The following is a 72,089-nucleotide window of genomic DNA, read 5'->3' as shown; positions in this document are numbered from 1 at the left end:
CTTTGTGGTCTGGAAAGTGAATAAGATGCCTTCTTCTTTGCTTCCAGAGTGGCTTTTCATACCCAAATCCTTCCCTAGATCCTGTCATTTTCATCCTAGCCCAAATCCCAATATTCTTTTCCTTGGGAATATTCCTTTTCTATTGAAGGAATAACCCAAATTGCCCTAGGTTGTAAAGCAACCTTAATTTCCATCACTCCTAAAATTCCCAAATAATTCTCATGAATTGTTTGGGTCATATCTTTCTCAAATATGGAAAAATATTTCATTTGTCATGTTTATCATCATGCTCAAATAATTCATTTCCTATTCTGCCCTAAATGGCAGAATGTGAAGCAAGTGCCATTTATCTTTTCCCAATTGACCTCAAACTCCTTGGACACCTTTTCCTGTCCATATCATTGCCACATGCCAAAGTGCAACCTCATTTTCCTAGTAATCATTTAATTATGATTTTCCAAAGTTCCTATCTGAGGGAACTGGTTGTGAAGGAAGCACAAGTTAGGCATATCCAAATGAGTGGCCATTTTGCATGATCTCTCATATCATCACATCATAGCCCTCCACCAAAGAATAGCTCATGTCATGCCTCCATGTGAGCTCACTTTCAATTCTTTGATTCTGCCCAAAATTTCAGATTGTGAAGCAAGTATATTTTATCTTGCTCCATTATTGCTGCCAATTTTTCTAGGCCTTCTTTTACCCATATAACTTACCTCCACCCATTTTGGGCATGTTTCATCAAGCCATTTATCCTCTAGAATTCATTGATGCTAGTCTGCGCGGTGACCACCGTTTTGGCGTGCAATGGCCGCGCCCAGAATGTTGTTTGTGCTGGACCCCCTCCTCCTCTCGGTGTCTTCGAGCTCGTGGGCATGTCCATTGTCCTCCTCTCGTCATCGCCGATCACCTGGACCCCTCTCCCCCTCCATCTGCTTGCTCACCGACGCAAGCCGCCGCGCGTCCACGAGCGCTCACTGCCAACAATGCATTAATGGCGTTCGGATCCTTCTCTCTGCGCTCCCTTGGTCTCCTCTTCCCCGTGAAGCTCTTCCCTATGCCTCCCCCGTCGCCTTCCCCCGAGCTCGAGCGCGTGCACACGCGTTCGCGGCGCCGGACACGCGTCCGCGGCGGTGCCAGCTCGACCTCCTCCCCCGTTGGCTATTTAAGCCGTCCCCGAGGACCTCCGAGCTCAGCACCTCCGAGCTCAGCACCAGCCTCACAACCCTCCTCTGGTCCCGCCTAGCCTTCCCCTCGAGCCCAAGGAGCTCTCTGGAGTCTCCATTGCCGCCATGGCTGCCGCACGGCCTCGGCTAAATTCGGCCGACCTGAGCCCTCTCCCTCCCTCCTGACCTCACCAGAGGACTTCCCGGACCCCATAGCTCCTCCCCCAACCCTCTATTCGTCGCCGGAACCACCATGGCCGCGGGTCTCCTCCTACCCAAGCCCTCGCCCGCGCCCTCTGTTCCCGTGCACCGCCGCCTCCCTACTCCTCCCCGGCGCCGGTCGACCCTCTAGATGGGTGCGACAGGCCTGTGCGCACCCGCCGGTGCCATCAGCCAGGCGGGAGATGGCCGGAGCCGGCCGGGCCCTCGCCCGCAGCGCTCTTCCTCGCCTCGCTACTGTCCCCGATTGAGAGGAGGAAGACAGGCGCACGAGGAGAGAGAGATGACTCCGCGGGCCCCGCACGGCAGCCTCAGCAGCGTTGACCCTGGGCGGCAGCGTGGATAAGTGACAGGCCCCACAGCCTGTGGGACCCGCCCGTCAGCCGCACAGCGCCGTGGCCCCGCCCTGCTGACTGGATAAGTGGAAGCGTACATCCCAGAAGTACGTTTTCATCTTTAGAAAGCGTATTTTCCCGTGAGTACGTTTTCTTTTAGAGGAAGCGTATTTCCGTTCGTCTTCTGCCCCGAATGTGTTTTCATTTCAGTGAAAGCGTATTTCGCTGATTGAGCTTTCTGCTTTTCTGTCCAGGCCCAGATTTTGAAGTTTTTCATTACAGATGGGTCCCTGGCAGAAAACACCTCATATCTTTTTAACCACAACTCCGAATGAGGTGATTCCAAAGCCCATTTCTTCGTCTCGTCGAACTCGTTCTGTTGGTTTCATTTTCACAATGGTTTGACACTGTGAAAATGACCTTTTTGCCCTTGCACGTAAACAGCCCCTCCGAGAGAGAACTGTTTTCGGCAAATCTTTCTACGGCTTCACCGCACTTCTTCCCGGAGTATTAGGCAAGCCACAATACCCACTTGCATGATATTCATGCAGTAGCCATGGTTTTCAACTTGAATATTTATTAAATGATTGCTTGCTTAAAAGATGGTTATCGTTGTTTCGGTAATGTTTCTGGGTTAGTGCTTACTTGTTTGCTATGTTGTTATGCACCTGGTTATCATGCCCTATTAGTTGTTAGTATTACTTTCATATTGCCATGCTTGATAGTAGTACATGTTGGGTTGGTCATGCTCTTCGGTGCATGACAAACGTCGGTTACCGAGTATTGTTAATAGGCATTGTTCTGTTGCTGTTAGTTGGTTAAGTGTTACTTGGTGATGTTATTGATAAATTCTTGCATGTTATTTATGGTTAATGCTAGTGGTCATGTTATGTTATACTATGAGTAGTGTTGCACTTGTAATATTTATGCTCATCATTATGCCATGTTCAGTTTGAGATTATTTCATAGTTGATATGATGGACAGTTGTGTTGCATCATGTGCTTATGTTGATATCATGCTCATGCTTTGTAAATGCATCATGTTATTTAATCATGGCTCAGCATATTGCATTCAAGTTTAACCGGATTTAATTAAACTTGAACAACTGTTGGCTGAGTCATGGTGCCGCCAGATTGAAACTAACTAGTGCAACCACGCTTACCGTATGGGTAAGGTCCTAACTGGGTCTATTGCCATGCATCTCGCCGGTGCCTCCAACTAGGGAAGGTTATGGGCGTGAGTACCCTGGCCCGGTAAGAAGACATAACCTTGTGTGCCCGTTGTTTTTATGGATCCGGTCCCCGTGAGGGAGTTTTCCCCATGAGGGAGTTTGACCACGACGGTGGTCGGGGTGTCTTTGGTAGACACAGGGCCACCCAGGACTAACCCAGTTGGGAGTGGGTCGGAGTGTCATGACAATAGATCGGTTTTGTCGGAACGCCGTTGGTCCACCCGAATGGGAGTGCGAGGCCATGGGTTCCGTAGTGTGGGTACAGTGTGCTAACCTCTGCAGAGTGTATATTAATCTATCGATAGCCGCGCCCGCGGATAAGGTCACAGTTCGTGTCGGTCCCACCATGAGTCAACAGTATTAATAATAACTTGGTTAATAATAACCCTGGTTCGAAGATGAGATAAGTTGGTTGTGATCGCCGTAAGGATCACGGGCCAAATATTGGTCGTGGTTGTGATCGCCGTAAGGATCACGGGCCAAATATTGGTCGTAGTTGCGATCGCCGTAAGGATCACGGTTTGAGACCAAGTGTTGGTCGTGGTTGTGATCGCCGGAAGGATCGCGGTGGTATTGAGGATACCGAGTTGTTGGATATTCGTGATGTTGTGCGAGAATCATGGGTAAAGATCAAGCTCCTTGTGGTCATTTAATGATTACTACGGTATTGTTTATACCAAGCTTGATTTGATCCTGAGATGATCGTGTGATGTGCGAGGTTGGTAAGTGTTGTGTGTGATGGTTACGAGATAACCCGAGCAGAATAATTGGTGCATGTAGTTTTATCATGTTGCATGCTAGTATCATCAGATTGATATGTTCATGCTATGCTCATATTGTTCTAGCGGTATCATGTTCATGTTGCCTTTGGATTCTTAGTGGCTATTATGATTATTTTCATGATGGTAGCTGGTATTATTTTGGGAGTACTACTTTGGATGTCATGTTGTTCATGTCATGTTACTATGAAGATCTCATGTTAATTCCTGCTTAACCTTTAATTTCAATGTTGTTGTTTGTCTTTAATGCTTCTGGTTTATTGTGAGCTTGCAAGTACATTCAATGTACTGACCTGGCGTGTCATGCCAGCTTGCAGGTCGTGCCTGGATTGCATGCTTGTTTGCCGTGCATTCTTTGTTTGCGAGCTAGGATAATCATTCCAGCCAGAGTCCCTGCGGATTGAAGTTCACCACCGTCGTAGTTGTTCCACTGCCAGTAGTTTTTCCGCTGCTAGAGTTATTCCGCTGCTTCGAGTTGTTCTGCTGCTTGCATAGAGCAACTAAGGATGGCGTAGTGTCGCCGTGCCGATGTTATTCATTGTAATATCAGAGACCTTGTAATCATATTCGTGTGATAATAGAAAGTTGGTTTGTTCTGTGCTAAGCAGTGTCGTATTCCAGAAGACTTCTCCTCGATCTCTAGGCTGGAATACAGGGCGTTCCGGTTTTCTCTAGGCCGGGGTGCCACAGTCCGCAACCACGTCCTCCTCCTCGGTCGTAGCCCCGGTTGCCGTGCTCGAGGCATCGGCCGAAGCGCCCTTCGCGAATAGCTCTGAGCTCTTGACAGTCACTGGTGTTGTGGGTGTTCAGGTTGTGGAAGGCACAAAACGGACAGCTGCCCTTGGATGACTCTGGCTGGTCTCTGCCACGCTTGGTGTCTGGTTCCGCTGCGAGCACGGCTGCTCCTTTGCGCTTCACGTCCTTGGCCTTGGCTTTCTTCTCCTCTGGGTCCGCAGCAGGGAGCTCGAGGAGGGAGAGGCGCCCCTCCTCAGCTCTAGCACACTTGGTCGCGATGTTGAACAGCTCTAGGGTCGTGCACAGCTCTTCATGGATGGCGAGCTCCTCCGTCATCTTGATGTCGCAGACACCATCAGAGAACGCAGAGATGATGGCCTCATTAGTCACCTTGGGGATCTTGATCTGTGCGCTGTTGAAGCGCTGAATGTACTTTTGCAGGGTCTCTCCTAGTTGTTGCTTGATGCGGCACAGGTCACCCGAGACCGGGGGGGCGGTCGCGAGTACCCTGGAAGTTGGCGACGAAGCGGGTGCACATTTCGTCCCAGGAGGAAATTGAGCCTGGAGGCAGGTTCAGGAGCCAGGAGCGGGCGCCCTCCTTGAGAGCCATGGGAAACCAGTTCGCCATGACTTTCTCGTCGTCGTTGGCCGCTTCGATGCTCAGCTCGTAGAGCTGCAAGAACTCCTTGTGTCGGGGGTGCCGTCGTAGAGAGGAGGCAGATCCGGCTTGAACTTGCCCGGCCAGGCAACGCTACGCATCTCGGGGGTGAAGGCGCGGCAACCAGCTGTGGTCACTGGGACCCTCCTTGCGGGTGGAGCTTGGTCTTGATGGGGTATGCGCCCTGCCGCTATGGGTGGGGCGCGATCTTGCCGCTGCAGCCGGTCCCGCCACGGTGGTGCGAGGAGCCGCGGAGCGTTTTCTTGCGGTCGAGCGACCTCTTGGCAGCTTCTTTCTTCACGCGCATGCGCCCCGTGGTGGAGGCGTCGTCTTGGGGCTGAGGTGGTGGAGGCGCCCCATGAGCTACGTCACCCGTAGCTGGCGGAGGGCGAGGCGGAGAGAGGGACGGCGCGGGAGAGCCCCCTGCGGCGCGGACAAGCTCGGCGATGCGGTCGAGCGAGTCCTCGTAGAGGTCGTTGACTGGTCGGTAGCGCAGGAGCTCGTGCGCCATGAGGAGTGCGGCCCGTGCGTCCATGGGAGGACGACGTGCATGGGAAGAAGAACCGACTGGGGTCAACGATGGAGTGGCGGTGCGGCCATCCCGCCGCACCAAGGGATGCAGCGAGGATGCTTGCTGCTCGTTACCCGCCAGGCTGGTGGCGGCATTGGCGGCAGGCGACGGGGAACGATGAGGTAGCCCGCCGACGGGAGCCCTCTGAGCAACATGGGCGGTGAGGGCAGCTCGGCGCTCAGCACGAGCGCGGCGCGCGTCTGCCATGGAGACGACGAAGCAACGGGGCGCGGAGCGACGGAAAGAAGCTTCGGCGCACCCCTACCTGGTGCGCCAAATGTCGGATCACGAGTTCCGGCAAACCCTTGAGGTTCGAGCACTGGGGTGCGCGCGTAGGTTTTTTCCCTATCGATCAACGCCCTAGCTCTCTAAGATCTTGCGGACGAACTCAACGAACTCACAACACAGAAAGACACAAGATTTATACTGGTTCGGGCCACCGTTGTGGTGTAATTCCCTACTCAAGTGTGGTGGTGGTGGATTGCCTCTTAGGCTGATGATGAACAGTACAAGGGGAAGAACAGCCTCCTGAGGTTGAGGTGTTCTTGTGCTTGGTGAACTTGTGTGGGTGAGATGATCTTGGATCCGCTCTCGACATGTGATAAGGTCGATCCTCCCTCCTACTGTGGTGGCTAGTTCTACTTATATAGGCCCTGGTCCTCTCACCAAATATTGAGCGGGAAAGGAGCCAACAACGGCCAATTCGAAAGGGACAGGTAGTACAAGTTATCCTGATAAAAGGTGGTCTTCGCCTGCCAAAGATTCTGGTGATGACGCCGTCTTGGGCTCCATGGTGACCTCCGTCCTGCCGTCCTTCTAGTCTTGGTCTCATTGCACCAATATGGAAACCTTTGCTTGATGCCTCGGTACTCCGCGCCTGCGCTTCCCCCTTGGCACCAAAGGGGAAACAAGGACACTACGCGCGCTGGCGCCCACCTGGCACCCGCCTGGTCTCGATCGTCATGGCTCATGTCACGAGGACCTCACGAGGTTTGCCCTACCTTGATCTCTCCGCCCCTCGTGATCCTGCCTGGCGAGGCCGCTCCTGAGGATGTCTTATCTCATCCGCCTCACGAGGCTTGGCCCCTCGCGAGGGTCTTGAATGCCTTGTCGATGAAGGTGGGCCGTACAGACCTGCCAGCCCAGCCATGCCGTGGGCCGTAGGCAGGCAAGTCTGGGGACCCTTGTTCCCAGAACGCTGACAAGGTCCATCAGTCCATGGACGGTCGGCGTCCTTCTATCTACGTGGCCCAACGTTGCAGTGCACAAACGCGACGTCCTGCAATAAACAATTCGGGTGGGCCTAGATTTCTCTAGAATGAACAACCAGCTGCATGGTGGATACTGTAGACGTGAATCTGTGCATTCTGAACCATAGGATTGACACTATCGATGGCTGAAATTACTTCTTAGGCCCATGTTTCAAATTTTCAAAATTGGTACAGTATATAGTAGTATAGATAAAAAACAAAGAAGAGTAGTAGAGATAGAGATAAGAATAGAGACTAGGGAGGAGCACCATCTACTGCTTCGTGGGCTACTCCTGCGCTCCATTTGACGGCCGCAACGTCCCCTACAGCCACTCCCTCCTACGCTCCATTCGGAGGGTGCCGTTGAAACTTGGGGAGCGCACTCTCGCGACTGCTAGCAGCGATGACTTCTTCCCTGACCTCGGCAACCTCTTCCTCAACGACATTGGCGACAACCTCAATGCCAATGGTGCTGCTCCCGTTGCACTGTATGTGTTTCTGTCCTTCTTGTTCGAAATCGTGGTAGAATTCATGTTTCTAGTCTGTGTCCTAGATTCGATCTATTCATCTACTATGCTGGTCCGCATGATTAGTTTAATCTCTGTTATAGCCGTCATGATTTATTTTGTGCTTATTCGGACTAAATCTCGTAGTAACTTGCTCATATATTCAACTGGCGGAACGTCCCCTACAGCCACTCCCGTTTCATGGACGGCCTGGTCGATGCCTCCAAGGAGCCCTTCGTCTACTGCTATGAGTGCCCGGTGCCATTTTGGGGCTTGCCGGCGGACGTCGTGCATCACCTGACGCATACGTGCGGCGATCACTACTGGACCTTGGCGAAGAACATCAAGTACGAGACGTGCTACCCGTTCACCGTGACGGAATCGCTGGAGGATCACCGTCGTCTGCTAGTCTCGGAGGAGGATGGCATCGTCTTCCTCTTGATCGTGGGCACCGGCGAGGCCTGCGCAGGCCGCCGCCCCGTCCCTGTAGTGTGCGTCAGGGGCGACGCCGTTGATGCTGACACTGAAACGAGGCCGATGTACGGGTGCGTGCTCACTATTACTACCCCTCGGAGGTACGTGGGCGGCGACACTGGCTACGTCAAGCTGACTTGGACTCTGCCGAGCGGGGACCTTCCCGCCGATGTGGACATGGAAGACGCACGGTATTATTTGACCCCCAACAATGTGCACGGGGACTCCAAGGAGGTTCACCTGGACATCTGCATTATCAAGTTAAATGTTGGTCATTAGTCTTCGCTCAATGTAATCCACTGTCTAAGCATGTGGAGACTTCCACGCATGATCTTGCTCTATTGGAGTATGGCGCATGAATAAAAGTGTATCCATTTATGGTTTAGTCTAGAATCTTCCATGTATGAATTTTTACTACAGTACTGGTGAAAGACTTATGATGAACCATTTCTTACATATCCTCTGCCCCCTTCCAAGTCATCCTGGTTTAATCCCTCCGTCTAGGTGTATAAGGGCATGTTAATACTTAAATAGTATAGCCAACTATTGACTATAATAAAGTGTCATGTCATCTGTAGCCAACATGTATAACAATGGATACTCAAAAACTAATTCTTGATGATCATTTCTTGCAAAGCACAATAAGAGTTATTTCTTCACAAGTTTTGGATGCAGGTTGAACAGTTGAACGCTTTTGTTTGCAAAAGATACTTTTTTATCTATTTCACCCAGATGTTTGTGAGCTCTAGAGATGAAATAATATCCGAAGAAACCTATCAATACCTGTTACACATGAGATGACCCCCACATCCTTTGTCAAAATAAACAACTCCCCGATCAATGCATTTCACTCTTCCGTGCAATGCACGGGCACCTTACTATAGATTAGTACGACCAAAAATTGAACTAACATTATATATAGTACGATAAATGATGCTGCATGTCACCTAAAATTATATCATTGAAAACTATGTTGAAATACGAATCCAACTATATTGTTTTTGTTGACATGCACTAACATTTTGTCAGTTAAATCTTCAGTCAAATTCAATGGGGGATAAACCACGACCGATGTAGTAAACCACGACCGAGTACTAGTGTAGAGGGCGGCGCTGCATGAGAGTCTCACCCCGCTCGTGGCGCGGCAGTAAAGCCGTCATATCACAAAACCCAACCACTCCCAGTAATAAGTGGCCTGGTAAAATAAACGGACAAGCAACCATCACATCCCTCCGTCTTTTTTGCATTTCATCTCTCTGCATTTACTTTCTCCGGTTCATCTCGCACACTCGATCCCTAGCTACTACTCCTAGTATCCCTAGCTACTACTCCTAGTGCCATTTCTTTTCGCGGCTTCCCCAGCTTTTCCATAAGACTAGTCACAGTGGAGAGTAACATTAAGGCGCCTCACTCATTTATTTGGGCTTCTAAACTACTACTTGTAGTACCTCCGTTCTGGTTTATTCCTCACCATTGTAATTTGTGCTAAATTTTGACCAAAGATAACATTTCATTAGTTAAATTTATGATCAAAATTTGACACAGATTACAATGGGGACCAATAAACCAGGATGGAGGTAGTAGTTATGGGATTACTAATCTAGAAGCCTAAAAGAACTATCCCCTGGTACTCCTGCTGGTAGTATTACTCAAGTTGGAATTCCAATTGCACGGCACAACTTGTTAGGCAAAAAATTCGATACAGGATGTAGGAAGCAGTTTGGGAATTTGCATGCCTTTCTGACCAGTGAGATACTCCGTACAAAGGACGACAGAGAAATAACCACAGAGAAGGAAGCTAAAAGTAAACAATCAAATGAGCATTTTTGCATTTTTTTTGCATTGAATCGTTTCACAAGCTTGACTCGTGTTGTTTTTCTACTTTTACAAAAACTGCATCGTAATGCTAAAACGTGCATTTCCACGTACATAAGTAATAGTAGTACTCCCTCCGTCTACGTGTATAAGTCTTCCCTCCTTCTTGGTCACGGTGCACAACCAAAGATGACTTATTGACCTAGACGGAGGGAGTAGCACGGTCTGCACGCATATATAGAGAGAGACGTGTAGTGCAATAGTATATAGTAAAGTTTGTGTTATATGCACATACTTACAAAATGCATACGAATACACAAGGTTTCCAAACTTTCCCTTTTACATACTTAATTAAGGACGCTAATAATTCCTGAACGTTCGGATTTATCATTTGCGTCCGAAAACTAATGAGATCGCCTTACGAAAACAAGAATTATACTCCTACTAAAAGCCACGGCGCTCGCAGGAGCGCTTACGCCGCGCCACGAGTGCCCTAGTGCACGGCCGTTTCCCAGCGCGCCGACACAACGCCTCTTCCTCAGCCTCACAACTCGCGAGGTGCTGATTGGCGGCTTGTCGGTGGGCGAGCGCGATCTCACCGGTGTGGTGATCCGGTGCCAACAGGTACTCCTCCTCGCTGGAAGCGTGCACCCGGTCCACGTACCGCCAAGCGTAGATGAGGCGCTTGGGCCTGACTACACTCAGCGCTTCGGCACGGGCGTCCTCCGCCACCCTCACGGCCCTCGCACGAGCCTTCTGCCAAAGAGCCAATTGCCTGACTCTCTCGGATGCGACATAGGCCTGCCAGGCAGCTTGTTCCGTGGTACACTTCTCTTCCTCGGCCTTATTCTCCGCCTCTATTTTGGCGCGCTCTGCTGGAGGCAAAGCCTCCCACAAGGCGACATCCATTTCTTTCCAAAGCTCCTCAAGGCTGGGGGGCTCGGCGGGCGGCACAGCGTTCTCCTCGTCGCGGGGAGCCGACGCATCCTTCGACGCGCGTGCTGGCAAGATTGGGAACACCGACGCGTCCACCTCGACGCGTTGCGGAGAGGAGCGGAACACCGATGCGTCCTCCTCGACTAGTGGCGGCGAGGAACGGAACGACAACGCGTGCACCTCGACGCGTCGCCGCGAGGAGCGAAACACCGACGCGTCCTCCTCGACTAGTGGCGGCGAGGAACGGAATGGCGATGCATGACCGTCCGCGCGGTGCAGCGAGGGGTGCCTAGGGCTTGGGAGGCGCGATGTCATGGTGGTCGACATGAGAGGGAGGGGAGGAGATAGCGATGAACGTGAACGTGAGGGGGAGGAGATAGCGATGTCGTGGGAGGCGCAGTATTTATAGCGAGCAATGGCACACCTACGTAAGATATGGACTGAGCTGCACTGACTTAACTGCAGGTCCAGTTGCGTCACTGACATGTGGGCCAGACCCCTGTTGGGCCCATGTGTCAGTGACCCAATGCACCTGCAGTTAAGTAACTGAAGCAGCGTCCCGGAAAATATGTTGCGTGTAACAGCTACGTGGGCATATTTTTTGGAGTAAATTACGGCGGAGGGAAGGGGTGGAAATATTGCTGGTCACAACGGATTGGACGAGTGCGGGGGGAGGAGAGTCATGCATGCAGATTTTTTTCCACACAGGGTGGAGTGGTGGGACCGCCGGAGGGAGAAGGAGAGTCTGGCAGGCATATTGTTTCCACGCATGGAGAGGAAATGATTTGGAGACGAACGGGCTTCCTGCAGGTATGGGGAACGGGGCATAATAAGTCTCATCTTGCATGCCGGGCTAGGTATAGTCTCAAGTCATTAAAAACATACACACCCCACACATGTTCATATTTCAAGGTGCACTAAATTATTGCATGTGATGATTAAGGCTGGCCATAATGGTGGTATCTTAGCTGGTATCATGCACACGGGAATAGCAAACATGCTGATGTGGCAAAGAATGAAAGAAGAGAGGGGGTTAGAGTAACTAGTGTTCATGCATGCATTGGTAAACACATTTTTTTGTGAAGAACTACAAAAACTATTCCACCGCCTCTATCTTGCTAAGAGTAGGTGAAAATTTTGAATCGAGCCCTTTAAACTAGAAGGGAGGTAGTAGTACTCTAATAGCTAACCTTGGCCCTGTTTGGATCCATGTGTTAGAGTTAGTTTGGGTTAGTTTGAACTCAACTAACCCAAAAAAAAATCTAACCCACCCAAAGGTGCTTATTTGGGTTAGTTCTACTCGGGACACTAAAAAACACATTTTTATCTCGCTCTCCCCGTAGCAGATCCCTCCCCACTTCCTCAAAGCTTCTCGTCCTCTCCCTCCCTCCCTCCCTCTCGCACCGCCCATGAAGGCACCTTGCCGTATCTGCGCTCCATCTAACCATGTCATCCAAACACCTCTTTCGCTAGAGTTACTTTAGGGTTAGTTCAGGATTAGAATCTTTAACTCATCTAATAGTAGTTCTTATACTCATTATAATCAGTATTGTAGATATTGATATTTTTAGTATAAATTTGGTCAAACACTTTGCAAACGGTTGACGGAAGTAAAAAGGACCAGAGTGAGTATCATGCATGCGGAGTAGGCAAAAAAATTGCTCATTTATAGCTGGTCGAAGTCTCAAAGGGCGCGACCACGCGAGGGAGGCGAAGGTCGTGGGAGGTGCGACGGTTGACGGAATTAAGTGAAGTTACCCACGCACCGGCATGGCATGCGAACAGGAAGAAGCTATACCGTCAGGCCTACGATATGGGTCTAGTAGACATGACATCTACTGGGTCCCGCATAGTTCTCAAGAACTCTTTAGGGGCTTGCAGCCGTTTATCCACCGGGCAAGCCAGCAACCCCACGCCGTTCGCACGCCCTACTCGTCCCCGTCTTCTACTAGTATAGTACCTTACAACAGTTCGCTCCCAGTCATCCCGTCCTTTCACATTACACCAGTTCCACTTCTCCTAACCCTCCTCCAAAATCCATGGCCTCCAAAATCTCCATGGTCACCACTGAGTACCAGGTTAGAGCCATCACTGGCAATGAGTTCTTCGTCATCTACACACGTGGATCCGCGACGGTGAAAGCACGCCTTGCTCACTTCCTACGCATGTTCAACAGTTCAACGGATGAGTGGGTCACTGGGCTAGATGTTGAGTACACCACAGTCCTACAAAGAGAGAAGAAACTAAAGGAGGCAGAGAAGAAGAAGCCCGCCGCGATCCAGGTTTGCGTACATGACGTGTGCTTGGTCTACCACATATGCCATGCCGACGTTGTTGAGTGCCAGGATTTTAAGAACTTCCTCAAGGACGAAAGAGTGAAATTCGTTACTGTAGACTTTAGGAATGACAGGGATGTCCTGGGTCGGATAGGCCTCGTTGTAGGCCAGCCCTTCGATCTCCAGAAGGCAAGCCTGGTGTCCTCCTCTCAGCCTTCAATGTTGACCCTGGCAGCAGCCATGATTGATCCTTCGTACACTAAACTGAAGAAACCTCACCACGAGTTTCATCATGCATGGGAGTCGAAGACATTAGATGAAGATCACATCCTGTACGCAGCAATGGATGCCTACCTTTGTTTAAGTATCTACAAGGGTTGGATGAAGAAGCAGAGCCCAGTGTCCGGTTCAAGCAAAGAAGCGTCGGCGAAGAGGAAGAGGAAGAGGGGCGAGGACGAAGTCGAGGACATGGACTAGTAGGTGCCAGTGCCGTCGCTCATGCTAGTTCTACTGCTATGTCAAGAGGACTAGTTTCTTAGTTTATTTTCAAGGGTGTGTTGTGCTGAGGCCCCAGCAGAACTATGTTTATGTTCTTTCTTGTTATTTGAACTCTTTAGTACGTACAGTAGTACTAGTACTATGTCTTACTACTGTTCTTCTTGCAGTTGGTACTACTGCTCGTATCTTTGTGTTCCTACTGTACTTAATACGTTCGTACTAGTAGTATAATTTGGGTTAGTCGATTTGTGAAAGAAGTTCGACGGAGCGAAGGAAGAAGACAGCAGAGAAGCTACCCCCGTATCTATATTAGGGTGGCAGGGTGCCCATGATCTATCTTATGAGTGTTGGGTGTCGAATGCAGTTCGCCGGAAAAAAAATGGATCGTGCCCGGGGTTAAACGGATGGCGGGGTGGGGGAGCATGGTAGTAGCAGGCGGTTCAGGGGAGGGCACGGCGGCGGCAGGAAGTTAGGCGTGTGGCGGGCTGAGAAGATGAACCGTGCATCAATTTCGGAGGTTGAAGAAGCCCTTCTAGCCATCCATGTTGCATCTAACGGCTCACAAGAGTCGACTGGCCCAAATTGCTCCTTCAGATTGAAGGATCCATGTGGCATTCAAGGTCTCGAAGGTAGATTCCGCGTCCGCACCCGGTTTGGGGCTCGACGCGCGCGCGACCGGCTTCCGCCGCGACAGCCACCATGCGCGCCTCCTCCGGGCGGAGACGACAATGACATGCTAGTTCCTCCTCACCGACATGCCGGAGCACGCGCTCGTCCTCCTCTCCGTATGCTGCGTGCATAGACGCGGCTCCACCAGCTGCTCGCGTGCTTGGCAGCGCGGCGGCATCGCGAGGAGGGACTGCAGACGACGTGAGCGGGCGAGCCTTCGACTTGGCGGCGACACGGTGGTGATGGGCGAGAAATTGTTGGCCGGAGTAGGCGGGCGCCGGCATGCGCAACAGCGGCAGCGGCATATTGATGAGTGCGCGTATGGGAGCTTAGTTTAGTTTTATATAGGGTTGGTCAAACTTAAAAGAAAACCGTACTAGTACACATAAACATTAGACTTAGGCAGCGCTTTTATTAGTTACCATAGCCACGATACGAAATCCTGTGCAAGCGCGTGAACCACGGCCGTGCAGTCGATCGAACGGTGCGTCACCGCGTCGCGCTCGAAGGACATCCACCGAACCTTTTTGTGTGTGTGAAAACAATCCCCGAATATTACTCAACTTTCTTTCCTAGAAAAGTTCTTGACGCTACAATATTTCCATATATTTGAATTTATCTCTAGTTCGTGTTTATTTGGATTTGGACATTTTAGGTGTTCCCTAGTTTTTTTGAATACCGATTTTGTGTGTGTGACTGAGAGAGAACGTGTGTATGTGTCCATATGTGTGTTGTGGAGGAAGGGCAATGTGGAGACGGTGTGGGTGTGATAGAGACATAGATAGGTGTGAATGTGCAAATGATCATTCATGAGTGAGACATAGACAGATGCTGATACGTTGTGTACTTGTGTATACATGAGAGAACGGTCTTCTATTTTACTTGTGTGTGTGTGTGAGAGAGAGAGAGGAGCATCCGTAACACAACAACCATCTCTCTCGATTCGTCCGTCCCTCGCATGATCACATGTAACACATGCATCAACGCGCACATTTTGACACCCTCACCTGGCACCTGCCCACCTCAAGGCCCGCACATCGCTCTCTATCTCGCACGCACAATCTCTTCGTGAATACCTTGTTTAGCATGTAGCTTTCCGTCACATACACACACATTTCTCTCCTTAGGTTTGTTTTCTCTCAATATCTCACACACACACAGCACAAACACACCCCCTCCCCCGAGCACACAATTCATCCCCATCAAAGGTTATATGGCGACCACTCTCGCTTATGCTTCTCTGCACCCCAGCATGCACAACACCTCAATCTTCAAAGAGGGCATCGAGGAGATCGAAGACAACGACCACACTAAGCTAGAGAATGCGGGGCCATTTGGAAGCAGGATGATGTGACGACGGCTGACTGACTCCTCCCCCCACCCTCTCTCTCGCACAAAATTACCAATCCCTCTCTCCCCCGCACAAATTTATCAATCCCTCAACCCACGAGATCCTTCCCCTCTCGTCCATGTTTTTCCAGCTCTCTCATCAAACCTCTTGTCTCTTCTCCTTCCACATGTACAGAATCCGGATGCACACACATCTCACGTATATTACATGTCTCCATCTTTCTCACAGACCTAACCTCTTCCTCTCTCTTTCTCTCTCTATCTCCCTCTCTCTGTTTCGTTAGGTTTGTCTCCTACTCTCTCGTCCACATACATACAGTCTTTCCCACCCTATCTACTCCATCTTCTCAAGCTCTCTCTGCACGTTTCATTCACACATTGGGATATGTTCAAAATGTTGCTTTTATAATGGCTGATGTAGAGTTATTGTTGGTTTTGTTGCATCCTACAAAGTAATAACTATGAAATGCATTTTGATTGTCATTTGACTGGGATTATGCGAGTTTGAGCATGTTGTGAAGTACTATAAACCTCGTATACATCTTGGAATTCGACAATGATTGTAACTATTGAATTGTATAGACCATTACATTCGAAGTCAGTAGCCTAATATATTTATTTCACAATTTCAACAAATGATTAATTCACTACATACTAAGAAAACAAATGTGTACACCCTCCATTTTTATTTAAGTCTGCGTACTAGCATTGGTCAAAGTCAAGTTTTGTAAACTCTCGGAAAGTTTATAACAAAAAATATTAACATATACAATAACAAATAAATACCATTAGATTCATTATTGAATGTACTTTCACATCATACATATCTGTTATGGTAAATGTTTATATTTTTCTATAAACTTGGTCAAACTTAAGGAAGTTTGACTTCGGTCAAACCTAATATGCAGAGTTTACTAGTACTACTCGCTAGTTGCTTAGCCGAATCACCCAACACGCCACACGGGGAGTTCAGTGTCACAAAATTTTGAGGTCGGCGGGAAAATCTCCCGCGACCCTTATTCGAGAAGTGGGAAGTTACCATCATAGCCTTCGGAACAGGACTATGGATGACGGTTGGTAGGGGGCTGTTTTCGTAACTTCAGGTTCACCCTACCCAGCCAACCCCACCCCGGCACCCAGAGTAGTACACCTGAATGCTCTCCATTTTCTATCCCCACTGCAAAATAGACTTCTCCACGGCACCGCAGCCTTCGTGATCCTCCCCTTCTACATCGGCACACTCGTCCACCGCAGCGCATCTGCCTCATCGACGACCTCGTACGCTGCACTGGAGCCGGTCCGCCATCGTCGTCATACACGGAGCCTCTTCCCCGGCACCGTCTTCCACGGTCTCGGATCTGCTTCCCGGAAGCCGACGCCAAGCGTAGAAGCACCACCGTCGTGGACAATGAACTAACTCCCGTTGCCGACCATGACTCACAGAGGCGCCGCAACCATCGTTCTCCTCCTTGATTGGTAATGTGTGTATTGAATCACTTAGCAGTACATGTGCAGTTCCAATTTTGTTCATACCTACCCTTCAAATTTCTTGGGTGCTATTGTTCCCGTAAAAGTAATTGGTTATAGCCTCCATTTTTCTTGCCATGTTGAGATTTTAAAACCACGAGTGCGAACATGCAGAGGAGCAATGAAGACCAAACATGGGATATTGGGGACATCTTCAAGGAGCATGGCAAGTTAAAGAGGAGATGCACCGAACCTGTAAAACGAGCTTTGGTAAGTAACACCCTTTCAATTACTTTCATTTAGCCTCGTGTTCTTCGATGTGTATATGTTGTAGTTTCTGTTTCTCTTAAGCCTCGTGTTCTTCAATGTGTCATAAGAAGAGTCTTAATAGTCCTAATGCTTTCGTTTTTAGCTTAATGTAGGAAGTGGGTGTTCTCACCCTGTAGTCTATTTTTATATTTTTTTTCCTTTTGAATTCACTTCTCCCAGTTCTGTTTATCTGGCTTCTACTAAATGGATCTGGGTTGCTCTGAGTATTGATCTAAAAAAGAAGTAACTTCATGTCAGGATGCAGTTCCTGCAAGGAGGGAAGTATGGTCAACCTCGAGATCATGTTTCTAGAATGAGGTTGGATTACACACAAGGTGCCAGTTCCCTAATGATGCTGGATTAGACACAAGGTGCAAATTCCTAGATGATGTTGGATTACACACAAGCCAGGTGGAGTCGTCAGCTGTTCGTGTCCTCGTGGCTCAAGTAAAGGCTAAAAGAAAGCATGCAGCAGCCCTTGAGAATGTAGCTGAGTTCCTGAAGAAGCGAAAAGAGCAATCAGATGCTCTCTTCACCCATGCCAAAGAAGAGATGGAAGAAGCCAGAAATAAGCTAGCAGAGGCAGAGCAGGCTAGGCATCTCCTCCTATCTAAAACTGTTGTCAATACAAAATTTCCTTCATAGTAGCTAGGTTCAAATGTTTATCCAGTCAGCATGCCTGTTGTGATGTCCGTGCATCTACTGATGTGGCACAATTTTTTTTGGGTCATGTAATAACAGCAATTACTTTCCAAACAATAACAGACAAAGCATTGGACATGATATAGTTCACGCGCAAGCCCGACATTCCACTTCAACTTCCACATCAAACTCATGTTCACAGATATCTCCACATTCATACATAATGTCCACAACGATGATTCACTTCAAAGCCAAAAAAATTGAGGGGAGTTATGAATAAACAAAAACCTCTAGTTCCTTCTACCAGTGCGAGCACAACAAGTCAAGACCATGCGTAATTAATTATATTTTGGTCATTTTTTGTGTTCTAAAATGCCGGACTGCTCACGGAAGGACGTGTTGCCGGCACACGCGTGGATTCAATGAAGGCAGGCGGGGCAGTCTGAAGCCGGTTGCATGCGGCGAGGAGGCGAGTTCAGCCGGACCTGCAGCGAGTGGGGCCCTCTTGGTCGGCGCGCCGGTTCAATGCCTGCGCTATGAGAGGTCTTGTCCGTGTCAGAGCAATCACTCCCTCTAGTCCTTTTTTGTTTGCGTATAACAAAATCTCATTTTCCATTCACATTTTACAAGTAAAATTCGTGGACAAACTTTGACCCAAAATACGATGGGGACTAGTAAACCAGAACGGAGGTAGTAGTTATCTTTTTAATCAAACAAGGGTTTCCCCCTTCCAATTTTCATTACTGAAAACCAACATCTAAATCTAAACCATAGTATTTGCCCTAGAACTACCAGGTTCAACATCTCGAAACATAAACCCATACAACCATACGCCAAGGAGGTACGTAGTACTATGAATTCCATTTTCGCTCCATACCAATCGTTCTAAAAACTACTTAGTACTTATAACGCGCCATTGAAAATCGGAACTCTTAACCCCACTAAAAAATGATATTTTAAACGTGGCTACTCGATCTATGGCAACTGGAGAGCCACCGCCTCCAAGCCATTCACCTGTGGTCCCGACCATCAACTCCTACGGATCAAATTATCACGCGAGCTGACTATTCCTACAAAGGTGCACTCCACCACGTACTCGGTACCCGCGAATGCAGCAATCATGCACCTAGGGCTTTAGGGTTTATTTGTTAACGTTGCCTTTACATAACACTCATGTGTGCGAGACAGCGAGAGACCGATTGCGTCTGTGCGCCTCTTCTCTTCGTATATGTACTCCACCGTTTGTTTGGTGTCCAAAAAAATATAATAACTACTAGCAATCTGCCAATGCGTTGCCACACGATCAGAGTAGATTAATACATATTCACCAATTTGATAGAAAAAAAGTCTAGTTTTTAAATACGTATATCACTAAAAAAATGTTATGTTTAACTCAAAATATATTCCTTTGGCGGTTTTGATGAGATAAGGGAGGAATGTTGTTGGTTTAAAGATTCGAGAAGTGGTATATGTCTAATTTCTACTCTTACTAGCAAGATGCCCGTGCGTTGCACGGAACATCAAGATCTTGTGGGAGAAAAGGATGAATGAGGGAAGGACTTATCTGCAAATGTGGAGAGGAGTGTGGGTAAATTGCCATAGTTCCGTTCCTATCCGTCAGATATAAATCGGACGGCCTATATTGCAGGATGGCAGGCCCACCATCATCACCAACTATGTTTTCTATCCCTACTCTTATAAAAATCATAGTCAGTGATGATCGTGTGCCTGCCATCCTGCAATATAGGCTGTACGATCTATATCTGACGGATAGGAAGGAAACCATGGCAATTTTGCAAAAAGATACCCACACCCCTCTCCACACTTGAAAATAAGGCCTTCCCTTGTTCATCCTTTTCTCCCACAAGATAAACTACTCATACAAATGCATCTTCACGTTCCATGCAACGCATGGGCATCTTGCTAGTTGTTGCAAAAAGCCCATGTGTGTGAGAGAGAGAGGGAGAGAGCAGGAGGACGGAGTGCATGTGTGACAAAGACACAAAGAGTGTGTGTGAGAGGTATCAACTTAAAATGAGACGATAGTGTGTGTGTGCACGATCGAGAGGGCGTGTCTCAAGAAGGGAAGAAAAATCTACATAGATACAAGGAGCGGGAGAGAGACATGTATGCGATAGTGGAAGCACGAGTGTGCGGGTGTATAAACCTATCTAGAGGCTAGTCAATAAGTGTTTGTGAGAGAAATACGAGTCGGGTGCGAAAGCGAGAGTTTTGTGGGTGAGAGAGAGACGGTAGTCCGGAAGGGGAGTGGAAGTAGGAGTTGTGTGTGTGAGAGAGAGAGAGAGGGGGGGAGTTTGTCTGATCGGTAAACAAATGAATAATGTCAGTCTGGGATGGAGACGAAAAGGAGACCGCAACAAATGTTGTGTCTACAGGAGAGAGAGAGAGAGAGAGTAATTTTAGTGGTATGATTCATATCTAGAGACATATAGGGTGTGTGAGAGAATCCCATAGAGAGAAAGACAAAGTGAAAGACGAGTGGAAACTGTGTGGGTGGCGGTGAAAAAGAAAGCTTAGGTACCTAGTGATATGAGAGAACGGTAGAGACGTGAGAGATAATGAAAACCGTGTAATGTATAATGATAGGGAGAGTGACACTTCTCAAGGGAGACGTCGAGAGACCATGTTTGCGAGTATAGGAGAAACATGAAGTGAGCGTGCGGGTGAGCTGGAGAAAAGAGAGTGATAGCTACATGAAGGAGCAAGCATGCAAGAGAGATGGGCGTGAAAGGAGTGAACATAAAAGGGATTCAAATATTTCAATTCAAGATGATGATCCATGTAATCCATACTCGAACCAAAATTGATCTATCAAACATGCATACTCATATGAATTCACGCGCATCTATGTTATTTAATATGTAGATATTACTGATCCATACATTTTAGTAGAACATAATTTTGTGTAATTTTTTGAATTCAACCTTATGATTTCGAGATCATTGTATTTGTAAATCATATTATACATATAAAGGAGTAGAATTCTTTGTTGTGCTTTTGAAAGTATATATAAAAAATGATGTATATAGAATTTTATTCCAATCAAAAATGGATCCCGCCCGAAAAAAATAGAATACAAACGGGATTCGAATTGAGTTGGCACGGCAAACATGCACTCTGCAAAATTTGAACAAAGCGGGGAAAGTCTCAGTAACCGCCCGAAACCAAAATCTGTGAGATGGAAATTACTACTACCTATCCCTGCCACGCAAAGCCTATCTGCTCGATTTCTATAGGTTTCGATAGGGGTAGGTTTGTAATTTCACTCAAACATGACATAACCGCCTCTCACCCGGATTCATACACGGTGGGCGCCAAAACATAGTGTGTCCTCGGCCGAAATCGACTCCCTCCCCGATTCATACACGGTGGGCGCCAAAAACAAACTCTCGTCGGCAAATATTCGGTGTATGCGAGATTACCGTCCTATCCCCAACCGACTAATATTGCTGTGATGTAGGAAATTTGAAACAGGGGCTAAGTTTGTAAATTTCCTTGCATTTGAGAGAAGCGCACCCTGAAGACATGGTTCCCCCCTTCCTCTCCACCTCCATTTCCCCATTCGTACTCCGTGGGCGCCAAAACACCCTCTCCACCCCAGCCTCCTCCGTCTGCCACCCCATCCACCGCCGTCCTCCTCCACCATGCCGGAGCTGATACCCCGACGTCGTCGTCCATTACAAGAGATCGACCTCTCTCATCCACGGCTTCGAACCGGGATCCTTGCATCCCGTCCTCTCGCTTCATCCCTGCCATCGTCCACCTTGCCGGCGCCGCTCCTACGACCGTCTCGTCCACCGCGCCCTGCCGCCACCGTCTACCCTCCTAGATCTTCTTCCACGCCGCCGACAGCCATCGCTACCACAGCACCGTCAAATTCTCAGCATATGCATACATGGCGCCGCACCAGAGGCGGTACTCTTTCGTATCTACTCAACTTATTTATCGCATCAAGAAAATAGATCGCCACTGCTTTACTCTGATTTCTTGTCCATCACTTACTTGCTAGTTGAAAGCAAACATTGGTTGCGAAGTTGCCTTTGTCCGGTTTGCACCTTCAGATCCGCCATGGCACGCTCAACATTATACTCCCAATGCTTATGGTTTTCCCCTTTTATATTCCACACTAGTTAAATCACAGTAGACTAAATTTCAAAATTGGGTCAGTCGATTTTTCAGAGCTCGCCGGAGTTCGTCGGTGTGAACGAAGGGGCTCGGGTGGGGACTTTGGTTGTGGGGTGGGCAGTGGTGGGGCCTCGCCGAACGAAGAAAACTCGACGCGGGTGGGGCGGGGTGGGGGTGGGGGTGGCGGAGGAACACAGGCGGTGGGGGACGGTGGTTCGGCCGGCGGCCCGTGCGGTGTTCTGTATGGGAAGAATCAGAGACGAGGAAGAAGAAGGGTTAGGAGACGTAGGACCTTCATCCAACCGCCTGAAATGGTCGACTGGCCCAAATGACAAAAGTCACGCGACTTGCATGCAGACATGCCTTTATATTTAGTACCATCATTGTACCTTCTTAGCACTGCCCCTGAATCCATCAAGCTAAACAACGTGCCACTCATAATTCCAAACTTGTTGCTCAAGTACGAATCTGATGTGATGATGATCTTACTAAAACAGATAACATTTAATTTGTGATCTAATGTTCCTACTTTACTTTGAAAAAGCACGTGCACCACATATAGAGAGACAGCAGGGAGTTGCTTTCTTAATGCGCTCTGGTTCATCATGTGTGGGTACTACGCAACGAACATTTTATTATCCAAAATCTGCTTGATCTTCTTTAGCATGTTCATCTTCCGTTCTTCTTTAATAAGTAATCTCTCCATTCCTAAATACAAGTCTTTGTATAGATTCCACCATGGACTACATATGGAGCAAAATGAGTGAATCTACACTCTAAAATGTATCTGGATACATCTGTATGTGATCCATAGTGGAAATCTCTACCAAGACTTATATTTTGGAACAGAGGGAGTATGATAGTAGTATAGTATGTTCCTTGTAGTGAAGATGAGCAGGGACATTTGCAGTGTAGAGTTCTATACGGTCGGTTGGTATGGACACTTTGAACTCTTCGGGCCTCTTTGATTCGTAGGATTTTGTAAACATGGGAATAGGATTTGTAGTGGCCTGCCCACTTGAATCCTATAAGAATAGCAAGGAAATGTGGGGAGCTTTGTCGCCTTTGAGAGTTACACTGATATTAATAGTACCGCTCCTTCAGTTGAAGAGAGCTGGTATCCGAAGCCTTTCTAGCCGTACCAATACTAGCACATATATTCCAGCAAGTTCCACTTTGTTGATTTTACTCTAATGCTTACGGTTTTCCCGTTATATCTACACTATGATCTGTGTAGCTGCTTTGTGTCGCACTAGCAGCAGTCCACTCTTGAAGCTAAACACCGCAATGACTTACAAAATTGGCACCAAGGCATTGAGTGCCATTCTGAATGCAATGAAACTCATACGCTCCCCACCTATTGATTCTTGTTCAGAATATGATCCTAATGACTATTCTAACCTCGAGGAGTCAAAGGCAGATGGCATGTCCTATTCATCCATCAAGGTGCATGTTCTAATTTGGCAAGGTTTTATTGATTTCGCGTATCTTGCATATGTTGTCTTGCATTTCTTCTACTTTGTTGCACCGCCATCTGCTTAGTTTACTCATCATATATGTCGAGATGCCATGCCCATCCATTATCAATACATTTTCCATCTTTCGTCATGCCATGTTTTTCCACTCAAATGATGTTCTTGTGCATCAGACATCAAAAAGGAAGAGGGTGATTGTCGAACCTGAAGGAGCACCAGCAAAGTCCTTGAAAAACGTCGTTGTGCCAAAGAAATCAGACAACACCCCACTTATATTGGTTGTACAACCAGTGACACAAAACGTAGGACCGACTCCAGCAGACTATACCCATACTTCACTGGCCACACCACTAGCCACACCACATAGGACCTGCACTCCAGCAAAAGGTATGCCAATTTCAGTTGCCATAGCACCAGTCGTACCACAGAAAAATCCCACTCCAGCAAAAAGTACAGCAAGTCCACCGGCCGAAGAGCTATCCCAACTGTAGAGACGGCCAATTCCTGCAGATTGGAACCCCATTCCAGTTATTTCCAGTTTAAAAGACAATGCTTTCAATGTTTTTAGGGACTACGTGCATATATTCCCATCATGGGAAGATTATAGTGAAGACAAACACCATTTTCACATCTTCCTGTCCCACTTACGTGTAAGTGCTATTATTCATGGTGATTATTTTCCTGTTTTCTGCTGATTGAACAAATCAATGATTTACATTACATTGTTGTAAGTAGGCGAGGGTCAATCTGGATAGTCATGACAAGCAAAGTTTGATTGCGCTTCTCAAGGAAGCATTGCAGCAGTATTGGTGTTACCTGCTGAGGAAATCACACTTCGATGGCAAGTCTATAAACGAATTTCTGTTGAAGTCTCCTGTGGTAAATTTAGAAGACATTGAATGGAAAAACCTTGTTATCCACTGGTCTCGTTCCGAGGATGAGGTACTGTCTACGATATTGCATGACAATTTGAACTTCTACTTTTCCGCATGTGCCTTACGTATCTTTTTTGCAGGAAATCTGCTCGAAAAAAATCGGTTTGAAAAGAACGACAGGATATCACAAATATGTTGCCCGCTGCTTTGCTCTTGTTAGTACATGTTGTCATGTATCACTGTACTTGCATACATACCTGGTTCATTATGTGACAGCAATATGCATGATAGCTTGCTTATCAATTGTTCGCTCCAAATTATCTGATCTGTATGAATGGTTACATTAGTGTAGAATATATCCAATGCCAATGAAAATTTTTAGCTCTGCATTTTTCTTGTAAGTACCTGTTGTCCTTTATCAGTGTACTTATATTGACAGGTAATTGTTCATGTACCATCACTCTGCAGCTTATTTTCCTCTACCCTCCATTTTCCACACATAAGATATATATTTACTCTTACCATGAGGTTGGATAACACAGATGGTACTGAAGAAGTTTAGCTCTGCATTGCTCTTGGCTGTACCTTTTGCCTGTATCACTGTACTTACATTTATAGCTACTTGGTTATGTAGCATCACTCTTCATCTTATCTTAAATAGTCTCCATTTTTTCTTATATTGTCACATCTATATTTACTCTTAACAAAATGTAGAATAAAGGCAATGCTTATGAAGAAGATTATGTGGTAAACTTCTTGAATTTCCCCCCCCCCCCATCAGTATGGACAGGGCTTTATAGAGCGTGCCTTCACCAATAATGTAAGTTTGTCCTTCTCAAGCCTTCAAACTTTGTTGTGTGTATTTGGTTAGGCATGACTGCAACAGCTGTTTATTTTTGGTGTTTGCATTAAATCGCATGTTTAAAGTTTATTATGTAGTTCATAAACAAAAGTTTTTCCTTCTCAATTTAAGTTTTCAGTTGTACAACCAAGTTCCTTCTTCATACCATGTAAATTAAACTATACAGAGCAAGTGATCTTCTTTTGCACTGCATGTATGCTTCTGTTCTTGATCCGTAATCCAGTGGTGTGGTGAACCTACCCACTACAGCATAATGTCATATTCTGCAATGTCTTAACTATGAACAATGTCATATCATTCTACTATTATTTAAATTGTCTCTTTATTTGCCAATCTGAAATGGGATAAATTGACAGCACACTAACCATTGATACTTATGAGTTCTTGATCTGTAATCGAGTGGTGTCGTGAAGCTGCCAACTCCTTCACAATGTCATTTCCTGCCATGTCTTGACCTGAACAATACCATATTGTGTTAATACAATTTTAAACTGTGTCACTTTATTAATCAGTAAGAAATGTGATGAATTGTAAGCACTGATACTTTTATGTGTAAAACCTGTCATCTTTCTGCTTGTTTATCTTTCAGAGTGAGGAGGATATAAGTGTTAAACAAGCGCAGTCTCATCAGCTTGCTCAGCTGCTTGCGCTGCAGCTCCCCAGCAGGGCTAACCTTTCTTGAACTCTATTGAAGTGATGTCAGTTTTGTATATTATTTTGTCGGCGTGTTTAGTTGCACTGGTGTCGATCTTTGATGCCCCGTGTATGTAATCTGTTGTCTGCTTGTGCTTTATTATCACAGTGGTGAACTTTGATGCCCAGTGGATGTAATATGCCGTAATTTCTTTATTGTATAGTCTAGGTTTTTTCTTATTCACGATGTTGCAGTTATTTTACTGTATATATATATATATATATCATGTCTTCACAGTAAACCGGCCAAACCATAAAATTACGGTACATAATCGGGCCGTCATGCAATCACGATGTATGATCCGCATCATGGGCCCCGTCATCTTGGTCCGTTAGAAGGCCTAAATGTAAATTGTCCCACTAGTAGATTCGGGCCTTTAATAGGCCGAGTAAACCGCCGACCCTCTTTTCGCAAGAAAACTCAATGGGCTTTTAGGAGGCTGAGAAGTAGGTTGGGCCTGAAACGTGTCGAACAGCTCATGGGCCGGCAGCAGCCCGAAATGGACCCCGGCCCATGATTGTGCCAATCAAATCATGGGCCTTTAACAGGCCAAAATTGTCTCGGTCCTTGTTTGGCCCAATCAAATTATCGGCTGCGAGTAGGCCGGATGCAAACCGGGCCGTAGTTAGGCCCAACTATATGACGGGCTTTTAACAGGCCGAAATTAATATAGGGTGAAATGTTAAACGGGCCCTTAACAGGCCGAAACTAATATCAGGCCGAATTACTAAATGGGCCTTTAGTAAGTGGGCCCAAAAGCATAGCGTCCAGTTGACGGGCCGAATCTGATATGGGCCATAATTTAGCCCAAAGCCTCTTAAAGGGCCGGACCTGATCTGGGCCGTAATTTGTCCCAGAATGTGCTAGGCTTTTAATGGGCTGGATCTCATATGGGCCATTGTTAGGCCCGGAATGTGGCATGCCATTAATGGATCGGATCAAATATGGGCCGGCATTTGGCCCAAAACATGGTAGCCAGTTAATGGGCCGGCCTACTAGGGTCCTCAAAATCTTGTGGGCCTACAGCTGGGTCGGACCATTAATGTCGGCGAAATCTCGTGGGCCTTTAGCTGGACCGGCCCATTATGGTCCACAAAAATCTTGTGGGCCTTCACCTGGGCCGGCCCATTATGGCCCACAAAAATCTTGTGGGCCTTTACCTTGGCCGGCCCATTATGGCCCGCAAAATCTTGCGGGCCTTTAGCTGGGCCAGCCCATTATGGTCCGCAAAATCTCGTGGGCCTTTAGCTGGGCCGTCCCATTATGGTCCGCAAAATCTTGCGGGCCTTTAGTTGGGCCGGCCCATTTAAACTATATGGGCCACTTTTGGGCCGGTCCATGTGTCAACATATCATAGGCGCATCTCACCCATTGGATGAGTGACACATGTGCCAACGTGGAGCTGACACGTGTTTCCATAAGCCAATCATAATTTTACACGTGGAAAATCCCCATTGGTCCGGGCTGTTAACGGGTTATCGGATCCAAAACCGGACCCAATAGCTTAACAGTGTTCCGTTACGGTGGATGCCACATGTCGGTCACCCTTGACGAAAGCACTTCTATGACGCACGATTTATCGTCATGGAAGTGGACACTTCCGTGATGATAATTTTGGTAATGTCATGTAACACTTCTACGACAGCACAGGTATGACTATCTTGATTCTGTCATAAAATTGTCATGGATGTACATGCATGACAGAAAACATGACCTACTGTGACAAACATGTATCATCGCGGAAGTGTATTTTTTTGTAGTGTCGGGGCTCCGGAGAGGGTAATCTGTCACCATCGTCATCATCAACCTTCCTCCATCACCAATTTCATGATGCTCACCGCCGTGTGTGAGTAATTCCATCGTAGGCTTGTTGGACGGTGATGGGTTGGATGAGATTTATCATGTAATCGAGTTAGTTTTATTAGGGTTTGATCCCTAGTATCCATTATGTTCTGAGATTGATGTTGCTATGACTTTGCTATGCTTAATGCTTGTCACTAGGGCCCAAGTGCCATGATTTCAGATCTGAACCTATTATGTTTTCATGAATATATGTGTGTTCTTGATCCTATCTTGCAAGTCAATAGTCACCTACTATGTGTTATGATCCGGTAACCCCGAAGTGACAATAATCAGGACCACTCCCAGTGATGACCGTAGTTTGAGGAGTTCATGTATTCACTAAGTGTTAATGCTTTGGTCCGGTATTCCATTAAAAGGAGGCCTTAATATCCCTTAGTTTCCAATAGGACCCCGCTGCCATGGGAGGGTAGGACAAAAGATGTCATGCAAGTTCTTTTCCATAAGCTGTATGACTATATTCGGAATACATGCCTACATTACATTGATGAATTGGATCTAGTTCTGTGTCACCCTATGTTATAACTTTTACATGAGGAATCGCATCCGACATAATTATCCATCACTGATCCATTGCCTACAAGCTTTTCATATATTGATCTTTGCTTAGTTACTTTTCCGTTGCTACTGTTACAATCACTACAATACCAATACTATTACTTTTGCCACCATTACTGTTACTTCCATATTACTTTGCTACTAAATACTTTTCTGCAGATATTAAGTCTTTCAGGTGTGGTTGAATTGACAACTCAACTATTAATACTTGAGAATATTATTTGGCTCCCCTTGTGTCGAATCAATAAATTTGGGTTGAATACTCTACCCTCGAAAACTGCTGCGATCCCCTATACTTGTGGGTTATCATTGGGAAAATAGGTGCGTCACCTAGCGATGCTTCAAGGACATATGCTTTCTTGGTAGCTATGAGGATGATCCTCAAGTTACGGACCCAGTCCGTATAGTTGCTACCATCGTCTTTCAGCTTGGTTTTCTCTAGGAACGCGTTGAAGTTGAGGGCAACATTAGCATGGGCCATCTGATCTATGAGACATATTGTAAAGATATTTTAGACTAAGTTCATGATAATTAAGTTCATCTAATCAAATTATTTAATGAACTCCCACTTAGATAGACATCCCTCTAGTCATCTAAGTGATCATGATCTGAATCGACTAGGCCGTGTCCGATCATCACGTGAGACGGACTAGTCATCGACGATGAACATATCCATGTTGATCGTATCTACTATACGACTCATGTTCGACCTTTCGGTCTCTCGTGTTCCGAGGCCATGTCTGTACATGCTAGGCTCGTCAAGTCAACCTAGGTGTTTTGCATGTGTAAATTTGGCTTACACCCGTTGTATGTGAACGTTAGAATCTATCACACCCGATCATCACATGGTGCTTCGAAACAACGAACCTTTGCAACGGTGCACAGTTAGGGGGAACACTTTTATTGAAATTTTAGTGAGGGGTCATCTTATTTATGCTACCGTCATTCTAAGAAAATAAGATGCAAACATGACAAACATCACATGCCAATCATAAAGTGACATGATATGGCCAATATCATCTTGCGCCTTTGATCTCCATCTTTGAGGCACGGCATGATCACCATCATCACCGGCATGACACCATGATCTCCATCATCGTGTCTTCATGAAGTTGTCTCGCCAACTATTACTTCTACTACTATGGCTAACGGTTGGCAATAAAGTAAAGTAATTACATGGTGTTTTCATTGACACGCATGTCATACAATAAATTAAGACAACTCCTATGGCTCCTGTCGGTTGTCATACTCACCGACATGCAATTTGTGATTCCTATTACGAGAACATGATCAATCTCATACATCACATATATCATTCATCACATCCTTTTGGCCATATCACATCACATAGCATACCCTACAAAAACAAGTTAGACGTCCTCTAATTGTTATTGCATGTTTTACGTGGTTGTTATGGGTTTCTAGCAAGAACGTTTCTTACCTACGCAAAAGCCACAATGGTGATATGCCAATTTCTATTTACCCTTCATAAGGACCCTCTTCATCAAATCCGATCCGAATAAAGTGGGAGAGACAGACACCCGCTCGCCACCTTATGCATCAAGTGCATGTCAGTCGGTGGAACCAGTCTCACGTAAGCGTACGTGTAAGGTCGGTCTGGTCCGCTTCATCCCACAATGCTGCCGAATCAAGATAAGACTAGTAACGGTAAGCAAATTGAACAAATCATCGCCCACAACTACTTTGTGTTCTACTCGTGCATAGAATCTATGCATAGACCTAGCTCATGATGCCACTGTAGGGGAACGTAGTAATAATTCAAAATTTTCCTACGTGTCACCAAGATCAATCTAGGAGATGCTAGCAACGAGAGAGAGAGAGGGAGTGCATCTTCATACCCTTGAAGATCGCTAAGCGGAAGCATTACAAGAACGCGGTTGATGGAGTCGTACTCGCAACGATTCAAATCGCGGAAGATCCGATCAAGCGCCAAACGAATGGCGCCTCCGCGTTCAACAGACGTACATCCCGGGGACATCTCCTCCTTCTTGATCCAGCAAGGGGAGAGGAGAAGTTGAGGGAGATCTCCGGAAGCACGGCGTCGTGGTGGTGGAGCTTGCAGTTCTCTGGCAGGGCTTCGCCAAGCACTACGGAGGAGGATGTGTTGGAGAGGGGGAGGGATGCGCCAGGGGAAGGGTGTGGATGCCCTCCCAGCCCCCTCTATTTATAGGGTGAAGGTGAGAGGGGGCCGGCCCCTTAGATCCCATCTAGAGGGGGCGCGGCGGCCAAGGGGGGAACTTGCCCCCCAAGTTTGGTGGGAGGCGCCCCTACCCCCTAGGGTTTTCAACCCTAGGCGCCTTAGGCCCTTGGGGGCGCACCAGCCCACTAGGGGGCTGGTTCCCACCCTTGTTCATCCCACTTGGCCCACCGGGGCAGGTGGCCCCACCCGATGGACCTCCGGACACCTTTCGGTGGTCCCGGTACAATATCGATAACCCCCGAAACTATTCAGGCGACTAAAACTGGACTTCCCATATATAAATCTTCACCTCCGGACCATTCCGGAACTCCTCGTGATGTCTGGGATCTCATCGGGACTCCGAACAACCTACGGTAACCACATACTATTTCCCATAACAACTCTAGAGTCACCGGACCTTAAGTGTGTAGACCCTACGGGTTCGAGAACCATGCAGACATGACCGAGACATCTCTCCGGCCAATAACCAACAGCGGGATCTGGATACCCATGTTGGCTCCCACATGTTCTACGATGATCTCATCGGATGAACCACGATGTAAAGGATTCAATCAATCCTGTATACAATTCCCTTTGTCTACCGGTATGTTACTTGCTTGAGATTCGATCGTCTGTGTAACGCCCCGAGACCGTTGCGCCAGGTGTCTTCCAGTTATCCGTTGTTGTTGCCTTGTCATTCGCTTGCGTGTTGCATCTTGGTCATGTCGTCATGTGCATTGCATCATCATGTTTTCAAAACTTGCATCCGTCCGGGTTCCCCTGTTCTCTTCGCTGTCCGTTCTGAGCCCAGACACACTTGCACGCGCCCGCAGCACCTCTGAAATAGTATTTTATAAGTTGCCAGAAAATGTTCTCGGAATGGGATAAAAGTTGGCGTGCGGTCTTATTATAGTGTAGATAGACTGCCTGTCAAGTTTCGTCGTATTCGGAGTTCATTTGATAGCCCAACCGTTAAACATATAGCTGCAATATAGTCGGTCTATCGTCAGACGTTACCGGTCTCCGAAAATTATTGTCGGGCTTTCCCTCTCTTTCCTCCCTAGACCATCTACACAGCCCACTACCAACCGCCAGGCCCCGAAACCCCTCTTTGCACAGTGCATCGACCCCTCGCGCGTGTCCGAAACTTACTCGAACCCGACCCGGACAGTCGTTACCGATGGGTCCGGATCAACACCTATCATCCTCCAAATATATGTGGTTTCTTCATTGGACTCCCCTAACCCATTTTTTTCCCGGTCGTTGGATAGCGATCGGATGGCTGCGAAGCCCCCTCAGACATGAAAAACCTAGCCCTCCATGCTTTAAAAAGACGGCCTAGGCCTCCAGATTTGGAAACCCTACCCCCTTCCAGAAAATTTGCTCCTGCCCACTCCACCCCACCACTTGTCGCCCCTGTCTCCACCTCCAGTCGCGCGGCCCTGCGAAGCCCATCACGAGCCCGCCTGGGCCTGAACCGTGCCGCCGCCCGTACGCCGTTGCTCCCCACACCAAGTTCGCCCGCACCAACCTCCCCGAGCGCCTCCTCCTGCTCGACCCCGCCGCCTCGCCGCCGCCCTCCTCCGGCGACCGGATCCCGTCGGAGCACCGCCGGAATAGGCCGACCTTGCCTCCCTTCTCTTTCTCCCCCATTTGCTCTCTATGTCCCTCACCTGTGGTCTCTCTCTTTTCCCCCATGGACAGGAGCTCACCGCCGGCCATGTTTGTTGCGCCACCACCCGATCTGCTTCATCTTCGTCGAGATCCGGGCAGCCCTGTGCTAGATCCGGCGAACTCCTCCCGTTCCTGTCGCTCCATCCTCCTGCGGAGTTGCCCGCGCCGCCGCGGCTCTGGTTCCTATCGAGCAGAGGACGCACGCTAGTCCCAGCCACGTTGACCATGTCCTGCCTCTTCCAGCGAGGCCCAGCTATGCACACATTCGGCGCTAAGGCCCAGCGCACCAGCCGGCCACTGCTCCATCGAACCGGCCCACGAGGCCTGGTGAGCAGCCCCCGCCCCTGTGCACTTTTGGGCCGGCCAGATTCGGCCCATAGACGTTTTTTTCGTTCTGCGAATTTATCTATTTTCCTGTGCCTGCATAATTACAGAAAATGCCCTTGTTTCAAATTGTTAATAACTAAATAACCGTGCATCGGATTAAAATGATCTATATATGTAAAATGCTTAGAATTTCATCTGGTTTCATGCCATGCAACTTTCAACCATGTTTAAAATGTTTAAAATGATGTTTGCATATAATTTGCCTATTGCCATGTTAAAATGCTTTATTTCATAACTAAATAACCGTAGCTCAATTTTAAATAATCTTTATATGCATATGGGGATTTTCCGGAATTGTTGCTTGTTGTTCCGGCCTCATTTAAACTTGCCTAGATAGGTAGTTTTATTATGCTTCACCCCTTGCCATGCTAACCAACATTTAATATTGTTGAGTACATAAACGGGAGAGAACTAAATAAGTCATGTGGTGTTTCGTCAATATGCAACTAGTTTCATATTGAGCTCCACTTAACTTGTAGTTTTGTTTGTGCACTTTGCCATGCCATGCCTCTTTAAACCGGACATGCATCATACTTGGTTGTGCATCGTGCCATGTTTATGTGATGGTTGTTCACCTTGTTGCTTGCTTCTTTCTGGTTTGCTTCTCTTGTGAGCTTCGGTTTCGGTCCGGAGTTGTGAGGATTTCGTTCGACTACGTTGGGTCGTCTACTTCTTGGACTCGTTCTTCTTCCTTGCAGGATCTCGGGCAAGATGACCATACCCTCGAAATCACTTCTATCTTTGCTTGCTATTTGTTCGTTCTATCGCTATGTCGCGCTACCTACCACTTGTTATATCATACCTCCCGTATTGCCATGTCAATCCTCTAACCCACCTTCCTAGCAAACTATTGTTTGGCTATGTTACCGCTTTTTCTCAGCCCCTCTTATAGCATTGCTAGTTGCAGGTGAAGTTGAAGTTTGTGCCATGTTGGAACATGGATATGTTGGGATATCACAATATCTCTTATTTTAATTAATGCATCTATATACTTGGTAAAGGGTGGAAGGCACGTCCTTATGCTTGGTGTTTTGTTCCACTCTTGCCGCCCTAGTTTCCGTCATACCGATGTTATGTTCCTTGATTTTGCGTTCCTAACGCGGTTGGGTGTTATGGGAACCCCTTGACAGTTTGCTTTGAATAAAACTCCTCCAGTAAGGCCCAACCTTGGTTTTACATTTGCCTAACAACCTAAGCCTTTTTCCCTTGGGTTTCCAGAGCCTGAGGGTCATCTTTATTTTAACCCCCCCCCTGGGCCAGTGCTCCTCTGAGTGTTGGTCCAAAACAGAGCCACTTGCAGCGCCACCTCAGGGAAACTTGAGGGCTGGTTTTAGCTGTGCGTAGTGTTCATCCGGTGTGCCCTGAGAACGAGATATGTGCAGCTCCTATCGGGATTTGTCGGCACATCTGGGCGGATTTGTTGGTCTTGTTTTACCATTGTCGAAATGTCTTGTAACCGGGATTCCGAGACTGATCGGGTCTTCCCGGGAGAAGGAATATCCTTCGTTGACCGTGAGAGCTTGTGATGGGCTAAGTTGGGACACCCCTGCAGGGTATAAAATTTCGAGAGCCGTGCACGCGGTTATGTGGCAGATGGGAATTTGTTAATGTCCGATTGTAGAGAACTTGACACTTAACTTAATTAAAATGCATCAACCACGTGTGTAGCCGTGATGGTCTCTTCTCGGCGGAGTCCAGGAAGTGAACACGGTCTTGTGTTATGCTTGAACGTAAGTAGTTTTAGGATCACTTCTAGCTTCACGACTGTTGTGTTGCTTCTCTTCTCGCTCTTATTTGCGTATGTTAGCCACCATATTTGCTTAGTGCTTGCTGCAGCTCCACCTCATTACCCTATCCTACCCATAAGCTTAAATAGTCTTGATCTCACGGGTGTGAGATTGCTGAGTCCTCGTGACTCACGAATACTTCCAAACAGTTGCAGGTGCCGACGATACCAGTGCAGGTGTCGCAACCGAGCTCAAGTGGGAGCTCGATGAAGATCTTGATTGTTGTTATGTGTCTTTTCTAGTTGATCAGTAGTGGAGCCCGGTTGGGACGATCGGGGATCTAGCAATTGGGGTTGTCTTGTTTTATTTTGGTTTCATAGTCGGACCTTTGATTGTACTCTGGATGATGTATGTTTAACTTGTTGTTTGTGTGAAGTGGCGATTGTAAGCCAACTCTTTATCCCTTTCTTATTCAGTACATGGGATTGTGTGAAGATTACCCCACTTGCAACTAAACCACCATGCGGTTATGCCTCTAAGTCATGCCTCGACACGTGGGAGATATAGCCGCATCGTGGGTGTTACAGTCTGTATCTCTATACCTCGTTCAATCTCGTTGCCGGCAAGTCACTTTACTCGTTCTCTAATGCATGATCCTGTGACTAACTCCTTAGTCACATTGAGCTCGTTATGATGATGCATTTCCGTGTGGGCCTAGAAATACCTCTCCGTCATACGGAGTGACAAATCCAAGTCTTGATTTGTGCCAACCCAACAAACACTTTTGGAGATACATGTAGTGCACCTTTATAGCCACCCAGTTATGTTGTGACGTTTGGTAAACCCAAAGCATTCCTACGGTATCCGGGAGTTGCACAATCTCATGGTCTAAGGAAATGATACTTGACATTAGAAAAGCTTTTAGCAAATGAACTACACGATCTTGTCCTATGCTTAGGATTGGGTCTTGTCCATCACATCATTCTCCTAATGATGTGATCCCGTTATCAACGACATCCAATGTCCATGGTCAGGAAACCATGACCATCTATTGATCAACGAGCTAGTCAACTAGAGGGTTACTAGGGACATATTACGATCTATGTATTCACACATGTATGGTTCCTGGTTAATACAATTATAGCATGAACAATAGACAATTATCATGAACAATGAAATATAATAATAACCACTTTATTATTGCCTCTAGGGCACATTTCCAACATTGGGTCCTTGAGTGGATGACAGGTGATGTTCATCACGAAGCCAAAGCTCAAGATATCATCGAGCTTACTTCCCTGCCCACTCCAGGTGAGTTGTACGAACCTGGTTGTCAGCTTCATCAGAATGAGCTGCAGAGTATTTTTCAGAAGCCAGAGCCAAATATGAGCCAGATTCTTAGCATGATGAAGCCATTGCCACAAGATGCCGAATACGCAAAGGAGTTCTTTGTTAAGGACCTAGAGTACTTGCCACGCACAGTGTACCACATTCTAAGGCTTACTCTCTGGTCCATCAAAGGAAATGCTTCTGAAGCTAAACTTGAAGGTGCTATGAAGACTTTGGTGTTCTATATTATTAGTGCATCAGATTCAACACTCAGGATTTCTTCATCAGACAACTTGATGCTTCTGGGATTGATCTGTTTGGTCTGAAATTCTATTCTCCATGGGTGATGCACCTGATCAAGCTTCATTCCACCATTGACTATCAGCCTTCAGCGCGCAACCATGTTGTCTTTCTGCCTGAAGTTGATATGTCCATTGAAGCCATCTACCCTGAGCCTACCAAGAAGCCACTCCACCTTCAGAATGCTAAATTTCAAAGCTTCACACAGCCAATCGAAGGAATCCATGTGCCCAATGCTGCAACTCCTGCATACCCTCTAGCTGGCAACATGCGCTTTCCGCACCACGCCAATACTGAAGCCAGTGCAAGCACAATTGCTCAAAGGACCCAGAAGCGTCCTCGTGTCCTCAACGACCGTGAGCTTCTGGTGGCTTTACATCAGAAGCATGATAGGCATCATGACTGGCTGAAGCGTCAGATGCAGAGTCTCTTGGTGGATGTCAATCGAATTCGCAACTTGGCGACCAAGAACTCGTTTGTTGCACATAAAGCCTGTAGGCGGTCCTGGATGAGCCTCACAATGCTCTGTACTGAAGAAGATCTTCACGAAGATGGCTTCATAAAGAACTTCAAGTTTGACTCCAGGCCTCCTCAAAATGCAAGCTGGCGTCGCACTCCCTCTATCGAAGATTCTGAGCATTCATCTTCGGCTGCAACTGTTGTTTCGAGAGTCGTCGATGAAGAAGATGACACCACTTCCCCAACCTTGGTTGCACTGCATCATGATACTGCGTCAGGCCCGTCTGCACCACCAAACTCCAACGTCGACCCTGCTCCATCGTCTACTCCAACTGGGAACGAGTAGATCCTCTCTGCCTTCAAACATTTTTGGTCATTACTGACAAAAGGGGAGAAGCATATGAGGTTGATAGTCTTCAAGCGGGTCCATATGGGTGGTTGCATTATTTTTGCTAAGTTCTTACAACTCTCATTTTGAAACTATTTGGTTTTTGAGTTGTAACACTTAAACTTGATGGTCGTCTGCTATGTCTTACTGCTACTTTGTGATGCGATGATAAATTCCGCATGAAGTCATTCTGCAGACGCCCATTTTTCATTGTGCATGTCATTATCTTTGTTACTCTTATATATGCATGATGAATTGTCATCGCAAGTTGTAGAGGATCTCCACAAAGTAAAACCTGCCATGTGCATTTGCATTCAAAAGCAAACTACTTATATGCACACCTTCAGGGGGAGCCTTTTTGCAACTTATGAAGACAATGCCCTTATCCTTCACTCTCACATACTTTTATCCCCGTTGAAAATTTCAACCAGTTTGTCATCAATCACCAAAAAGGGGGAGATTGTAAGTGCATCTAGTGCCACCCCTAGTTGGTTTTGGAGTATTGACGACAAACTTGGTTGAGGGACTAATGTGTTTGTGAGAATTGCAGGATAACACAGGTAGTAGTCCCTTATTGATTTCGTTTACCTACCAAAGATGAACCCTAAAAATGTGTGAAGACATTGAAGACAATGGTGGTCTGTGAAGACATTCAAAGTGAAGATTATGACGTGAGAAGACATTCATGTGAAGACTATGGAGTGCTAAGACATAGTTGTTTCGTAGTTTCCTTTTCTTCTTTGTTGAGTCATAGGAACCACCGTACTGTTAAGTAGGGTCCAAGTGAACAAAGTCAGAGTAACTGAAGTGATGCTCAACCAAAATCCTATGTCTTCGAGCGAATACAATGAGAGCAAATCATATCCAGAGCTGGATGAGTCAACTTTACTTGTAGCCCAAGTCAAGATGCCGCATGTGTTTGAAATCCGACCGTTGGACACGTGTCGGTTCCTTAGTGACCCAGGGTCATTTCGGACATATCATGTCGGGTTGCCTCCGGGCTATAAATAGCCCACCCCTACACCATAAATTGGTGGCTGCTCAGAGTTAGTGCACGACTTTTGTCGTTTGAGAGCAACCCACCTCCGAAGCATTTGAGAGAGAGATCCTTGCGAGGACAAAGCCCAAAATGCCCAGAGCCAAAGAGTGTTACGCATCACTAAAGTCATTCTGTCCGCGTGACTTGAAGACTTGTTACACTTGAGGACTGTGAATCCTCTAGCCGGTTAGGCGTAGCGTTCCGAGCATCCAAGAGCCATTGTGGATTGCCAGTGAACGAAGTCTGTGAAGATTTGGAAGTCTACCTTGAAGACTTACCAGAGTGATTGGGCGAGGACTGGGTGTCCTTAGCTCAAGGGGAATAAGGTGAAGACACGGTCTTTTGAGTTAAATCTCAGGCTCCCTAACTAGACGTACAGTTGTCACAGCAACTGGAACTGGTCTACCAAATCTCTGTCTTCACCAAGCAACTGGTTCTACCTCCCACTTCCCTTTACTTTACAGTTTGTCTTCGTGAAGTCATTGCCTGCTTGTTTGATCTGATTGACTTCACTAAGTGAAGACTGTTTACTATTTGGCTTCATACTGTCTTCCATCATAATCCATTCTACCTAGCTGTTGATAGTCTTCGTGCTTTCACTTCATTGCATTCTTGACTATGGCTTGTCTAGTGTAGCCTTCCTTCCGCTACATATCAATAGGCTCATTTATACTGTTTGTCTTCAAGACCTTATATTCTGAAGACTTTCATAAAAATCGCCTATTCACCCCCCCCCTCTAGTCGATAACTAGCACTTTCACAATCAATTGCCACCAGTTAGAGGGTTGGAGAAACGGAGCGAAGCCACAGAATAACACGGAAGAAGATGTCGAAGTTTCCACACCAATAGACAGCCAATAACTCTCCTTGAAAGACACATGGACTATCAAAATTTGAAGAAACCAACAGATCTAGGGACACAAACTCGTACAGGCCCTTCGTTGGCGCCGGATCGGACGTCATCGAGGTAGGGAGAGACCGGATATACCTTATTTCAACGCACCATTGCCGCTACCACCTCTTTGATGTCATCGGAGAACCAAAAACCTAAGACAAAAAAGAGACATACATATGGGTCCCTAGTCATCTTGCCGCTGACGAGGCCACCAGACAAGAAAGAGGAAGGGGGCCGAGGCAGGGGCATGTAGGGAAGTGATGTCGGCTAGGGTTGGGAACCAAAAACTAGCGTCATGTAGGATAATTGTTGAGTTGGAAGAGAGGACGGTTTGCATCTAAGAGATAATTACTCATATAATATGTTTTGTTGTCTTTCTTGATGACACTAAATGTGTACGTACAATGCACATTAATATTAGACACGTTTATATTAGCCAGGACATTAGTTATGCATAATTGCATGACTATATTGGATAGGATATCAAGTACGAATTAATTATATGATTAGAATAGATGTTGATATTTGGTATGATATTGATTACATGCTAAACATGTCGAGCGCTCACCATTAAAGTAATATAGGTCATGGTGGACTTTGAATTAATATGATTTGATGACCGAGATTAATTGGATCTACCCATTTGAATCTTTTTTATACTGGTATATATATATATATATATATATACACACACACACATATATATATATACATATATATATATATATATGCAATATACAAGAGAAGTTCTTTTTATCAACATGTATATGACTATAGAGCATGCCCAACAAGTCTGCTAAAAATAGTTATATGGGTGCACATATCATTTAGGGGATGTTTGTAGGTGAGGTGCTTTAGTAGTTTCCTACACATTTTCCCCTATATTCTTTTTTAATTTCTCTTTAAACTAGCATACATATGACACATATATGTTACATTGTGATGATAGTGATCTAAAGCACATCTAGTAGGTCTTCATGCTTTGATCGGTCCTTGGTACTGGTCAATGCTCACACTTTCCATGCCATGACTAATACGTTATCCTCATCTGTGGAGAAGTTGCTCCCTCTACTTTTCTTTTGGAAGCAACATCAACTTAGATCATCATCACCTCTCACGTCGTTGTTCTAGAGACTAAGTCCCCCACTTTGTGGACTCGAATTTGAACTGCACAGATATATCTGACTTCCAACGGGTGTCCTGATTTTTCGATGAGACGTAGTTATCAATTTTTGTGGAGTCAACTTTGATGACCCGACTACAAATGTGCGACGATGCTGCGCTTTAGCAACCGCTAAAACAATCTCTTGAAGGTTATTGACCACGTCAGAGCATGATAAACTTAACCATGAAGGTCTAATTCCTGCAAGCAATCGAAGGATAAGCAAGAACTATGATAAAAGCAATCTGATGAGTGCCACTCCGGACGCCACCAACAACCACGCCGTCACCAGAATCCGAGCTCGAGGAGGGATTTTACGGGAGATCCCATACCCCACAACACTCCAGATTCACTCCACCTCCGAAGTTCCACTGACTCTGGTCGCAATTTTCAGGCCTAGACCCGCACTTTCTCTAAATTTAAGCTGAATTCAACAAATGATCAGGATAAATTCAACCAGAGGCCGTAGCATGCCTCCGATAGCCAGGGTTTACAACCCAATTTACATAAGCATAACCCGGAATGGAGAGAAGGAGAGGCTTTATAGCCATTACGGATGAGCGGGTGAAAAGCAAACAGAGAGGTGCCCGAAAGTGAACAACGACGCGGGAGCTTCTCCATACTGTCGGATGAAGAATCAACGAGCGAGATGGCATCATGCCGGCAAACTGTTATTGTAACATGAGAGCCGCAGGATAACCAATCAATGGCTCAAAAACCATCCGAAACACGGAAACAGGGAGCTCCATTTCTTCAGATAAGGGAACTGACAAATGGCACTAGTAAAATCTGTCGTTTCCCATGTAAAACAGTGTCGGCTTAACCTGCTGTGGAGGAATGGTTTAGCAAAGTATAATATCGCACGATGCACAGCAAAGATAACTAATCATATTTTTTTTTGGTACTCGTCAAATGATCATATGCAAGCAAGATTCATCGTTAAAAAAAGGAACACCAAAGTACAAGTTGACATTACAAGACCTCCCAGTCAAACTGGGAATACATGCTCATGTGAAACAGCTACAACCAAAGATTAAGAGTTCCATGACAACAGCCGTGCTTCAATCTTTAACAACAGTCTGCAGGATTTTCACTTCATGGATGGGCCTGGACAAAGTAATAAATCCGAGTTAGATCCAACACTTCAACAACATCGGTTTCCATGGAAACTTTCAAATCTCGATCCCATGGTTAATACTGGACACCATAGATGAATTGAGATGAGAGATCATGTGCCTTTGCATTTACACAAACGATAATAGATAGATATACGGCAAGCCCTAGTGTGCATGGGGTTCGCTGCCTGGTGTGGTCATGTAAACATATGGATATAGTTGAAGTGTTACCTATCATTTTTGTCGGTCTGAATACTTCCAAGGCGCTTAACAATTTCCATTCCTCTGGATACTCTCCCAAAAATTGTGTGCTTACCTGGAACATTAAATTACGTTAGTTCATTGGCGTGCAAGAACAATGTGATGATGCAAAGCTCAACATGGACAATTCCCGCAAGGAAGAAGAAAAACGGTAAGGTGGCACAATCTATGATGTCCAATTCAGATGTGACCATATTTCATATTTCCGATCCTGGCTAGTAAAATTTCCTAGGATTGGCAATGACGAGGAAAACATGGCTATGCTGGTCCCATATTTCAAGGACAATATGAGTTAAGCTTGAACAATAAAGTAATTCTCCAAAATGCTCTTAAATATCAAGCCATCTTAGTTCCACTTCTCTGTAATCATTATGAGATCCAATTAATCAATCTGTTAAATAAAGGACCCTGATAAGTGTCGAACATCAGGTACAAGCACATGGCAACTCCGAACGCTTTTTATGGCAAGTTTAGTTACGTGAGGATGGCAACTTTAGTTGGCAAGCATGACAACTTGCGTGCTTCAGTTTATTTTTAACAGAAACTTGCCGTGTGTCACTGGAATTTGCCATCCTTGCGTGACTGGAATTGCCATCGAAAAACGTCAGGGCCGGAGTGCCATGCACCTGACGTGTGGCACTCATCATTTCCAAGCTTCCAGGTGAACCAGAAAAATGCTATCGACGAATCCATGTGTGGAACGAATTCAAGGGCATGGGGAAAACCCAAACCCTGGTCCAATAAAGCAAACAGGCAAGAACAACAACATAGGGCGGAGTTTTGAAATGCTAGTCTCACCATCCAGTGATTGACAAGGTGCAAGAGTGATGAAGAACTGGCTCCCGTTTGTATTCGGACCAGCGTTTGCCATTGATAGAATCCCAGCCCCGGTGTGCTTCAGATCTGGCCTTATCTCGTCCTCAAATTTTGCTCTGCAAAGACAGCAACAATGTCCATATGTCAACCTTAGGATCCAAACATCAACGAATCAACCCTCACACTGCCAACCTATGGCTGATGGACAATACACATATTTAGCTTCTTGCCAAGCAACAAACTCCGGCAGGCCGAAAACAATGCTATGTATAACAGCGACCGAGATATTCCTACACAATTGCTAATTTGTAACACAGCCTTATCCAGATTAAACGGTAAACAGCATTAACGAGCTTCCTCTAGCCTAGAGTGACACTTGAATAACCTCGACCCGAGAAGAAAGACAAAGCTATTTAAGATGGGATGGATTTGGTAACTCACCCGTAGATGGATTCGCCGCCCCTGCCTGTTCCACTAGGATCCCCACCTTGCACGATGAAATCCTGCATCAACACCACCTGATGAGGAACACCGCTCGCCCAACGGAGCAGGCGTAGAGAACTTGCGTGCCAGACGAGAAGGGAGCATGGAGGGAAAGTGAGTACGGACCTTGATGATGCGGTGGAAGACGACGTTGTCGTAGTATTTGCGGCGCGCGAGCTCGACGAAGTTCCTGCAGGTCTTGGGCGCGTGCTTGTGGTACATCTGCCGGGTTGGAGCACGTAGCAACAAAATCGACCCGACTGTCAGCACCAGCAACACGAAGAAGAAAAAGGGAAGAGAAATTTCCGGCTTCCCGTACCTCGACGGTGAAGGCGCCCATGGAGGTCTCCAGGGTGACCTCCGGAGTCCCTCCGTCGTCGCCGCCCCACATCTTGAGGTGGCGACAGGCGAGACAAGAGACGGTGGCGGCGGCGCGACAAAGGGAAAGGGAGCCAGAGGGGGACGGCGGCGGCGAGTGGACTGGCGGCACGATGGAGAACAAGTACTGGGTCCGGCCTACCAAGAGACCGCAAAGCTTCAAGAGCCCAGCTAAAAAGGCGTTCGTTGCAAAAGGGGAAAAACTCGAAGCCCCGGCCCAATACGAGTCTTCTTCTTCTTCTTCTTCTTCTTCTAGTAAACCTATTACTAAAAAAAATAGAGCAAAGTAAAAGGATGGATTGAGGAAAATTTCTCGTCAGCTAAGGAGATATTGGTCAAATCTGTGGCACAGACGATGTCAGTTTTCTTCAAGTCATGTTTTAAGTTGCCAAGAGTTTTGTGTGACCACCCTAATAAACAGAGGCGGAGCCTCTCGGGGACAATTCCGGGCTCTGCCCCCCCCCCCTCCCCTCTTCCAAAGTGCAAACTTTTCAACAATGTATACAGATCGTTCTAGTCCAGTGCCCCAGCTTATCATGTACTTGATTGAATTGGAGAGTACGTGCATAGCTAGCTTGATCGACTTTTGTATCGTGAAGCTTCACATGTGTAAAGCTCTCTAGGTGAAAACCCTCGGCAACAACTCGTGTGATAAGCTAAAACATACACATATTGGGACGTTCGTCTCTTATTTTCCCTATAATTCAACGTCATCTCTTCGTGATGCGTCTCCATCTATGGCGATTTAATTTCTAAGTCATCCGCCCAATTCCCTTATTTTCCTTCTCGGCTTGGGCTTCCATCCGTCGCACGGACGTCGGCCCAACTACTTTGTGCCACATATGCATGGACCTACCAAAGGAATCAAGAAGCAAAATGTATTTGATTGGCGCGTAATTTCATGTGAGCCGCACTTGTTTTCATATGTATTTTGCTTTTATTTTGAATTTTGTCCCCCCCCCCTTATTGTTGGTCACGCTCCGCCACTGCTAATAAAATAATCTGGCAATTCTGGTGGGAAAGTAAAGCAGGACAACATAAACCAGCATGGTTTTTTAGGAAGGCATGACACAACCGAACTATATGGGAGAATTGGGTTTCAAAGATTTCAAGTTGTTCAACTTAGCTCTCTTAGCTAGGCAGTCACAACGCATACTTCAGTTTCCTGATCTTTTGTTGAAAAAAATGCTTAAAGCTATTTAATTTCCATCTGGCACTATTATTCCAGCAGAGCTGGGCAACCACCCTTCTCAAATTTGACGCTCGGTGCTTGAAGGAAGAGATGTTCTTGGCCAAGGTTTAATTAGAAGGATCAGAGATGGTGAGTTCGAGAATTTGGGCTCATAATTGGATTCCCAGGGATGAAAAATATGATACATATTGCTTGTATTTCGGCTGTACCACCAACTTATGTCAGTGAGCTCATTGATAGTACGGGTGCTATATGGAGGCTTGATGTGATTGAGCAAACGTTCTTACCCTTTGATGCAGTTACAATTATGAGCATACCTCTTTGCACAAGGAAGGTTGAGGACTTTTGGGCATGGAACTTTGAAAACAATGGAAATTTTACCGTAAGGTTGGCGTATCGTATGCTAGTCACAACGAAGAAAAGACGGGAGGATTGGCTAGAAGGCCGTGCATCTTCCTCTGATCATGTTACAGATTCCAAACCGTGGAGTAAGTTATGGAATGTGGATGTTCCAAAGAAGCTTCAAACTTTTTGTGGAGGCTAGCTAAGCACTCATTGCCTTTTGAGGATGTTCGACACCACAGGAAGATGTCACAGTCCGATTGTTGTCAAGTTTGTGGTGCTAGAGACTCGTGTCGTCATTCGCTACTTGAGTTCACAATGGAAAGATGCGTATGGATGTTGGTCGATGAGGACCTTGCAGAACACCTGATAGTAGCGAGTGAACCTAATGCCAAATAGTGGTTGCTTTCCATGTTTGATGTCTTACACTCTAGGCCATAGGGACAGCAAGAAGAAAATCAATCCATGAGGGGGTCTTCCAAAGTCCCTTTGCAACTCATCTTTTCGTTGAACGTTTTATTTATGAGATGGGTAGTCTAAAGGTCCCTGCGTGAGAAGGCCTGGCCACAGTTCGAGCTCCAAGGCAACAACAGGCATGGAATCCTCCACCTTCAGGGATAGCAATGATCAAAGTCGACGGTGGCCTCTCTCGGAGTGGCAAGACCGATGTTGTTTCAATAGTTTGTCACAACCATGATGGCTTATATATTGGATCTTCAGTTGTTCTTTTCCCGAGAGCCATAGACTCGACATATCTGCAAGCCATGGTTTGCCATGAAGCTCAGGCTTTAGCCATTGATCTGTTGCGGGATGACATCATTATTCCATGTGACTACTAGTAGGTAGTTCAAGATATTAAGACTAATTCTGAAGGTAGACATAACCCAATTATTAGAGAGATTAAAGAGAATTTACATCTGTTTAGAAAATGTGAGTTTATTTGTGAAGGTAAGGAGAGTAACAAGAAAGCACATAGTTTGGCCGAATTTTGACTTTCTTCATATGAGGTTCGCCACTTGTGGCTTGATGCACCTCCATGATCCGGTTTGTATTTGATTAAACATTTTGATTGATCAATAAAGTTATCCATTACCGCTAAAAAAGCCTATTATACAAGGTGCATAGGTCCCCACACGACTCATTCATTCGTTGAACGGTCCATCCCGGAGCTTGAAACCTTAAGAGCATTGTTAATAGCACAGTCAACTGCTAGCAATATGATGTTGTCATGTCATCTATAGTCATCACTTATACTGACCCATACAATGGTTGGCTATAAGACTAGTACTTTTCCCATCTTCTCTCTCTGTCCTCATATTTACTGTATCTGCCTAGGAGCATGTCTATAGCTAGGCTCTTGCATGTGTGTCCACTCCCCTTACTTTTTCATGTCTTTCTCTTTTTTTGAAAGAAAGACCGTAAGGGAGACCCCTACAGTATAATTGGTGCAACAAACCCAATTTGCAAGTACCATGCCTTGAACCTGGGTGGGTGGGAAGGCATCAACCCCTTCCCACCACTAGACTACGCCTTAGTCTGCCATGTCTTTCTCTTTCACATAGGAAAAGTTGACATGTGAGCCAGTAACAAGTCTGTTATTGTACTTTCCCTAAGGAGTTGGGGTCAACGATCGCTAATAGACATGTGACTCAACTGCGACAGGAAGGACCACCCGACAAAGGGCTCCTCCGACAGGGTTTGCAAAAATCCATGTCGATGCTCGCATTTCAAACACAAATATGAGGGGCTCCGTTGCTGTAGTGTAGTGTTCCGAGACCAGTTTGGAAATTATTTGGGAAGCTCCCCCTTGTCATATTGGGACTATAAAAAGCCTCTACATTACAAGCTATCACGTGCCGTGAAGGCTTGTCTCTGGCAAAAGATTGAGGCCTTCAAAGCTTCGCAATTGCCTCTGATGCTAAACAGGTGGTAAGCGATATTGGAAAGAATAGTCGAGGCCGGTATGGCTCGTTCATCTCTGAAATTAGAACCAGGGCAACAACTATACTTGTAATTTTATGTTTGAAGGACAGGTGGCAATCGGTAAAGCTCATAGCTTACCTAGATTTCTCTATCTTTAGGCCAGGGGCATCATGTGTGGTTGATTCAACCGCATGATCCATTCTATATCCCACAAACTATGGTATTTAATGAATAAAGTTTGGTTTCACCCCTAAAAAAACAACTACCTTCGATCCATAATTAGTATTGTGATTTTAGTTCAAATTTGAACTAAAACCACGACACTTATAATGGATTGCAGGGAGTATTATAAAAAGCTATTATAAGTGGCAACAAAAAGACTTATTATAAGTCTTAGACACTCTTGTCCATTGGCTCTTTCAGTCGCCAAGCAACTTTGGATTTATGATCAATGGCGTTGGTGGACCCAAGGTTGGAGAGGATAGTTCACCGGACGCGATGTTCGGTGTAGTCATCGTCGACTACGGCCCCAACACCCAACCTGGTGCGGGGCAGTTATCTCTTCTCCTTGTTTTACTTCATTTTTCCTACGCATTTTGCAATCGAATTTCATGTCATACTGCTAGGTTGTTCATTTTACATAGTGTTGTTAAAATTACTACTCCCTCCAATTCAGCTCTAATATAACTTGTACCAGAGTTGCAATAATTAATTTGGATCAAAGGGTCGGTTGTTCACTGCAAGTTCAGACCAACAACACAATTTGGATTTCTAGCCCACCCAGTAAACACGTATTAGGTTCATACCTCCACATAGTATTGTTCCAGGGTGAGCATGGTAAAAGTTTGGGATGGATCTTCTCTTCAAGGATAGTCCTACACTAGAAGGGTTGGGCACGCTTTGCTACGCCATTTGTGTTGTTGTTTTTAAATACCTGCCCTGTTTCAAAATATAAGGCGAATTACTTTTTTTGGAAAGTCAAACATTTTAAGTTTGATCAAATTTGTAGAGAAATATATCAAAATCAATAATATCAAATCAGTATGATTAGATTCATCATGGAATGAATTTCCATACTTGTTTGTTTAATATTGTGGATGTCAATGTTTTTTGCTCTGAACTTGGTCAAAGTTATAGAAAATTAACTTTCCAAAAAAAACTAATACCCCTTACATTTTTAAATTGATGGAATATTTAGTTTGCCGGGTGGGGGAGATGATGTAGTGTGTTTTATTTTATTTATAATGTAGTGATTTGATCGACTGTTCGTGGTGTGATTATGTGGTATCCACTAATCAATCTATATTTATGTGGAAAAAAAATTATGCCGATGGTTGCACATTGGTGCTACAGCATCACATGGTGGCACTTCTTTTTTCTAGGTGATGGAAAGGTGAACGGGATTGATATGTTTTTATAGGCCGGTTGCTTATTTGGAAAATTGTTGGGCGGCTCAAAATCGTAAACCAGATTCAAAATTTAAGATCTCAATTAAATGAAGGAGTTTCAACATTAGAGAACATAGTTGAAAGAGCATGGTGCCCCATGTGTGGTTTTGGTAATTGATGACATTCTCTATGGACTAATGGTTGCCTTGAGTTATATTTGAAGGATTTGTCCGTGGGCATTTCTTGAAGTCCATGTATTGGTTTCAAGGAGTTTAAGAGACGACCAATGTGCTATTCAAGGAATTATCCAAAGATTGGTCATGTAGAAGACATGATACAAGGTTGATCAAGACCAAGTCAAAGAGTGAATCAAGTTGGCCAACACGCAAAGCATAGAAGATGTACTGAAAGGGGTCAAGTGATCCCATGGTATGGTAAGCATTGTCCATTACACTTTGTGTACTAATCCATGGTCTACGTGAGAGTTCTATGTGGGTTTAGGTTGCGGTGTGCAAGTTCAAGTGGAGCATCATGAAGAGATCATGTCCTTGAAGCTTTCCGTCCATTGTGGTGACAATGGAATTGTGAAGATGTGCTGAAGAGTGGCTCACCCATAGTGGAGTATGGGGAAGCAATCCACTAGTCTTCACCGAGCCAACGCAATCAAGAAAGGTGGTTCAATTTGAGGAAGTCAAGATTGTCATCCTCTAGATCAAGTGGACTTTGTGCAAGGAAAAGGTTTGCCCTTGATAGGTTTTCTATTTTACCGGTCTCATGGTGGTAATTGGGAGACCGGGTTATAGGATCGACTGTCGTACTATCAAGGGGGGCTCTTGAGTGAGCAGCTTGATCGTATCATTCGTAGAGAACTCACATTGCATCCTTGCATCATCTTTCTTGGTTCTTGTTTGGCTTTCCTCTGTGTGAGTTTTTAAGCTCGTGGTCATCTTCGTGACAAGCTCGAGTTAATCGAAAACGAAGTTCGTATACATCTTCTATGATGTTTTCAATGTTGGAGTTTATGCCAGTTCTTCATTCATAGAGGTTTCACATCTCTATATCATAGGCATATCTCTCTTACCACTTCTTGCTATTAGGTAGTACTTGTTGTCATCTATCCAACCAGGTTGAGTTTGCTCTATTCAGAGCTCATTTGCAGAAGTTATGGTAGTTTTGGTTTTCCTGCATCCATCTGTTTTGCTTGGGCTATTTTGAAGCTCGCTAGCAGTAGTACCGCCTTGGGTAGCGGTAGTACTACTTGCGCTGTACTTTCGTGATTCCAGTGCCATAGCACTACCGCTTGTATTAGGGCTACTGGACTCTTTTGTGCTTTAGCGGTAGTAGGAAAGTAGTGGTGAGCGGTAGTACCGCTCAAGCAACACTACGGCTCACACTTCTGCCCCACTACCGCAACTCTTGTTGTAGCCCTGGGAATATAAGAGGTAGTACCGTTGAGATCGAGCGATAGTACCACTTGTGTGGTACTGCGCGCATTCTATCTCCACTACCGCATTCTTGCTTTTGTAGTCCCTCGTAGCCTCCATGGTAGTAGAGCGGTAGTAGGGCGCGGTAGTACCGCTTTATGTGGCACTGCCGTCTGATGACCCACAAGTATAGGGGATCTATCGTAGTCCTTTCGATAAGTAAGAGTGTCGAACCCAACGAGGAGCAGAAGGAAATGATAAGCGGTTTTCAGCAAGGTACTCTCTGCAAGCACTGAAATAATAGGTAACAGATAGTTTTGTGATAAGATAATTGGTAACGAGCAACAAGTAACAAAAGTAAATAAAGTGCAGCAAGGTGGCCCAATCCTTTTTGTAGCAAAGGACAAGCCTGGACAAACTCTTATATGATGTAAAGCGCTCCCGAGGACACATGGGAATATCGTCAGCTAGGTTTCATCACGTTCATATGATTTGCGTTCGGTACTTTGATAATCTGATATGTGGGTGGACCGGTGCTTGGGTGCTGTCCTTACTTGGACAAGCATCCCACTTATGATTAACCCCTATTGCAAGCATCCGCAACTACAAAAAAAGTATTAAGGTAAACCTAACCATAGCATGAAACATATGGATCCAAATCAGCCCCTTACGAAGCAACGCATAAACTAGGGTTTAAGCTTCTGTCACTCTAGCAACCCATCATCTACTTATTACTTCCCAATGCCTTCCTTTAGGCCCAAAATAATGGTGAAGTGTTATGTAGTCGACGTTCACATAACACCACTATAGGAGAGACGACATACATCTCATCAAAATATCGAACGAATACCAAATTCACATGACTACTAATAGCAAGACTTCTCCCATGTCCTCAGGAACAAACATAACTACTCACAAAGCATATTCGTGTTCATAATCAGAGGGGTATTAATATGCATAAAGGATCTGAACATATGATCTTCCACCAAATAAACCAACTAGCATCAACTACAAGGAGTAATTAACCCTTGTAGCAACCCACAGGTACCAATCCCAGACTTGGAGACAAGAATTGGATACAAGAGATGAACTAGGGTTTTGAGAGGAGATGGTGCTGGTGAAGATGTTGATGGAGATTTCCCTCTCCCGATGAGAGGAGCGTTGGTGATGACGATGGCTATGATTTCCCCCTCCCGGAGGGAAGTTTCCCCGGTAGAACAGCTCCGCCAGAGCCCTAGATTGGTTCCGCCAAGGTTCCGCCTCGTGGCGGCGGAGTCTTGTCCGGAAAGATGGATTATGATTTTTTTCCTCATCGAAAGACTCCATATAGCAGAAGATGGTCATCGAAGGGCCACCAGGGGGCCCACGAGGTAGGGGGTGCGCCTAGGGGTGTAGGGCGCGCCCCCACCCTCGTGGGCAGGGTGTGCCCCCCTGGTGAACTTCTTGCACTCAGTATTTTTTATATATTCTGAAAATGGCTTCCTTGAAGTTTCAGGACTTTTGGAGCTATGCAAAATAGGTCTCTAATATTTGCTCCTTTTCCAGCTCTGAATCCCAGCTGCCGGCATTCTCCCTCTTTATGTAAACTTTGTAAAATAAGAGAGAATAGGCATAAGTATTGTGACATAATGTGTAATAGCAGCCATAATGCAATAAATATCGTTATAAAAGCATGATGCAAAATGGACGTATCAAATCCCCCAAGCTTAGACCTCGCTTGTCCTCAAGCGAAAGCCGAAATCAAAAAATATGTCCACATGTTTAGAGATAGAGGTGTCGATAAAAATAAAATATGGACATGAGGGCATCATGATCATTCTTAGAACAACAACTTATATAATTCTTGTCATATGATCTCTTATGCTAGAGTAACAATTCAATCACAATTCCAAGTATGAATCATAAACTTCATTGAAAGCTAACAAACTATAATCTCAGTCATTGGAGCAATTGCAATTTATCATAACATAGGAAAGAGTCAATATAAGAGCTTTTCAGCAAGTCCACATACTCAACTATCATATAGTCTTTCACAATTGCTAACACTCACGCAATACTTATGGGTATGGAGTTTTAATCGGACACAGAGAAAGATAGAGGCTTATAGTTTTGCCTCCCAACGTTTTACCTCAAGGGTAATGTCAACAATAATAGTTCATGAAAACTCAAATCCAATTAGCCATATATACCAGGATCTTCCCAACATGTTGTGCTTGCCAAAAGATAAAATTTAAATAGGAAGGGTGAAGATCACCATGACTCTTATGTAAGGTAGGAGATAAAAGTAAAAGATAGGCCCTTCGCAGAGGGAAGCAGAGGTTGTCATGCGCTTTTATGGTTGGATGCACAAAATCTTAATGCGAAAGAACGTCACTTTATATTGCCACTTGTGATATGGACCTTTATTATGCAGTTCATCACTTTTATTTCTTCCATATCACACGATCGTATAAAGCTTATTTTCTCCCACACTAATAAGTCATACATATTTAGAGAGCAATTTTTATTGCTTGCACCGATGACAACTTACTTGGAGGATCTTACTCAATCCATAGGTAGGTATGGTGGACTCTCATGGCAAAACTGGTTTAAGGGTGTTTGGAAGCACAAGTAGTATCTCTACTTGGTGCAAAGAATTTGGCTAGCATTAGGGGGGTAGGCAAGCTCAATCATGTTGGATGATCCATGACAATATAATTTATCTCAGATGTAAGAAAACAGAACCCATTACGTTGTCTTCCTTGTCCAACATCAACTCTTTAGCATGTCATATTTTAATGAGTGCTCACAATCATAAAAGATGTCCAAGATAGTATATTTATATGTGAAGACCTCTCTTTCTTTATTACGTCCTATTAATTGCAACGATGACCAAAACTATGTTTGCCAACTCTCAACAACTTTTATTCATCATACTCTTTATATGTGAGCTCATTACTCTCCATAAGATCCATATGATCTCTTTGTTTCCTTTTTATTCTTTCTCTTTTCTTTTATTCCCTCAAGATCATGGCAAAATAATCAAGCTCTTGACTCAACACTAATCTTTATTATATATAGCTCACGGACTCGATTACATAGAAGGATCATAAAGCAAAACTCACAACTAGATCATACTAAAACTTTATTCTACTAGATCAAGATATTATCAAAAGGATTGAACTAAGAAAAACGGTAAAGATAGAAGTGATGGTGATACGATACTGGGGCACTCCCCCAAGCTTGGCAGTTGCCAAGGGGAGTGCCCATACCCATGTGATTATGTCACCTTTGTTGGTGAAGAAGTTGGTGGTTTTGTTGATGGCGTAGGCTTGTCATCCTTCTTCCAAGGCATAGGGTCACCATCATAGAAGGATGATTGAGTCTCCTGAAACCTCAAATCTGCAGCCAAACTCATCCTCTTGAATCTATATTCATACTCACAGTTTTGATTTTGCAGGTCATAGATCTGGGCTTGGAGGTGCTCGATTTTCTCATGAAGCTTGAAGATGGCCTCCCCAATGTCCTTGACGTCCAGCTTGTGGTTGTTGGTGAACTCTGTGATCATAATGTGATTAGAATCGAATCCACGCTCCACCATCTCCTGACACTTGAAAACTTCTTGCTCCAATGCCTCGAGCCTTGCCTCTGTGCTTCCGGTCTTCCTTGGTCCCTCAACATCGCGGATGTGCAACAACCCCTCACGCATCTCAATGGTTTGAGGGTGTTGCAGCACTTCCGCGAGGTAGGGGTTGATGACCTTCTCGAAGAACTGGTCCTTGGGGGCACTTGAACACGACATGACGACCTGGATCTGTGAGAAAAACAGCTCGAAACAAAGACAGGAGATTTTTGCGTGATACGATGGTCAAAACCTTCGGGAGGTTATATAATGAATTTTTACCGACCAGAATACGTAACGTGTAAGAAAATGGAGTCCGGAAAGCACACGAGGTGCCCACGAGGTAGGGGGCGCGCCCAGGGGGTAGAGCGCGCCCTCCACCCTCGTGGAGCCTTCCCGGACTGCTTCTTATTTTTCTATTTTTCTAAATATTACAAAACGGAAGAAAATTGCCATTAGAACTGTTTTGGAGTCGGTTTACTTACCGTACCACATACCTATTCCTTTTTGGAGTCGGAAACATTCCGGAAAGTGTCCCTTATGTATTCCTCCGGGGTTACGGTTTCAATAACATTGGTTTCAACATTTATAGGATTACCTGAGATATAATGTTTAATTCTTTGACCGTTCACCACCTTCGGATTTGTGCCTTCGAAGTTGTTGCTTTTATGGAACCAGAACGATAGACCTCCTCGATAACGTAAGGACCTTCCCATTTAGAGAGAAGTTTTCCTGCAAAAAATCTTAAACGAGAGTTGTATAATAATACATAATCACCTACATTAAACTCACACTTTTGTATTCTTTTGTCATGCCATCTTTTGAATTTTTCTTTAAACAACTTGGCATTTTCGTAGGCTTGGGTTCTCCATTCATCAAGTGAGCTAATGCCAAATAACCTCTTCTCACCGGCAAGTTTGAAATCATAGTTGAGCTCTTTAATATCCCAATAAGCCTTATGTTCTAGTTCGAGAGGTAAGTGACATGCTTTTCCATAAACCATTTTATACGGAGACATACCCATAGGATTTTTTATATGCAGTTCTATAGGCCCATAATGCATCATCAAGTTTCTTGGACCAATTCTTTCTAGATCTATTAACAGTCTTTTGCAAATTTAATTTGAGTTCTCTATTACTCAATTCTACTTGACCACTAGACTGTGGGTGATAAGGAGATGCAATTCTATGATTAACATCATACTTAGCAAGCATTTTACGGAAAGCACCATGAATAAAATGTGAACCACCATCAGTCATTAAATATCTAGGGACTCCAAACCTTGGAAAAATAACTTCTTTAAGCATCTTAATAGAGGTGTTATGATCAACACTACTAGTTGGAATAGCTTCTACCCACTTAGTAACGTAATCAACAGCAACTAAAATGTGTGTGTATCCATTGGAGGCAGGAAAAGGTCCCATATAATCAAATCCCCAAACATCAAATGGTTCAATAACAAGTGAATAATTCATAGTCATTTCTTGATGTCTACTAATATTACCAATTCTTTGACATTCATCACAAGATACAACAAACTTACGGGCATCCTTGAAGAGAGTAGGCCAATAAAAACTGGATTGCAATACCTTGTGTGCAGTTCTGTCTCCAGCATGGTGTCCTCCATAAGCTTCAGAGTGACACTTGTGTAGGATCTGTTCCTGTTCATGCTTAGGTACACAACATCTAATAACACCATCTACTCCTTCTTTATAAAGATGTGTGTCATCCCAAAAGTAATGTATCAAATCATAGAAGAACTTTTTCTTTTGCTGGTATGTGAAACTAGGTGGTATAAATTTAGCAACAATGTAATTAGCATAATCATCATACCATGGAGCAGTACGAGAAGCATTTATGACATTTAATTGTTCATCAGGAAAGCTATCATCAATAGGTAGTGGGTCATCAAGAACATTTTCTAACCTAGACAAGTTGTCTGCAACGGGGTTCTCAGCTCCTTTTCTATCAACAATATGCAAATCAAATTCTTGTAGCAAGAGAACCCATCTAATAAGTCTAGGTTTAGCATCTTTCTTTTCCATAAGATATTTAATAGCAGCATGCAGTGTGAATAGTTACTTTAGAATCAACAATATAAGGTCTGAACTTATCACAAGCAAATACAATTGCTAAGAATTCTTTTTCAGTAGTAGCATAATTTCTCTGAGCATTGTCTAGAGTTTTACTAGCATAATGAATAACATTTAATTTCTTATCAACTCTTTGCCCTAGAACATCACCTACATCATAATCACTAGCATCACACATAATTTCAAAAGGTAAATTCCAATCAGGTGGCTGAACAATAGGTGCAGAGATCAATGCTTTCTTAAGTATTTCAAATGCTTCTACACAATCATCATCAAAGACAAATGGTATATCTTTTTGTAATAAATTAGTCAGAGGCCGAGAATTTTTTGAGAAGTCCTTAATGAACCTCCTATAAAAACCGGCATGACCAAGGAAACTTCTTATACCTTTGATGTCCTTGGGGCATGGCATCTTTTCAATAGCATCAACTTTGGCTTTATCAACCTCAATACCTCTTTCAGAAACTTTATGCCGCAAGACAATACCTTTGTTAACCATAAAGTAGCACTTTTCCCAATTCAAGACAAGATTAGTTCCTTCACATCTCTGCAAAACTCGGTCAAGGTTGCTTAAACAATCATCAAAAGAGGATCCATAAACGGAAAAATCGTCCATGAAAACCTCACAAATCTTTTCACAAAAGTCAGAGAATATAGCCACCATGCATCTTTGAAAGGTAGCAGGTGCATTACATAAACCAAAAGGCATACATCTATAAGCAAAAGTACCAAAAGGGCAAGTAAAAGTAGTCTTTTATTGATCATTGGCTGACACCGGTATTTGAGAGAAACCAGAATAACCATCTAGAAAGCAAAAATGTGTATGTTTGGATAATCTTTCTAGCATTTGATCGATAAAAGGTAAGGGGTAATGATCTTTTTTAGTAGCTTTATTTAATTTGCGGAAATCAATTACCATCCTATAACCTGTAATAATTCTTTGCGGGATCAACTCATCTTTATCATTAGGAACGACGGTAATACCTCCCTTCTTAGGGACACAATGGACAGGACTTACCCACTGACTATCAGCAACGGGATAAATTATACCTGCCTCAAGAAGCTTTAGTATTTCCTTTCTTACCACTTCCTTCATCTTAGGATTCAGCTATCGTTGATGATCACGAACTGGTTTGGCATCTTCCTCCAAATTTATTTTGTGTTGACACAGAGTGGGACTAATGCCCTTAAGATCATCAAGAGTATATCCAATAGCAGTACGGTGTTTTTTCAGAGTTTTCAGTAATCTCTCTTCTTCATGCTCTGAAAGGTTAGCACTAATAATAACATGATATATCTTCTTTTCATCAAGATAAGCATATTTAAGAGTATTAGGTAACGATTTAAGCTCAAACACGTGATCACCCTTGGGTTGAGGAGGATCCCCTAGGATTTCAACTGGCAAATTGTGTTTCAGGATGGGTTCCTGTTTAAAGAATACTTCATCTATTTCCCTTCTTTCATTCATAAACATATCATTTTCATAGTCTAGCAAATATTGTTCTAAAGGATCACTAGGAGGTATGGCAATAGAAGCAATACCAACAATTTCATCTTTACTAGCCAATTCCTCTTCACGGTGTTGTCTACGAAATTTAGAGAAATTAAATTCATGAGACATATCACCTAAACCAATAGTAACAACATCCTTTTTGCAATCTATCTTAGCATTAACTGTGTTCAAGAAGGGTCTAGCAAATATAATGGGACAAAAGCTATCTTGTGGGGAACCAAGAATAAGAAAATCAGCAGGATATTTAGTTTTCCCACACAAGACTTCAACATCTTTAATAATTCCCATTGGTGAAATAGTATCTCTATTGGCAAGTTTAATTGTGACATCAATATCTTCTAACTCAGCGGGTGCAATGTCATGCATAATTTCTTTGTATAAGTCAAAAGGTATTGCACTAGCACTAGCTCCCATATCACATAAGCCATGATAACAATGATCTCCTATTCTAACAGAAATAACAGGCATGCCTACCAAAGATCTAGGTTTATCTTTAGCACAAGGTTTAGCAATTCTAGCAGTCTCATCATGAAAATGAATAACATGCCCATAAATATTATCAGACAAGAGATCTTTAACAATAGCAATATTAGGTTCAACTTTAATTTGCTCAGGAGGTGTATAAGTTCTAATATTGCTTTTACGAACCACAATTGAAGCTTTAGCATGATCCTTTATCCTAACAGGGAAAGGTGGTTTCTCAACATAAGAAGTAGGAACAATAGGATCATTATAAGTGATAGTCTTTTCTTCAACTTTAATAGGTGCAGCTACTTTTACTTCTATGGGAGGATGATATTTAAACCACTTATCCCTAGGGAGATCAACATGAGTAGCAAAAAGATTCACAGAAAGAAGCTACTATCTCAGAGTCAAGTCCATATTTAGTGCTAAATTTACGGAAAACATCGGTATCCATAAAAGATTTAACACAATCATACTTAGGTGTCATACCCGACTCCTTACATTTGTTGAGGTCCCAATCTTCAGAGTTGCATTTAATTCTTTCCAATAAATCCCATTTGAATTCAATAGTCTTCATCATAAAATAGCCAGCACAAGAAGTATCGAGCATGGTGCGATTGTTATCAGAAAGCCGAGCATAAATTTTTTGAATAATCATTTCTCTTGAGAGCGCATGAATGGGGCATGAATATAACATTGATTTAAGCCTCCCCCAAGCTTGAGCGATGCTTTCTCCTTCGCGAGGCCAGAAATTATATATATAATTGCGATCACGATGAACAAGATGCATAGGATAAAACTTCTGATGAAATTCCAATTTCAACCATTTGCAGTTCCATGACCCCGTATCATCACATAGCCTATACCATGTCAATGCATCTCCCTTCAAAGATAAAGGGAAGACCTTCTTCTTAATAACATCTCCGGGTACACCTGCAAGCTTAAATAATCCACAAACTTCATCAACATATATTAGGTGCTCATTAGGATGCTTTGTTCCATCTCCTGCTAAAGGATTAGCTAGCAGTTTTTCTAACATACCCGAAGGAATTTCAAAGAAGACATTTTCATTTTCATTTTCAGTAGGTTCAGTAGGTTGAGGAGCAACTCTTTGCTCTTCTGGTCGGGGTGAAGAGGATTACTTTCCATAGTAACAAGTGACAGTAAATTTTAGCACACTATATAAAATTTTCCTTACCAAATTCCACCTACCAAAGGCGCTTCACTCCCCGGCAACGGCGCCAGAAAAGAGTCTTGATGACCCACAAGTATAGGGGATCTATTGTAGTCCTTTCGATAAGTAAGAGTGTCGAACCCAACGAGGAGCAGAAGGAAATGATAAGCGGTTTTCAGCAAGGTACTCTCTGCAAGCACTGAAATAATAGGTAACAGATAGTTTTGTGATAAGATAATTGGTAACGAGCAACAAGTAACAAAAGTAAATAAAGTGCAGCAAGGTGGCCCAATCCTTTTTGTAGCAAAGGACAAGCCTGGACAAACTCTTATATGATGTAAAGCGCTCCCGAGGACACATGGGAATATCGTCAGCTAGGTTTCATCACGTTCATATGATTTGCGTTCGGTACTTTGATAATCTGATATGTGGGTGGACCGGTGCTTGGGTGCTGTCCTTACTTGGACAAGCATCCCACTTATGATTAACCCCTATTGCAAGCGTCCGAAACTACAACAAAAGTATTAAGGTAAACCTAAGCATAGCATGAAACATATGGATCCAAATCAGCCCCTTACGAAGCAACGCATAAACTAGGGTTTAAGCTTCTGTCACTCTAGCAACCCATCATCTACTTATTACTTCCCAATGCCTTCCTTTAGGCCCAAAATAATGGTGAAGTGTTATGTAGTCGACGTTCACATAACACCACTAGAGGAGAGACAACATACATCTCATCAAAATATCAAACGAATACCAAATTCACATGACTACTAATAGCAAGACTTCTCCCATGTCCTCAGGAACAAACATAACTACTCACAAAGCATATTCATGTTCATAATCAGAGGGGTATTAATATGCATAAAGGATCTGAACATATGATCTTCCACCAAATAAACCAACTAGCATCAACTACAAGGAGTAATTAACACTACTAGCAACCCATAGGTACCAATCCCAGACTTGGAGACAAGAATTGGATACAAGAGATGAACTAGGGTTTTGAGAGGAGATGGTGCTGGTGAAGATGTTGATGGAGATTGCCCTCTCCCGATGAGAGGAGCATTGGTGATGACGATGGCAATGATTTCCCCCTCCCGGAGGGAAGTTTCCCCGGTAGAACAGCTCCGCCAGAGCCCTAGATTGGTTCCGCCAAGGTTCCGCCTCATGGCGGCGGAGTCTCGTCCGGAAAGATGGATTATGATTTTTTTTCCTCATCGAAAGACCCCATATAGTAGAAGATGGTCATCAGAGGGCCACCAGGGGGCCCACGAGGTAGGGGGAACGCCCAGGGGGGTAGGGCGCGCCCTCCACCCTCGTGGGCAGGGTGTGGCCCCCCTGGTGAACTTCTTGCGCTCAGTATTTTTTATATATTCTGAAAATGGCTTCCGTGAAGTTTCAGGACTTTTGGAGCTGTGCAGAATAGGTCTCTAATATTTGCTCCTTTTCCATCCCTGAATCCCAACTGCCGGCATTCTCCCTCTTTATGTAAACCTTGTAAAATAAGAGAGAATATGCATAAGTATTGTGACATAATGTGTAATAGCAGCCCATAATGCAATAAATATCGATATAAAAGCATGATGCAAAATGGACGTATCACCGTCCTACCCTCCCTCTACTACAGCTAGTTGTCTGTGTCCTGAGACACTAAGTGGTAGTGCCGCTCCAGTGGCACTACCACGCTTGGACTTGCTTTCTCTCAGTGCTACACCTAGGACTGATGCCCCAAGCGGTAGTACCGCTTGTGTGTGGGCTGAAGGCATAACGGTTGGATTTTCCCCCACCTATAAAAGGGGATTTCTTCCCCAATGGACCTTATCCTTTGAGATCGTGTTTTGCCCCCATTGTTGACCTTCTACGATCTTGTTATCTCTCAATCCCTCCAATGATTCTTGCTACTTCTTGAGTGAAAAGAGAGAGGAGGTCTAGATCTATGTTTCCACCAATCACTTTCTCCTCTATGTGAGGGGAACCCCTTGGATCTTGATCTTGGAGTTCTTGGTGTTCTTCTTGTTCTTCCTCTCATATTCCTCCATAGCTTTCGTTGCTTTGGTGGGATTTGGGAGTGGGGGACTTGACCACTTCGTGTGTTCTTGCTATTGCATTAGCTGCATCGGTTTGAGTTTTTCACGGTGATACGTGGAAGTGAAAAGTTGAGAAGCTTATTACTCTTGGTGTGCTTGGTACCCTAGAGCTTGTTCCTCTTGGGTGCTTGGGCGCCCTAGATGGTTGGTGGTGTTGTGGAGCTCAATCATTGTGGTGTAAAGCTCCAGGCAAGCGTCGGGGTCTCCAATTAAGTTGTGGAGATTGCCCCGAGCAATTTGTATGGGTTCCGGTGATCACTCCAAGGGTTTCCAATGTGTACGGTTTTGGTGATCGCCCCCAAGGGTTGCCAATTGTACGGGTTCGGTGTCCGCCCTCAAGGGTCCCTTAGTGGAATCACGCCATCATGCATTGTTCAAGGGTGTGAGGAGATTACGGTGGCCCTAGTGGCTTTTTGGGGAGTGTTGTGCCTCTGCACCGCTCCAAACGGAGATTAGCATCCGCAAGGGTGTGAACTTCAGGATACACTATCGTCTCCACGTGCCTCGGTTATCTCTTACCCAAGCCATTTACTTGTGCACTTTTACTTTGTGATAAACATAATGTTTCATGATATATATCTTGCTATCACCTAGTTGTTTATCTTACTTAGCATAAGTTGTTGGTGCACATAGGTGAGCCTAGTTTTTTTTAGGTTTTGTGCTTGACAAATTAAATGCTAGTTTTATTCCATATTTGTTCAAGCCTAAACCATAATTATTTTAAAGTGCCTATTCACCCCCCTCTAGGTGACATCCACGATCTTTCTAGTGAATTAAAAATTTTGACTAGGAAAGTTCCTTGAGAAATTGTTGACCCGGTCAAAATCAAGTGACCCATTTCCAATTTGAGGACCTTAATTAATTGTGTAGCCTTAGCAACCATAGTGTGTAGTATAAAATAAATTGAATAAGAGAGCTTTGAGAAATTGTTGACCCGGTTAAAATCAGGTGACCTAATTCCAATTGAAGACCTCAATCAAATGTGGGCTCTTTAAAACTAGAGAGAATATTGTTATAGAGGATGCAGTACTAGTCAATAGTACGTGCTTTACCCACCAAGTCATAAATTTAGTTCCACACAAATCAGTGTGGTTGTACCAATACTCAAAGGGCAGAATATGCGTCGGTCGCTGCGCTGGCCTCCAATCTAGCCACAAATAACCCTCTAATATCTATCTGTACTACTTAAAAAATGTAAGGTTCTTATTTCACCTCTCTTTCATCTAACCTTTCTTAGAGCATCTCCAACAGGCGCACAAAAACTGATCCGCATGCTAAAATTTGGATTTTTTTGGGCGCCGGACAGCTCCAGCAGATGCTGTATAATAGTGCACGTGCAAAAAAGGTTTGGGCACGCGCTAAAAAGCGCTATCAGTGGCGCACTAAGACTATTTTAGCACGCAAAACTTTTGTGCGCCTGTTGGAGATGCTTTTATATATGTCCCACTCTTTCCTTCTCTTTGTTTTTTGCTGTCATCTCTAATTTTTCTCCCATCAATTCTCCCTAAAAAGAGAACCAATTGTCTCATGTTTTATTAACTTACCAAAAAACACATTTTGTTTGGTAAGTAATTAAATTCTTGCCAAATAAGTGCTTAAAAATAAAATGACAGGTAAATCATGGCGATTGCATACAAAAACTTGCTAGGATTTTTAGTGCGTCAATATAATAATAGACGCGCAGTCACAAGCTAATCTACTAGAATGTTTATATTCCCATTGTAATGCACGGGCAATTGTCTAGTTGTAGAGATAAAAAAGTTAATCTTGCCCCTCATCACTCACTCCTTCCATAAAGCGGAGGTCGCCACTGCTCATAGCACGGTGGCGCTCGCGGCACACTGCGCCTCGATCGCCGGCCATAGCACCCGTTGTTGCCAGCTACAGCTTCCGGGATCGCCGGTCGTAGCTATGCCAGTCGCTGGTTGCAGTTTTTTCCGTTGCCAATCACAACATCCTTCCATGCCAGTTGCAACTTTTTCGGTTGTTGGTCGAAGCTTTCGTCATCGCCAGTCGCAACATTTTTTCCTGGTGCGCAGTGGTCGATTGTAGCACCACCGTCGACAGTTTCAGCTTTCCTCGTCGTTGGTCGAAACTTTTTCCATCACAGGTTGTAGCTTTCTTCCTCTCCAATCAGAGCTCGCCGTGTGCACCATCCAGCATTCATCCATGGTTGCAGCTCGTTGTCGCATAGGTCACAGTAATCTGAGATGTTGGTTTCAACACGCCATGATGTCACTCGTTGATGGGGGCATGGACTAGGGGTAGGGTGACAGGCTGACCTATAGACCCTACCCTAGGACACCATACACCTTATACTGGGCCCCAGGGCCAGGCGATCATTCAGATGCTCTGCAACCAGATAATCCACTCGGAGGATACTAACCACTCAGAGGATAGAGTTCCACTCAACCGGCCTCCTTCACTTGACCAGACCTATCAACACTCGGATAATAAAGGCCAGGATACTCCTTGGAACTACAATGGTCAGGACGTGCATCCACCCTCATCAAGTGTAATTAATATGTCCGTTACCACTAACCGCAGTCCTTAAACCCCTGTTTAAACCCTTGGTAATGGCAGCATTCATGGGGCGGAGGTGCACTCTATATAAGCCTCCCCCATGCTCCATGGCAAGGGTTCACAAATCCTTTGTAATCCATACACTCAAGTCAATCAAAGCTCCCAAGCACCGAGATGTAGGGCTATTACCTCCACCCCGAGGGGCCTGAACTCGTAAGTCCAAGTGTAACAACTGCACCGTAGCTAGGATGTGCCCTCTAATTCTTACCCATATACACTATTGTCAGACTTACACCCACGAAAATTGGCGCCCACCGTGGGGCAGGCGTCTAACGACTTCCGGCGTAGTTGCGATTTTTCCACCCTCACCATGGTTTCCAGCGGCGGACTGACACTCAACGACGAGATCCACTTCGGCACCCTCAGCTTTGTCGCTGATGGTTTGACATGGTTCCAAGAGGCCCGGCTGGACGTTGAGGTGCTATCTATCCACGGTGCAGCGCACTTCCATGTGAGCACTTTTAGCATTCTCCTTTGATAGCCATCTGTCCCGTACCAATCGGCATCTCTCCGGTCCGCTGGCCGCCGTCGCAAGCGTTTCAAACACTCATGACTCCAGCGGTGGATCAAGCACGCGGTGGCCCTTTGGGTTGTGGCCCTGCATATCATGGTGATCGAGCCCGACGAGCCCGTCCTTGACCGTAGGAGCTCGAACAGAAGTCTGTTTCCTCTGTTCTGCGGTACGCCAGGCCTCGTTTTGGCTGTTCTGTCCAAGCCGGTTGGCTCCTGATGAACACGACACATTCCGTTGCCTCTCGATGAACACAACGCAATTTCTCCATTCTGACCCAACCGGTTGGCTGCCGATTAACAAAACGCCGTTGCTGCCGTCTGCTGCCTCTCCATGTACACGAGCCCTGGCCGTACGTACGCGCGAGTAGGCGTTCGAGACCCCGCCCGTATGTATGTACTTGGCCGTATTTTTTGGCATTTGGTTGTACGTACATGTACACAGTTTAGAAGGGACTGCCTAAACTGCTACGTCGGGGGCTCTACTACTACATGTGTCGCTGCTTGCTCAGCCACGGTTCATCGTTGTAGAGAGACCGATCGACCAGTATGTACGTACATGTTCGCGACCAGACAGACAACGCTACATACACTTCGACCGGGTGGGTCCCAACTGTCAGGGAGGATAAGGAGGCACTTCCTTGCGTGCGAAGATATAGCTGGTGGGTCATAGCTGTCATGCGGAAGAATCATTTTTTTGCGTGTAATATGGACGCACTTCCTTGCGTGCGAAGATGTAGCTGGTGGGTCCCGGCTATCAGGGGGGAAATGTTTTTTCGCAAAATACAGCTAAGAAAATATACAGAGGCCCTTCCAGTAGGTCCCCGCTGTCAGGATGAGGAATCATTATTTTGCGGGTAATAAGGAGGCACTTCCTTGCTGCGGCGGTGGACCTAGCTGTCAGCCTCTCCATGTACAGTCCTCTTCTGATGTAAGTTGTTCCTTGACCACGTTGACCAAGCCGCACCAAGAGCACCAAGGCGGTGAACGACGGCGAGGCCTAGGAAGGGAATGACCCGGAGGTGGGGAAGACTCGGCAGTTTTTTGCCACGCGAAGGGGAGTACGAGGGTTTACTAGTTCAGCTGTAGTGTGAGGCTGCTGTTGTTGGAGAATAATAGGAGGTCTGGGTGAGCAAAGGGATGGCCAGGCCAGCAAAGGGAGTAGGATGGGGCGGTGAGGCCTGCGCGGTAGCACAGCCGGCCACGGGAGGCAGGAGTAGGCGGCACGGCCGATGCTGGTTTGGGCGGCTGGAACAAGAAGACCAGAGGTTGAAGAAGTACGATGGCCGTTGGATGGACATCATACAGTTACTGCAGCTAGAATCGTTTATATTGACTAAGTTGACAAAGCCCTCCGTCCACGTCAACTTAGTAGGCCCACAAGTCAGCCTCCAAATATGATGGGTCCCAGCTAGCAGGGGGAGTATTATTTTTTGTGTAATAAGGAGACACTTCCTTGCGTGTGACAATATAGCTGGTGGGTCCGAGCTGTCAGCGGGAGGAACGTTTTTTCGCGAAATACAGAGGCCCTTCTAGCGGGTTCCCGTTGTCAGGTGGAGGAATCATTATTTTGCACGTAATAAGGAGGCACTTCCTTGGGTGCAGCCGTGGACCCAACTGTCGGCCTCTCCACATACAATCCTCTTCTGATGGATGTCGTTTGTTGACCACGTTGACCATGCCGCGTCGAGAGCACCAGGACGATGGACGACAAAGAGGCCTAGGAAGGGAATGACATGGAGCCAGGGAAGACTCAACAGTTGTTTCCCACACGGAGGGGAGTATGAGGTTTACTGGTTCGTCTGCCGTCGCCGTCCACGGGAGGAGGGAGCAGGCAGTCTCGCCGGCGCTGGTTTGAGCGGCTAGAGCAGGAAGAGCAGAGATTGAAGAAGCACGACTGCCGTTGGATGGACATACAACAGTCACTGCTCTCGTGTGTTGACTAAGTTGACACGGCCTTGCGTGCATGTCACCTCTTTTAGGAAAGCGTACACGTCAACCTATAGTAGGCGCACAAGTGAGCTCAAATATATGAAAAACAACATACAACCTATCTGCCATTATTTCTAATAATTTGCAATCCATTTGCTAATTCTTAAGGATTTTTATGGAACCCATATTCTTTTTGTTAGCATTACAGCCCATATTGTGGCCACAGTAAAAAATTCTACGAAATTTTGCATATTTCAGTGCGGTCCGAGATGTTTTTAATCCCAAAATTTCGAGTCACATTCAAACTAATTTGGAAAATAAATTTATATCAATATAAAATCCAAATAATTGTTCACACATAAAAATCAATGGAATTTAAATCTCAAAATAAAAAAAAGAATTTTGAAACTAATTGTCGGTTTCCTGTGTTTTAAAAATGCACAACACATTTCTCATTAATGATAGCCAATTTTCTAGGCAAGCCGAATGAAACTCTCCTCGTCTTGAGAGATTTGCAGCCCAGCAAGGTTGACAAAAGCAAGTAGGCCTCGGTTGGATATTCTGCAAAAGAACTAAAAAACTAGGCTAGCCATTTACAGAAAGAAAAAAAAACTACTGGGCTGGTCTTGTGGTAAACATAAAATAAAAGGCTGGCTAGATAGGCCAGAGTGCCCCGCACAGCCTAGTTGACACCCTTCTCCGTCTCAAAAACAAAAAGAACTGGGCAAGCTGCTGGGTCCCTGGTTGATTATGTATCAACAGGGGAAACACAAAAATAATAAGGACTTGCCTGACATCACCCTTTCCTACTTACATTATTTGCCGTTTGCCTCTCATTTTCCTCTCCCCCACTTCTAAAATGTTCTCAGAAAAACACAAAAATATTTCCTTTTTATTTGCCTTCTTTCTGTTAGTCTTTTCATTTGCTTTCTGTTTGCTTGTGTGCTAGATTGCTTGCTTAGTCATGATGTCTCAAGAAATACCAAGTCGTGTGACTTTTCCAACACTAATAATAATGATCTTATTAATACTCCCATTGCTCCTGCAACTAGTGCGGAATCTTATGAAATTAATGCCGCTTTGTTGAATCTTGTTATGAAAGAACAATTTTCCGATAGTCCTAATGAAGATGCTGCATCCCATCTAAATACTTTCATTGAGTTGTGTGATATGCAAAAGGAAAAATATGTGTACAATGATATTGTCACATTGAAGCTATTTCCGTTCTCCCTATGAGATCGTGCTAAAACTTGGTTTCCATATTTGCCTAAAAATAGTATTGATTCATGTAATAAGTGTAAAGATGCTTTTATTTCCAAGTATTTTCCTCCTTCTAAGATCATCCCCCTTAGGAACGATATAATGAATTTTAAGCAACTTGATCATGAACATGTTGCACAATCTTGGGAAAGGATGAAATTTATGATAAGAAATTGCCCCACTCATGGTTTAAGTTTATGGATGATCATACAATTTTTTATGCTAGATTGAATTTTGCATCTTGAAATCTTTTAGATTCCGCCAAGAGAGGTACTTTTATGGAAATCACATTAGGAGAAGCTACCAAACTCGTAGATAATACTATGGCAAATTATTCTCAATGGCATACCGAAAGATCTTCAACTAGTAAAAAAGTGCATGCGATTGAAGAAATTAATACTTTGAGTGGAAAGATGGATGAACTTATGAAATTCATTGCTAGTAAGAGTGATCCTATTGATCCTAATGATATGCCTTTGTCCACTTTGATTGAGAAGAATAATGAATCTATGGATGTGAATAGGAACAATTTTGGTAATAACGCGTATAGAGGTAATTTCAACCCTAGGCCGTCTCCTAGTAATTCCTCTAATAATTATCAATTCTTATGGAAATTATAATAAAATATCTACTGATCTTGAGATTAATATTAAAGATTTCATTAATTCTCAAAAGATTTTCAATGCTATGGTTGAAGAAAAATTGCTTAAGATTGATGATTTGGCTAGGAACGTTGATAGAATTTCACATGTGATTGATTATTTTAAGATTAGATCTATGCCACCCAAGATTGATATTAATGAACCTCTAAAGACTATTCAATTTTCTATTAATGAAAGTAGATAAAGAACCGCTAGGATGCGTGCTAAGAGAGATTGGTTTGTAAAAGCATGTTCTTCCAGTTTTTGTGATAATAATGATGAAGATCTTAAAGTGATTGGTGTGACTCCTATTGAATCTTTATTTGCTAATATAAAACTTGATAAATATGGGACTGGAGATGAGACAACTTTAGCTAGAAGTCATCCCAATAATTTGGAGGGTGAAGATCTTATTGAAAGAATTGATGAAAGTGGGATTGGCGAAGTCAAAACTTTAGGTAGCAATGAACCCACCCTTTTGGATTTCAAGGACTTTAATTATGATTATTGTTCTTTGATTGATTGTATTTCCTTGTTGCAATCCATGTTAAATTCACTTCATGCTTACAATCAAAATAAGGCTTTTACTAAACATATCATGGATGCTATGATGAAATCGTTTGAAGAAAAACTTGAGTTGGAAGTTTCAATCCCTAGAAAGTTTTATGATGAATGAGAACCTACTATTAAGATTAAAATAAAATATTATGAGTGCAATGCTTTGTGTTTGGGTGCTAGCATTTCCACGATTCCAAAAACTTTATGTGATGTGCTAGGTTTCCATAAATTTGATGATTGTTCTTTGAATTTGCATCTAGCAGATTCCACTATTAAGAAACCTATGAGAATGATTAATGATGTTCTTATTGTTGCCAATAGGAATTATGTGCATGTAGATTTTATTGTGCTTGATATAGATTGGAATCCTTCATGCCCTATTATACTTGGTAGACCTTTCCTTAGAATGATTGGTGCAATTATTGATATGAAAGAAGGAAACAACAGATTTCAACTTCCGTTAAGGAAGGGCATGGAACACTCTCCAAGAAAGAAAATTAATTTTCCTTATGAATCTACTATGATGGCTACTTATAGATTTAATACCAATGATGACAATACCTAGATCTATGCAATATGCCTAGCTAGGGGCGTTAAATAATAGCGCTTGTTGGGAGGCAACCCAATTTTATTTTTTGTTTTTTGTTTTTTCTACTGTTCTTAATAGACATTATTACTTCTGTAGTAATTGTGTTTTAGTGTTTCTAATTAGTGTTTGTGCCAAGACCTTTGAGATGGTCCATGGTGATAGTTGATTTGATCTTGCTGAAAACAGAAACTTTTGCGCTCATTGCCAGAATTTTAGAAAATCACAGAAGCGTGCTTTTGATCTGAAGTTTTTACAAAACATTTATATACAAATTACCTAGATTTTCCTACATTTTAAGAATTTTTGGAGTTACAAAAGTATACGAAGTTTCCAGATCACTACAAACTATTCTATTTTTGACAGATTCTGTTTTCTATGTGTTGTTTGCTTATTTTGATGAGTCTATGGGTAGTATCGGGGGGTATGTGATCCGTCTCCAACTTATATATAATTTTTGATTGTTCCATGCTATTATATTATCTATTTTGGATGTTTTATATGCCTTATTATGCTATTTTATATTATTTTTGGGACTAACTTATTAACCTAGATCCTAGTGCCACTTTATGTTTTTTCTTTGTTTTTGAGTTTCGCAGAAAAGGAATATCAAACGGAGTCCAGACAGAATAAGACTTTCGCGATGATTTTTCTTGGACCAGAAGACAACTATGAGACTTGGAGATGAAGTCATAAGACCCACAAGGCGACGACAAGCCATAGGGGCGCGCCCTAGGGGGGCACCCCCTAGCTTGTGGCCCCCTCGAGAGTCCACCGACCTACCTCTTCGTCCTATAAATTCACAAATATTCCCAAACCCGCAGAACAAGGCACGAAAATACTTTTTCTCTGCCGCAACCTTCTGTTCCCGTGAGATCCCATCTTGGGGCCTTTTTCGGCATCTTGTTGGAGGGGGATTCGATCACGGAGGGCATCTACATCAACTCTATTGCCCTTCCGATGAAGCGTGAGTAGTTTACCTCAGACCTATGGGTCCATAGCTAGTAGCTAGATGGCTTCTTCTCTCTCTTTGATTCTCAATACCATGTTCTCCTCGATGTTCTAGGAGATCTATCCGATGTAATCTTCTTTTGCGGTGTGTTTGTCGAGATCCGATGAATTGTGGATTTATGATCCGATTATCTATGAATATTATTTGAATCTTCTGTGAATTCTTATATGCATGATTTGTATCTTTGTAATTCTCTTCGAACTGTCAGTTTGATTTGGCCAACTAGGTTGATTATTCTTGCAATGGGAGAAGTGCTTAGCTTTGGGATCAATCTTGCGGTGTCCTCACCCAATGACAAAGTAGGGGTAGCGAGGCACATATTGTATTGTTGCCATCGAGGATAAAAAGATGGGGTTTACATCATATTGCTTGAGTTTATTCCTCTACATCATGTCATCTTACTTAAAGCGTTACTCTGTTCTTCATGAACTTAATACTCTAGATGCACGCAAGAGTCGGTCGATGTGTGGAGTAATAGTAGAAGATGCAGGCAGGTGTCCGTCTACTTGACACAGACGTGATGCCTATATGCCTTGGATATCGTCATAAATTTGCGCTTTTCTATCAATTGCTCGACGGGAATTTGTTCACCCACCGTATTATTTGCCTTCAAGAGAGAAGCCTCTAGTAAAACCTATGGCCCAGGGTCTATTTTCCATCATATTAGTTTCCGATCTACTATTTTGCAATCTTTTATTTTCAGATCTATAAACCAAAAAACCCAAAAATATTTTATCTTTTGTTTAGTTTCATTTATCTATATCTATCAGATCTCACCTTTGCAAGTGACCGTGAAGGGATTAACAACCCCTTTATCGCGTTGGGTGCAAGTGTTTGATTATTTGTGCAGGTATTGGTGATTTGCGCGTTTTTCTCCTACTGGATTGATACCTTGGTTCTTAACTGAGGGAAATACTTATCTCTACTGTGCTGCATCACCCTTCCCTCTTCAATGGAAAAACCAACACAAGCTCAAGAAGCTACGCCAAGTCAAGCCTACCAAGTACCCATCATAAACTCTCATCTCTTGCATTACATTTTTTGCCATTTTCCTCTATTTTCCTCTCCCCCACTTCTAAAACAATTTTCAAAAATATTTGCCCTTTTCTTCGCCCTTCTTTCCGTATGCCTTTTGCCCGTTTGCTATCTTTGCTTGTGTTTCCATGTGCCTTCTATTTGTTTGCATCTTTGCTTGCTAAAAATCTATTGATATGGATCCACTTAAAGTTTTCTACTTGGATCATCTTCAATCCATATGTGCTTGTGCTGAAACTCTAACTAGTTTAGTTGAGGGAAAATCTTTAGATAAGCATGCTCATTTTGTGCGTCACCGTTTTTCTGAAAAGGGAGACTCTTATGGAATCAAATAAGTTGTTTGCTATGTTATGCTTGGAATCTTTGTGAACTTTGTGTTTTTACATGTTGCTCTAAGAACCCTAAAAAACACCTTCCCTACCTATGTGAGTTTAATGATAATGAAATCTAATCTTCTTATGAAAAGGGTGTTTGCAGTTACTATGATACAAAAAAATTGAAGAAATTTTTGCTTTTAAGGGTGCCTATGAAGTTGCTTCTTTGATTGAAAAGTATGATATTACTCTCTACAAATCTAAAATTTTTGACATACTTAAATATTGCTACGAAAACTATGCTCACAGTGCCTATGTCAATGAATTTATTGAGAGAATGATGGTTGCTTTGGAAGAAAATAATGATATGCATGAATCTATAGATAGTTATGATTCCAATGATTTGATTGAAATATAACTTGATGAACATGATGCTTGCTATTCTTGTGGCCATGATGCCAATATTGATGGAGATGAATTTGCTATAGTTCCTTATGTTAAACATGAGATTATTGCTATTGCACCCATACTTGATAGTTCCTTGAATCAAAAGCATGATTGCAATGATGTTATTATAAACTCTATTAATGTTAATTCTGCTAATAATATGCAAAACCCTAAGCTTGGGGATGCTAGTTTTCCCATGTCCTCTACTTATTGCAATGACCATGATTGGGGTGATAATGCTTCTTATGATCTTGAAATTTTTTTAAGCCTCATGATGAATATGTTTGCTATAATATTAGAAGTGGGTTTGGAAGAGTGCCAACTTTAGGAAAAAAATTATCCCACTACTTTGGAGATTGATAAGTCTTATGAATTTTTTGATAAAATTGGGTTTGGAGAGGTCATGACTTTATTTTATGATAATCCCACTATTTCAAAAGAGTGTCAACTTTGCATGCATGTGGATAATGAAGAGAAAATTTTATGTGATAGATATATTGTTAAATTTTATTATGATCCTACATGTAATTATTATGAGAGAGCAAAATATGGTTGTAGAAATTTTCATGTCACTAAATTACCTCTCGTTATGTTGAGATTGCTATTGTTTATTTCTCCTTCCTTGCATATGCTAGTTTTTGCTTGTCTTGTTAATTTGTTTGCTTATAAAATCCCTATTCATAGGAAGCATGTTATACTTAAACTTGTTTGTCACATGTTTCATGATGCTCTCTTCGTGTTTCAATTGCTATCTTTCATGTGAGCATCATTGAAATATCAATGCCTAGCTAAAAGGCTTTAAAGAAAAGCGCTTGTTGGGAGACAACCCAATATTTTTATTTCTTTTTTTTTTGCAATAAATAATTCATCTAGACTTTGGTTAGATGTGTTTTTGTGTTTTAATTAGTGCATTGTGCCAAGTAAGACCTTTGGGATAGCTTACGGTGATAGCTGTTTTGATCTTGCTGAAAACAGAAACTTTTGCGCTAAGGAAAACAATTCCCATTTTTAACAGAAGCATGATAAAATACTGATT

General features: G+C 44.3%; 1 protein-coding gene across 1 annotated transcript; it reads right to left on the bottom strand.

The window, feature by feature from the left end:
* Positions 1 to 40,796: 40,796 nt before the first annotated feature.
* LOC125520320 (peptidyl-prolyl cis-trans isomerase CYP18-2) lies at positions 40,797 to 43,176 on the bottom strand. Its single transcript, XM_048685215.1, has 6 exons — positions 42,912 to 43,176; positions 42,719 to 42,814; positions 42,551 to 42,612; positions 42,092 to 42,225; positions 41,264 to 41,348; positions 40,797 to 41,024 (listed from the first exon to the last, which is right to left on the bottom strand). Exons 1-6 carry the CDS (start codon positions 42,981 to 42,983, stop codon positions 40,979 to 40,981), a joined length of 495 nt encoding a protein of 164 aa, XP_048541172.1. The 5' UTR covers positions 42,984 to 43,176; the 3' UTR covers positions 40,797 to 40,978.
* Positions 43,177 to 72,089: the final 28,913 nt, after the last annotated feature.

This window comes from Triticum urartu, chromosome 7 (assembly GCF_003073215.2).
Source record: "Triticum urartu cultivar G1812 chromosome 7, Tu2.1, whole genome shotgun sequence".
In the NCBI taxonomy this organism is placed as follows: domain Eukaryota; kingdom Viridiplantae; phylum Streptophyta; class Magnoliopsida; order Poales; family Poaceae; genus Triticum; species Triticum urartu.
This window is presented reverse-complemented; position numbering and strand designations above follow the sequence as displayed.

Excerpts from the sequence above, each read along its gene's own strand:
- LOC125520320 (XM_048685215.1), bottom strand. The coding sequence starts at position 42,983 with ATGTGGGGCGGCGACGACGGAGGGACTCCGGAGGTCACCCTGGAGACC. Across the intron at positions 42,226-42,550 it reads GGCGGCGAATCCATCTACGG|AGCAAAATTTGAGGACGAGA; the intron begins GTGAGTTACCAA and ends CTGTCTTTGCAG. Across the intron at positions 41,025-41,263 it reads CAGACCGACAAAAATGATAG|GCCCATCCATGAAGTGAAAA; the intron begins GTAACACTTCAA and ends TACTTTGTCCAG.